At 49.5% G+C, this 71683-nt stretch overlaps 1 protein-coding gene across 1 annotated transcript; it reads right to left on the reverse strand.

Moving 5' to 3' along the window:
• Positions 1-718: 718 nt before the first annotated feature.
• On the reverse strand, positions 719-52400 carry CYRIA (CYFIP related Rac1 interactor A). The gene is made up of 11 exons (XM_036027672.1): positions 52245-52400; positions 26882-26959; positions 17004-17125; positions 15613-15718; positions 13621-13757; positions 13072-13149; positions 12776-12892; positions 12606-12685; positions 11117-11243; positions 6859-6929; positions 719-4771 (listed from the first exon to the last, which is right to left on the reverse strand). Exons 2-11 carry the CDS (start codon positions 26949-26951, stop codon positions 4708-4710), a joined length of 972 nt encoding a protein of 323 aa, XP_035883565.1. The 5' UTR covers positions 26952-26959; positions 52245-52400; the 3' UTR covers positions 719-4707.
• Positions 52401-71683: the final 19283 nt, after the last annotated feature.

Raw genomic sequence — 71683 nt, forward strand, 5'->3', positions numbered from 1 at the left:
AAAGACTCTTCCTAAACTAAGTTCTAGGACGTCTAAAATCTTACCACCATTCCAAAGGGTATTTTGATGGAGGCATTTTGCAGAAGGCACATAGTTTCAGCACATCCAGCTCCAACATTCCCCGGATGTCTGCACTTTGTGTAAGAGAACATAGGCAAGAGAAGAGCTACAGAACTAGCAATACAGTCCCAGAAACTTGATTTAACCAGGGCCCAAAATCTCCCTTCTTTGGAGTTTGTCTTGTGAACTGAAATGGGCAGAACAGCCAAGACCTCTCATTATTTAGACACCACGTACATGCTGTCGGGGGAGGGGTACATTCTACTAACAGACATCAGGATTTTGGCATTGGATAGATTAATGTACTTGGTTAATGTAAGTAGTTTAAATAAATTAATCAACTACTTAGTATTATTTAATCAATCACTTAGCTTATGATGAGAAACTGCAATACAGACCTCGCAAACAGTGAACATTTAGAAATTCTATCTACTTACTGATAACCTAAAGCACAAAATCATGTGTAAATACAAACTGAAATATTCACCAGGTTTCATGCGTGCAGCCAGCTGAACTCCTCATCCCATCCTTCCAAGAGAACCCTGATTAACAATCAATTTTCTGGTTGCTATGAAGGGTGTTCAATTCCTCACTACCGGTATTCTTTTTGATAATTACACATTTACTCTATTCATTTTTTCCTACTCATTTTTTCTTGACACTCATTTAACTAGGATCTCTCTCTCTCTCTCTCTCTCTCTCTGTCTCTTCCAGCTTTTGCCCACTTATAACTTGTCCATATGTCAGTTTATAGAAAATGTCCCATTTCTATTCATTTCTTTGTCTTTTGTACAGAACATCATAGGCTTTTCTTGGAAACCCTGACCTATGATGATGACACATAATTAGGTCTCAGGTGATCAGCTTAAAAGGTACAGGCATTAAAAGTAATGCCCTAGGACAGTTTCAATGTTCAATATTCAAGAGGATCACTTTAGAGATAAAGTTGCCTGAAAAAAACTGTACTTACAAGCACTAGGTTACTAGCCAACTTTGCCAAATTCATCAAGTGCTACAGTGCTTCACAGAATGACTGAAAGAGCATTTATTAGGGTTTCTTAGCCTCCTTGGACAAGTATGTCTCATGCATTTCTAGACATCAATCAAGTCTCCATCTTATGTTTTTTTTTTTCCTAGTGAGGAGTCTTTGCTGAAATGAGTAAGATAGGGCTGATACCAAGAGCAGTAACCTTTTGGGTGTTTCGTGTTGTATATGAAGAAACCGAGGTACAGAGAAGTCAAGGGCAGATGGTGTGGTTTCCTGGTGCCCGGAACAGACATTCAGCAAACATCTGTTTGGCACGCACCTCTGGTCACGTGCTTTCGCCCCCTCAATCTTGAACATCATGTAAAATAAAGATATGTTTTTAAATATATGTACCAAACTTTAATTTTCATTTCACACCCAAAACTTCTGTACAAAAAGTGGCAAAGCAGGCCAAAAAAAAATTACAGTGACTTTAGCAAACAATACATGACAACTTTAAAAGAGCTTTGTGTATGCGGTGGCCTTTATAGATGAAGTGGGGAAACTGAGCTTCAACGTGTTTGTTTCTTGAAGATAAAGTTTCAACATTGATTATTAACATCGATAAAAACTAACAGCTCTCTAGAATACAAGATTGAATGAGAGTTCTCTAAATTCTACTAGACAACTGGATTCCAGAATTGAGTAGGTTTTATTTTCCTTTCGAGGAAGCACGAAATTATCTTTTACTTAAATGTGATGATGTATCAAAAACTTCAGTTTACCATTAATACCTCAACATAACAATGATGTCTAGGAACAAACCTTGTTTAAGCATGATATTAAGTAGTAGTTAAAGATAGTATCCAAGACTTTCTTTCTGGTCGATAATGAATCTGTCAGCCTGAATGGGTCACCACAATTCAAACATTTATTGCCACTTCTTTTTTTTTTTCCTCTTTTACTACCAATTCCTTGTGGCACATGAAAGATTTCCGAGAACAAAGGTATAGTGCGAAAACAGCAGTGGTTCTAAGAGATGTAATTTCATTCTGTTGCTTGCCCCCCCAAATAAATAGCTGAGTAATGGAAAATGCTGCTTATTTGAAAACGGCGAGACGTCAAATGTGAAATATCACTGACATTGACACGGATACTGTCACCAGCGCTTTTCCCCTAAACCACCCATGGGTCTCGGACACATGTGCACGCAGCACAGAAGCATGACTGGTCAAGGGTCCCTGACGCCTGCAGGACAATCTGTTAAAAGAGTTTGTCTCCCACAATAGCCTGGAGCGGACCCAAGGCCCGCCACCTGTCAGTGATCACAGACACTCAGTTAACCTGTCCTGGTATTCAGAGGCACCAGTTCAGACCCTGGGCTTTTGAGAATCTGTACACTGGTGACTGTGTCTTGGCTCCGAGATCAGATGACCTGGCTCAGTTGGGGCAGGCCAGCAGCCCCTCCCATGTATTTGGTCCCATCAGATAGAAAGTCTAATTAAAAATTATAAACGTGCTCAGTGATTTACTCCACAAGTCCATTCCTCTTTCCAAGACTCAATCTTCTTTCCTGATAAAGGAGGAACACGGACCCACTGATGATAAACATTCAGGGCCTCTGTATTTCGAGTCTGGACAGTTGTCACCCAAGGATAACATGTGGCTGCCAGAAGCAAGAACTTTTCTTAAGCTGAATGTTTATTTCAACAATAAAGTGGTTCGCCCACGGTTGCCTAGGGATTTTAGAGTCCCTAGGCTGGAAAAGGTCCTGAGGGCCACCCAGCACATTTCTGTTCTGGAGAACATTGCATCCCAGCAGCTGCTCCGGTTCAGTTTGAAAAGTTTGAGGGACCAGGGTCTCCCCCTTCCTCTGTTGACTGACATTTTGATGCAGACCGCAGAATCTGTTCTTCCACTTGGCTGGATTTCTTTGTTGTAAATAAAACAAAACAAATGCATGTCTCCCCCTTTCTTGGAGGACTCAGGGGAATGCCAGCTGGCCACTAAATTTAGAAAGCAATGGTGTGACAGCTCACTCATTTCTTGGGACATTTGTGAATGACGCCACGCTCGAATGTACCCAAACCCGACTTCTGGAATGATCGTTCACTGGGTAAGCCTTCCTGTCTATCAGAAATAGGTAAGTCATCATATCAGTCAGACTGAGGGCTTATTTTTAAAGCATCCGGTCTGTTCCCATGGTAGGTAAGCGTGGGCCATGTTGTGAAACAGAAAGCATGAAGTCCGGAGCGAGGCATCCTGGGTTCCGGCCCTACATTGGAGCAGGGGTCTCTAATTGACTTTGCCCACCATCTCACTTGTTCCACTGGAGAGCCGATTTCCACGACGTCATTCTAAGCTCTGATCTTCAGACAGAGTGACTCTAGGCCTGGTCATATTGTAAATCATCAGGACAAGGTGGGATTCTACTTGCTAAGGAAGGGCGTAGGAGCCGGTCCTTTGAATGACTCATACATAGCCTTAGAGGGCTCTCGGAAATCGTCCGTTTCCAATGTCCATTTTACAGAAGAGAAAGGTGAGACAGAGCTTAGGTGAATTTCCCAAGATCACACTGGGAATCAGTAGGGCTAGAATGAAACCCAGAGTCTCTGACCAGGCTTTACACATTGCAACAAGCTAGCAGTGGGCTCAGGGAGGAGTTGCGTTTTAAAGGCCAGGTAACCAGAAAATGATATTTCCCTCCCCCCCAAATTGGTTTTCTGATGATTAGTGAAGTACCCCAGACCTCTGTTGTCACCTGAATGGTCCCCAGAGAACAAGCTCCTGTTAGGAGGGGCTGGGTGACCCACGCCACGCGAACTGCTGGGATGTCTGCAAACTCACCCACAGTTTCAAAAACCAGAGCCCCATCTCCTTGTCCCTGTGGACAGAGGGTGGAAGCGGAGAGATGACTGTCCTGCTGCTTGGGTACCCTTCCTCCCTCCCAACTTGCCCCCCACTTCCAAGACAACCACCTTCCTCAGCCCACCTACAACAGCACGCTTACCCTCGCATCTCTCCCACTAACCGATTTAAGCAGAGGCGACGTTCCTCTTGCAACACTGCAAGGGAACTTCAGGGGGACCTAAACCCAGACGGAAAGGGGACACGCTGACGGACAAAACACCTGCAAGCAGAAAGGCTGCACGTGTGCTTTGCAGTCTCGGGGAAGAGAAGGGGCGCGCCAAGTTCCACGTGCTCGGGCTGGAATCACTGCACACCTTTTTCTTTTTCGGAATTCCTCTCTCCCTCCGGAAGGACACCCGTCATGTTTCTCGCAGCTGAGCCGACACAGGAAATCAAACACTTTGCGTTTCTACAGCTATGCTTCCCAGAGAGCGTACGCATCTAGAATTTAAACACTACCACAAACTATTAGCAATTGCTGATTGTTACAGGTCTAGTTACAGGACTCCAGTGGCAAAGTTCAAAGTCTCCACGTTTTTGCCTTTGGAGGGGGGGGGGTTCTGTTTTAGACATCAAAGGTAAGGCTCTCAAGTCAATTTATGCTCTGCTGGGTCGAGTCAGTCAGGATACAAATTAAGGTCCATATATTTCGGTGACAAGAAGGAAACGGTTATGTAAATACACAAGTATTAACATCAATCTGTATTAAATTATGTAAACATATACATCTTCTGAGGTCAGTACATAGATCCTCTTCTTGGAGCAGAGCTTTACTGGAGCATCGCTCGAATCTGTTTGGAAGTCGATTCATCATTCAAGTGCTTTGTAGTGAACCTGGATGGAGAGAAAATGATGGAGTTCACTGTGCAAATAGTGCTCTGCGGAAGCCTCAGTAATGACTCACTGGCCCATCTTTACCTTGGGAGGCACAGATAATATTATAAATCAAACTTAGGCTTGGTTCTCTTGACAGAGAACCACATTCCAAAGCCCAAAGTAGTCTCATATGGGTGGTGTATTTGATTCTTCCTTCCCAAGAACGTTTGTCTTATGGTTATTAAACAAGTCGATCAAATAATCAAATAATTTCAGAGGAGATATTAAGCAATCTCATTTTTCCAGAGAGCTAGACTTCACATGCCCGAATGCAGAACCTTGGCCATTTAGGCTAGCTCTTCTAAGTCATGAATTTCAAAATATGGATTTGTATAGAGACACAGAGGCATTAACAACACATACAGTTTTTTCCTTTCCAGCACACCCCATTCCCATTGCCACCACCAGGGGGCACACATGCAGGAGAACAAATTTTAATAAACGTGACGCAATCTGCAAGCTCACGTGACTCTGGTGTAGAAAGAACAGTTTAGGGAGAGGAAGGAGAGGAGAAGGGATGTGTAATGAAATATTGACCACCTGCTAGGCTCCCCATGCAAGCCTCTATTTCACTGACACCCTTCGCGGTAGAGCTGATTTGCCTCCATTTCCCAGATGTTAAAACAGAGGTTTAGAGAGGTTAAGTGACCCCATCCACCAGATTACAGAGGTGGCGATGAAGGATTTGTGAACGATTGGGACCCAGGCCTTGGCTGCCGCAGAAGCCTGCGCTGTGCCACTGTACACAGTGTCTACAGGACACACATATGCCAGCCCTCCAAGGGGACCACAGCCCACCACCACGCCCTGTCTAGAAGTCTTGCTTGACTGGATGAAGCTGAAGGAGTTCAAAAACTTCAGTAGCTGCAGCCTCCTTTCTGAGACAGAACGCTTTCTGCGACATGGGCACCTGTGGCGAAAACCCTGGTTGACCCGCAGAATCTGGAAGGCTCGTGTATTCCTTCTCCAACTGCTCGAACAAGGGTGACTCAGGAGCCCCACAAAACAGGATCAATCCCAGTGTCCCGTTCACTCATGTCATGTGCGTCTCAGTTCTTCACTCACTGACTCAGTTTCTTCATTTTACTCAGTGAAGACAGTGTGACGGGGAGCGGAGGCCTAAAGCTTAAGTCTTCTGCGTGGGTGGAACATGACTGATCCATCCCACCTACACCCATCGAACGCTTGCTGCACACACAGTGTTGGGTGGAACCGAGGGGGATCGAAGATGGAGAAGCCAGCAGAGACTGCAGACCTCCCAGGCTATGATCCAGTTTGGGAATGACTTAGCACAAAGTATGACTTGACACATTCCTATAGCTGTGTCACAGCTTAAAAAAAGAAAGAATCTGTTTCCTGAAGGTACTCGGGCAGGCATTCCTCATTCACAGTGAGGATTGTCATGAACCACAGCTGCCAGTATACCCGAGCAGACAGAGACTGTGGAATGGGGTCTCCAATTCTGGCAGCTGCAAATGGGACACCAGGGAGCCTCGGAATAAACTCTCTCTCTCTCTCTCTCACACACACACACACCACACACACACAGATGGATGCCTGAGCCCCACCCCTGAGATCCCCATTCACTTGGCCTGGGCTGGGTGCTGAGCATCGATGTTTTCTAAAGCTGCCCACATAGACCCTACATGCAGCCAGTCTGGGGAGCCACTGGGGACGGCGGAAGTGAGGCCTGGGAAGCCGCTCCATCTGATGCGTCCCTGCTAACCGCAACCACAAAGCAGGGTGGCCCGGAGTTAGGCCAAGGCCCGTGGGGTCACCCAGACCCAGGCGGAGGTCCTAGCTTGGCCAGCTGCTGTGTGGCTTTTGGCAATTATTTGATTTCTTAAATCTCATTTTTCCCCATCTGTTAAAGGAGATGATGAAATGGTACTGATAAAATGATTTCGTACGCTAAACAGGTTGCTGAGAAGAACAAGGGGTTAAGCCTGGTGCCCAGCCCTCAGTGCCTAAGAGCATCTAAACTGGCCAAGGGCCGGAAGGGTTGGCTGCCCCTGGCAAGTCTTCCCTGGGGGGTGGAGGCTCACCTGAGGGCATTCAGCAGCCCCTCCACACTGTCCGGGGCCTGCTCCTTCAAAACCTTTATGCAGCCTTTCATCTGGAAGGAGAAAGCACAGCATTTCATTAACACCCCAGTAATTCTGCCCATGATAAGATCTGTCGTGATAATGTTTGTCCACAATAACATCACATCATTCCTGCTTACAGACATGAAACACAGTAATAAGCAACAGACCTTTTCCCTCCTCCTCTACACCCCTCCCCAGGGCCAGTGAGTTGTTCCTCTGGGGTTCTAGAAGGTTCCACATCAGTTGTTATACTCGACTGCAACTGCACATTTCACATACCTGGCATTTGGGGGCAAAGACCTGCACTTTTGACTTTCTTGCCTTACACCCAAAGCCAAGTGCAAGGTTTTTCCACCAGTCGGTGCTCAGTGGAGACTGCATGGATTACAAACCCAGTCCCCCATCCCATCCCTCTTCCTAGAATGCTTTTCCTTATTCAGCCATTTGGTAAACTCCAAACAAGTTTTCTCCCCAACAGCTGAACAGCTGAACTTCCAAACAGCTGAAGATCGCTCACTCCAGAAGCCTCTTCTGATGGCGTTATGCTCACCAGGTAGAAATCGCACCACCTTCCTGCATTCACAATAGGATGCTGGTATTTAGGGAACTTGGAGATTCTAGTGCCCAGATGAACGCATGCCCCTCCCTAGACCAGGACAGGGCTGGAAAAACAGTGGTTGGGCATGGGAGCCACAGAGGCAGAACAACTGGGTTTAATCGGTGTGTGCTTATACATATTATGCATATCCTGGATTTTTTTTGACAAGGGAAACATCTTTCTGCAAAGAATAAAATCACTCATTTTAAACGCAAGTGTTCATGCACTATATTACATTTCCGTACACCACAGGCTTCTTGTAAACACTTTCTGTGGGTTATCTCTACCATGCTGAAAGTTTTCCCTAAAAGCCTGATAAACCCTGATAGATTGATGGAGGCAGCCAAAGCACAGCGTTGAGAATCCTTTGGGGGCCATGCAGAGGCTCATCGAGAAAGAATGTCATGGTCAATCAGAGATATCAATCGTGAGTGCAGGATGGGATCAAGCTGAGGGATGCAGAGCAGAGATTCAGTCCCTCCCTCAACAGAGCTCATACTCTGGTGGGAGGAAGGAGACAAATAGCTCATTATCCTGGTGAGCTATGTGTTGTTGTAAAAAATGCCAGAGGAGCATGGGAAACATAGATTAGCACAGGGCGGGAAGAGCAGGGTACCCTCTGGGAATGTCTAGTTCTGTTTCAGCTGACTGAAGTCGGGGGCACGATAACAAGAGGCAGGCAGGCATGCAGTCTGGGCCAGTTTCCGTGTGGGTTTCACGGCACGTTTGGAAGTCCGGGGCGTTTACCTATAGAAAACACCCTGGATAGGTATTAAACCATCTAGCACCGTGACTCTGCGGAAATGGATCAGAAGAAGCAAGACTGGAGACAGGAGGACCCTGAGAACTCCTAAGGAGTGGAGAGTGAGAGGAGCCGGGGGCATGGAGAACCAGGGACAGGGGAGGAGTCATCTGAGGTCCAGCCACGGCTGGTGACTGGCTGAGATATGGGGGTGTGAACGAGGGAAGAAGACAATTCTTCTCCTAGGTTCTGAGAGACAGCTTCTGGTGTAGAGACTGGGTTGGAAGGTGACATACCTGAGACAATAACCCAGGAGGAGGAACAGCACTGTGGGTAAAGGATTACCTTTGATTTGAAGATGGCCATATTCCAGGTATCCCGAGGAGGTGAAGTGTGGAATTCTGGGTGTCATTTGAGCTAGGGGGGGGCTATGGATCATTCCATACAAGTCTAGGGACATCAGTTGAAAATGCTGTCTCATTTAGCCTGGCTTTCCTTGCAGCCAAGAGCATCACCTATTCTGTAAATGATACATATCCCTCACCTTCACTATGGGTCCCAGTGACTTTGCTCTGATGATTCCTTTTGCCTGGGAACTTTCCTTCTCTGTGTCCATCTGATAAAATCTACCCCTTCTTCAAGCTCTACCTCAAAAGCTGATGGTCCATCATGGCCCTCTGTCTCTGCCTTTAAGCAGAATAACTATCTCCCTCACCTGGGTTTCTAGCACTCCCTGAACATACATTTTGCATTCCAGGACATGCTGTCTGGAAGTGCATAAGAGTTCCTATGTCCTGGCCCTACAGGTAAATATTTGTTCTTTCACAGCTGAAGCTCACTCAGGAGGATTCATAAACCCAGGGCATGTGACTGCTGTTTAGAAGCAGATTGGAAGACATCTTCTATGTCATCAAGCAAAATGGCCCACCAAATCCATGTTGTATTGGGGTAGGCCGAAACTTTCTTAAGAGAGACATGCAAACTCCAATACGAAAACACTTCTTAGTGAGACCTATGTGAACAAATAGACTTCATCAGATGATGTGTGGTTAGAGTTAACATTATATAATGCTTTCGACCTCAACAGAAAGACTCAGTAAATGACAAGCAAGGACAAGACTTTTTGAAAGGTTAGGGTCCAAGACATAATTGTACCTTGTGTATTTTTAATTATTGACTCTGTGACAAGTTAGCAAATGGCTATGGCAAATGAGAATGTCCTGTGGGTACCAGGTAATAAACTCAATCCATACTCAAATAATACTCATGGACTTGTGAATAGAATGATTTATACTCAGTCTATAGTATACAAATGTTAAGCTTCACGAAGAACACAGTAAATATTCATCACTATGAACATTTGAATATACGTCATGTATGTTAAATGTTTTAAAAATAGCAATTATCCTGGGGCGTCAATTTGTGAAGTATGGACACAGATACACACAAACCTACATAGGCAGAAAGGACCATGTATGGTGACAGTGGTCATTTCTTTGTTAGGAGGTTACTACAGATAAATTGAATTTTCTGTATTTTTATTTCCTCTATTTCCCAAAAGTCTTCATACTAAATATTTATTTTGGGGGGTAGACAAAAATAATTACACTGAAAACAATGAAGACTCTGTGAAGAGCCATGTCTAGATATGTTAGAAGGTGGAACCTCAAAAGGAGTAATTCAGGTCTCATTTTTATTGATAAACTTTCTTATGGACTCATGGCCACTCTGGACCTGTAGACTTTCTATGTGTCCAGGACATCAAAGATTCTGCTCTGTGAAAGGAAGACGTATAGAAGGTGCTGCCCAAACTCGGCACGTCAGAAGGTTAGCACCAAGAGGTCCTATTCGATGCATGGGACACGCCACTGGGTGACGCTTGAAGCAAATGTTGGGCTTTATCTCACTATCAATAGGAAATCCCCTGCAGACCAAAATCATTTGTCTTTAGTTATATTCATGCATCAAGCAAAAACCCTATGGGGCACCTGTTGAGTCCCTTGCCAAGGATGCTGCTAGGCCGTAAAGGAGACATTAGGTGTACAGATCAACAGAAGTCCCTGCTCTTGTCAATGGGCTGCATCTGCAAGGGAGTCAGAAAGTCTGGAATGGTGAGCGCTCTGGGAGTCAGTGGAGAAGGCAGGCCCTGAGCCATGCAGGGACAGGGTGAGGGCATGTTTGAGACGGGCCTTAAAGGAACCTGCTCATCAGAGAAAGGGAAGGGCACTCTGGGCAGGGAAAAGGGCTCAGCACGGGAACCTGGTGCAGTCGCTGGAAAGCATGGTAGGAGAGGAAGGCGGAAAGTTGTTTGGCATCTGAGCATGGTGTCTTATAATCCAGTATCTCCAGTGCTTTTCCCATAGAGACTCATAAAACATATTAAATATATACAGGGCCTAGCACAAATCACGCCCCACTGTTATTACAAAATCATAAGGCGTGTACTTCTGTAACATCACAATGTCACACTCAAGCACACCATAGGACATTTCAGGGGAAATGTTCACATTAAAACTATAAGTAAGTGCACCCATACTATTACCCCATTGACCACACTGAGGCAGGCATTCCTTCGGCCAGACCCTGCGTTTATACAGCACCGCAGGTAACCTGAAGGGGTAGCTTGCAGCTGAGTGACTGTTTGCCTGCTCAGCCCCCCTCCAGGCTGAGGGGATCAGCACCTGAACATTCCCGCTACGCCTCTGAGGGGGGTGTTCTGTTGTGAGCACATAGAAAAGGTGACGAGAGCTGCCAGAATGGGGCCCGTATCTTGGAAAGGCCATTCTCAGCGGGGGATAGAGGGGAGTGAGAAGCAAGGTCTCTTTGGCAACATGCACGCTCTCTCATGGGAAAGCACGTTTTATGACCATGCTTACATCGATCTTGGACGTCTTGCAGAAGGCGCCCACAGGGTGGACGTGGTCATAGAGGATGATGACCCCCACCATCACCCGCATGCAGAACATCAGCGTTTCCTCGCTGGTAAACCTGCTCCTGTACTCCCTGCAAGAGAGGAGAAACAGCAGCAGGGTCACTTCCGGGCCCGAGCATGCTCATTTCCGGCCCCACACAGGCTCCTTTAGGCCCTCCCAGGCCTCTCCTGAGAACAATCCCAGACCTGCACCCACCAGGTTAATATGCTCTTCTAGAAACCCATGATGACGATTCTCTTTGAATCCAGCCAACCAGCGACTCAGTGTGAAAATAAGGCAAATTAGAGGGCAGTCAATCCTCTTCTCCTCTGCCCTTCAGCGAGCCAGCTCATCACGTACATCACTCCCCACCCATCAATCTTGAATATTTTATGGCAGTTCCCTCTGGCTGTCCCAGATTATGGAGAATAATGGCTTCATTATAGAGAAAAAGAATCAAGCTCATTTCCACGGGGCAGCTTTTGTGTCTCCAGTCAGGGAAACTTCCTTTGTTAAGATGCGGGCTGCAGATTGACTTAAACTGTGGGAGATACCTGAAGGAAACGACCTACCATTCAGCGGGCTGAGAGCCCTCGTGGGGTTCGAATTTTGTTCACCTCCCCCATCGGGGCCCCTGATCATTCAAATAATGCAGGCCAATGCCAGAGGCTTCCTTAATAGCTATTCTAGTATGTATGAATTGGCCCCATGATGAAGATGATTACTGTTTTTGTCCTAGAATAAAGCTTAACTTTGCTATAAGCAAAATATTTGAACTGAATGCCATCTTACACTTGAACAGAACATCAAGTTTTATAAGGCGTCCTTGAGGCCTCCCCAGCACTTTGCAGTTTGGATGGCTGTATGGGAAGGTCATCATGCGAGGAAACCAGGGCCCAGGCAGTTCAGACCACTTGTCTACCAGCCCAGCAGGGGCCACGGATGTCAGGGGAATCCTGACGTGTGGGTGTGGATTTCCTCATTACTGTGCTGCCTCATCCTCAACAACCTCAACCTCTTTTTAAATCCAGTAACCAGTTCAAATACAAAGAAACTGCTGAGAGAGAGAAAAGAGATCTTCATTATCACCCTTGTAACTTCTCTTAGTGCTAAATCTTCCCTCAAATCTTTTCTCCAATATGTGTATAATAATACCCAATTATTTCACCCAATCCTCCGCTTGATTCTTACACAACCTCTGTAGCATCTCTGATGTGCATCTTGGTCCTGCCATCTAACAAGCTATGCAGTCTTTGGGAAGCCAGCCTCACCTTCTTCAGCTCTAAAATGGGACAACAACCCCCACCGCCCAGAGTTCTTTATGAAATCAATTCAGATAATAGCTGCGTACAGGATAACGTGCTGACCCGGCGGTTAGGTGTCATCATCATTGTGTCAACAGGCTCTGCCTGGGTGAGGTCCCCACCACACAGACCCCTCCGGTGGAACTTACGGTGTCTCCAGCATGACCTTGCAGACGCTCGTCATCGTGCTGAGGCAGTCCGTGGTGTTCTCTATCGGCAGGGTTTTGTTCTAAATGGGGGACACAAACGGAGGTCAGCCCTCCCAGCAGCTTTCACGTGCAATTAAGAGAAAGGCGCCTCGTGGCTCAACTCCACTTACTTCGGAGACAAAGTGCATGGTGGCGTTGCTAAGGGTTTTCAGCATGGGCGTGGCTTCCGCGTAGAAGAGGGACATTCGATTGGCCATCTCATTATTGACTTCATTCTCAATGTCTAGCTGATGAAAAGAAGGAGAGAAGACGCACTTGATAAAGAGGTGGTCAAAATTCCCCAGCGATGTCCTCCGGAAACTGAATTCCAGACAAGACTCTGTCTTCTCCCTGTGCCCTGCCTGATACCGACATCAAGAGGGACGTGGAGACCGGGTACCTAGACGCAGGAGACCCGCGGACTCACGTGCATGTTGTTAATGCGATTGCGACTTATCGTCCTCCTGTAGTAGCTGAAGTCATTCTGAATAGCCGGGTTCCTCATCTGAAATTCAGAAGAGAGGGAAGAAGGCCATCTCGCGGCATCAGATGGGGAATGCGCACGGGGAGCCCAACACTAGCTCAGTAAACACACCGGGACTTGTCTTGGGCACACAAGGGTCAAAGCAACTGGCGGTTAAAAAGAAGTGCTCAGAGCTTCGTGATTTAAAAATATGCCCTGTTTTCCCTGCAGACCAGACGTCAGGATATTTGTTCTCAATGAGGAGCAGACACTCGGAAAGGTTTTCCCTTATTGCATTAAGCAGATACTGAATTTTCACATAAAAAACCACCATCTTAAGTCACTTTTATGACAATGAGTGCAAATTTTCACCACAAGCTGTGTCTCTCGAAGGAAGGAGCTACACCTCCCTCATCTCTCTCCACCCTCCCCACCCCACAGCTCGGCAGAGAGCCTGCACACAGTAGGCCCTCAGTGCCTGCTTGTCCAGTCGTCAGAGACATGTGGCCTGACCTTCAGCTCATCGAACCGCAGGGTGAAATGCAGAATTTCCGCAAACTCCTTGGCCAGGGCCTGCTCCCGCTCCAGGTGTTGGGTTGGCGTGTAGGGTGGACAGGTCAGAGATTCTAGTAAACTCTGGAGAGCTTTTTCTGGAAGTCAGAGGGGTAAACACATATTTGAGGTGGCCTACAGAGACCCTTCCAAAAGCACCCTTTGCAGCCTCAAGGGACACTCGCAGGAGAACCTGCTGGGATCCTTCCTCTCCCCGTCCCTCCCTGTAACTGTGTGCAATGTCAGGTGTGTAGATGAGGAAGAGGAGGAGCTCGGGCTGAGCAGGCGCTGTCCACTGCAGACCGCCCCCAACCATAGTTATGCAAATGCCCCTCAAAGCCCAGCTGCACCTTCACCTGTTGAAGTGCTAACAGTGTCAGAAAACCATGAACACATGTTTTGGATCAAGGGCATGAGACAGCCGTTTGTGATCCAGGATGAGACGAGGTGCCCTGAGCACGTGGGTTAGGTAAGCTGCTCTGCAGGGAGAGACCTCGGGTCCCTTCCAGCTCTTCTCCGCATCTAGTCTCCCCTCATCCCAGCAATATTTTTCCTATAAACCCATGGCTGTATCTACGCAATAACGTCCATTATTGCCCCTGACACAGTCTCACGGCTCCCACTTGTCTGTTTCTAAACATTCCTTCCACTCTTCACTTAGATATCTTTCTAACAACACTCAGTCATTTCATCAATCCTCTACATAAGGGGTCAGTCAACTACAGTCCCCAGGCCAAATCTGGCCTGCTCTTATTGAAAAGTTGTAAATAAAATTAATAAAGTTTTATTTAAAAGTAGCCATTGGCTATGGCTACTGTATGCATTGGCTATGGTGAGTTTTGTGTGGCAATGGCAGAGCTGGCTAGCTGCAGCAAAGACAGAATGCCCCACAGGCCTCAGATGTACATTATCTTGCTCTTATGGAAATGTTTGCCAGCACCTGCTCTATAGTCCTTAAGTGTCCTTCACAGCATCTGTACAAGGGCATTTCCAGCCTTTTCCATCTCTGGGAATGCCCTGTCTCCTGAGGCAGCTAGTTCTCCCTTGTCCCGCTCTGGCAGGCGGATCTGTTGTCTGCTGTTGAGCTGAAATGTGGCTCCTTAGGGTTTCAGTTCATTAGGTCTGGAGATAGACTTTGAGGAAACAGAGAAATGGATCCTCCATCAACCTGAGAGTCTTCAAAAACTGGCTCAGTTCATTCAACTACTCCCTCTGGGTCTTAGCGTCCAGTGCCCTCAATACCACAGCTGGTATTCTCGATTTCTCTGTTTTCCTCCTAAAATCTCCCATTCATCAATGGCAAAAGTAGGGAAGAATAAGACTACCCCTTCCTCACTCTAGGTAGCTAATGGAACCTCAGATACATTAGCTAATAAAACCTCAGATGGCTTCACTGGTGAGGGGAGCGATTACATCATACTGGTGGCCAAGCTGAGCATCACAGCATCTACCTATTTTCAAGCAGACCTTGACTACACTCTTACTTTTGCAAAGCCATCCTGTACCTGTACAGGGTCGTTTTATTGTTTGGTTTGGTTTGGTTTTGGTCTAAAGCTTAAGCGCAGAACATTTTGTTTGTATTAAATTTATCACATGACTCCAGACAACCGATTCTTCCCTGGGTGAGCGGTAACCTGTATCTCCCAACTTCTCTGTTATCCAACATTAGGATCAGACCACAGGGCAACCGTTAAGAGTCAGGCGTAGCTACGAACAAGATCATAGGGACCACCAATAGAGACACTCCATATGTGCCAAGAAATTCAGAACAAGAGACGTTGAGGTGAATTGAAGGAAATGAAAACAGCATGGACAGTTGTCCACCAATGGCCTCTGGTGACACAGAGGATGGATGCAGGACATTTCCTAAGGCAGCAAGGGCTTCCCATGATTGTCACCAACACCCAGTAGAACTTCACACGTGGGACTTGAGAACTACACACACGAACTTACCTAGCCTTATGGAGAACTCATAGAACCTCTTTAGCCTCACGACCAGAGGACACACTGCATTCCAAGCTTTTTCTTGAAGCTGGATATCATTGGGGTTTTGAATCGCCTAGGAAAAGAAATCACGGCACACGGCACTGTTTAGAAAGAAGCGGTAAGCTCCACATCAAAATGACTTAAGATGGAGAGAGGATTTAAATTTTAAGAAGCACAACTTCTGACGTAACTTGCTAATATGTCCTCCTTAAATGTGGCATCAGTGCAGCGGACTGTCCTCCCAGATGTCAGCTAGCATGGAGATTTCAGAACTTGAATATATTGCAAATGACTCTACCATTAGATCCTGTGTCCACTTCCTTGTTTCTCTTATCTTAAATGTAACGAAATGCACATCTAATTGGAAGCAATGCAATGCTCCTCCATCACCATTTATTCTTTTAAAGCAGAGCTGGTGCTCATTATGAATGGAAAACTCTGTACATCTCTCCTTTCTCTGTAATACGTATTACATCTCGGCAAGTCTGTGATGTTGCCTAAATTACCAAAGTGGATGGTGACTCCCTAAGTAGAAAAACGACCTTTTAACAGGCCGTTCCTTTCTTAGAAATGCTGTTTTGTCTGGGTTTCGGCAGCTGGGGAATTGTGATCTTAGCCGTGTTTTTTTTTTCCAGAATGACTTTGGCAGGGCCACAGATGCGTGTGAGTGTGTACACACATGCATGCGTGTACGTGTGTGTTGATACTTTCACAAAACTAATTATTTCAAATAAGAAGAGTGGTTAAGTTTCTTGCCTTTAAGGTATTTGGACGTTTCAAAAGCCACACTGACAATTTCCTTTTTTGTTTTGGTTGTTGTTTTGTTTTTCATGTATTTATATATTTTTAATCACGTAAGTCGGTTCAAAATGACAGGCTTGCAGGCTACTAACACTGAGATCGTTTATGACTGTTGTCTGTGGCGCTGGTGGAACCCTCCCAAGTTATTACAAAACGTTGGAACATTCATGTAAACCCAACCCCGTGACTCGTATTTCAACTGCTGCCCATAGACTTTGTATGCACGCTTCCCGTGAAGGAAGTAATATGCTGGCAACTTATTGTTTAATTGGGAGTCCTGCAATATCATATGTATGTCTGAGAAGAGAATGGCCGATGTTTGACATGGTCCACGGTGGTGTGTGCTCAGATTAATGTACTGGAATCAAGGGGGCCATTCATACATTTTTTAAGGACACATTATCATCCTTGTTCTTCCTCCCGCACTAGGAAACACTAGGTCTGTTAGTTAATGTTGTTGCTGGTGTGTGTGTGTGTGTGTGTGTGTGTGTGTGGGTGGGTGTGGGTGTCCCTCCCCCTCCAGGGGTGCCGTCAGTTTGGTAGCGTCACTGGCGTACGTCTCGGATCTCCGGCCCCGCGCCCTTGTAGGCCTGCAGGTCCGCGAGGATGCTCTCGGAGTCCTGGAGGACGGCGCTGATCTGGTTCCACACTTCCCTCTCTCCTTCGGTGGGCTGGGCATCTATGCAGCAGGAAAACCAAAAGACACAGAGTGCTGGAGGTTACAAACATCGGGGGGGAGGGTGGGCGTGCAGCTCTACCTGTGAGACCATCTTGTTTTACCCCTGCAGGGTGGCATCTCCTCTGTAGTATGACAAGCACCGGGAAGGGAATGTGGACCCAATTTCTGCCCACTGTGTAGAGCGGTCATCCGTGGTTCTGCATGCGTGAAACCAAGCATGCTGGAATCCGCGCGGGTACTCCTTTACTCGTGGAACACACCTATGTTGTGTCGAGTGGTGCACTGGGTGTTAGAAGGTATAATCGTTGTATTTTTGAGTCCACTTTTTTAAAAAAAATACAAGGAGATGTTTACTGATTTTGTTTCTGAACAGAGAGAAACATTGATATGAGAGAGGAACATCAATCGGTGGCCTCCTGCATGTTTCCCAAACAGGGATTGAACCCACAACCTAGGTATGTGCCGTAATTGGGAGTTGAACCACAATGTTATGGTGTATGGGTTCACCAGCTGAGCCACCTGGCCAGGGCTGAGTCCACTTTTAATAGGAGAAGCTGCTAAATGTTCCATTATGATTAAAAATCTGTGAATCTGAGTACAGGTGAGAAAAACCATCCCCTTCATATTTCCATATAAAAATGAGCTTAAAAGATTAGATAATCACCCTTCAGAACCATACCAGAGCTGTACCTTTGCAGAGCACAGTACAACAAAGCACTGAGATTTCTCATTGAACATGAACTCAAGAAGTGTGGGAGTTCACTTTAGAGACACCTGCCTGTACCGTTTTGACCGTGAACGTTACCCACAAAAAACAACTGGCACATGCAAGTTCATCTAAATGAAGACCGTACTGTAACAGGCACGGAAGCATCCCCTTAGCTCCTCAGTGAGTTTTCACTTGGTCACACCCCAGCAGCCAATGCACGCTCGTGTCCCAGGAGTGGTTTACGCAGGCCGGTGGCTGAAGGCCGAGTGGAGATCAAGACTGGCTTTTCTTATCGCACAATACCTACACAATGGTTACTTGCCCAGGCTAGTAAGAACATTAATCTCCATCTAAAGCAAAGGCACTGCTAATGAGGAACAGAGATGTAATTTCCCAAGACTCTCTTTCCAAAAAGCGAAGTCTCAAGGCACTAAATTCTTTCAGAAGACCTCATCGACGAAAGTGCTAGACAGAGTCCTGCCTGGTCCGGCGCTCCCCGTATCAAATCCCAGTTTGGACTCATCTTGCTGGAAGCACAAAGGGTGGATCCCGTGAAATGTAATAATTCATGGTGTTGCTCCGGGTGTATAAAAGAGAATTCACAAGGCAGGTGATATCTAAGCCAGGTGTGGCCAGGCTGACTGGGCCTTTGGAAAGGCTGAGCGGCAGAATAGGGCTCAGGCCAGCCGTGGCCGCTCCGGCTCAGCGACCATTTGCTGGTCCTGCACTCACCCAAGGCCAGACCCTGAGCAGCAGTGTCCATGGGGAAATATTTTAGACCACTTACTGACCAGGTCCTGCTGAGACCCAAGGGTTTGGTAGGGACACCTGGGAAATGAAGGGTGTGTAATCTCTTAGAAAAACAATAACAACAAAAAGACCCTGTAGATTCTTCAGAAACTTGGCAAACTGTACCTTCCAGGAATAAGAAGGATTTCAAGCAGGGAATGAGGGAGGGTTCAAGAACCTGCACACCAGGGTTCCGAGAACAAGAAGCAGGTGTGGGCTGGGAGGAGGGGACCTCACTCGTGGACGGGGCGGGACCTGGGCAGGGCAGAAGGAAGGTGAGGGGCGTGTGTTCACGGACAGCACGGGCAGGCTGGCCGCTGGAGGGCGAGGCTGGGCCTGGAGCGAGGAGAAGCCCCGCCAGGCAGGAGCCCTGGCTGCAGCCCGGAAACAGGCGGGAGAAGGGACACGTTGCCCCTTTATCTTTTGTGACCGTCCATGCTTCCCCACAGGCACTTGCTACATTTTCTGGGTACACTGTTATCTACCATATTAACCACTTTATATTTGAGCTTTCCCTGCCTTTCCAAACTTTCCTCTACGAGCTTGGGGTGTCTTACAATAGAAATCGAAAACCCACCAACGAGAGAAAGCCCCCCCGCAACTGAAGAAAGCGTTTCTGTGGAACAGAATTCCAGGGTGATGCTGGCAATTTTCAAGTAAGAAGCAAGTCAGGGAACAGAACGGAGACAAAAATGCAAAGCAAAGATTCTGGTAAACAAATAAAAATCAAATCCTTTCTCTCTGATGAGTGCATTGAAAAAAATCACAAGCTAAACAAAGGCAACGTTCTTAAAGAGATATATCTTTGAAGAAGCGACAAGAAACATTGAGTCAGTGACCAAGATCCTGAGGGAAAGTCTACTTGACTGTAATTATAAAGTAGGTATAAAAGGAGAAGACTCCGGGAAACCAGAAGACGGAGCCTTCTCATCTTGGCTGTCACACGGCTCTAGCTGAGCAAGCCACCACCTGGTACGTTTTAAACAAAACAGAACTAAAGCTGAGTGGACTGGGAGAGGGGTGCTGGGAAACGGAACCCCAAAACCCATCCTGTTGATGATTACTGGAACCCAAAAGGAGAAAGATTTCAAAGTTAGTTTTTTTTAAGATTTTATTTATTTTTAGAGAGGGAAGGGTGGGAGAGGGAGAGAGAGGAGAGAGAGAGAGAGACGAGACGGATTGGAGAGAGAGAGAGAGAGAGGAGAGAGAGAGAGAGAGAGAGAGAGAGAGAGAGAGAGAGAGAGGAGAGAGAGAGAGAGAGGAGAGAGAAGGAGAGAGAGAGAGAGAGAGAGAAACATCAATGTGACGTTGCTGGGGGCCCTGGCCTGCAACCCAGGCATGTGCCCTGACTGGGAATTGAACCTGTAATGCTTTGGTTCGCAGCCCGTGTCAAAGTTAGTTTTTAAAAATAGCGTTCTTAAGTGCTTCCCAAATAAGACAGCTTCTGATAGAGAGGCGTAGAAGGAACAGCGGCTGTAGATAAGTGGGCTTTTCTCTCCGTCTCAGGTGAAGGGACACTTTCTGGTGTGCTGTTTAGGAGACCACAAGGTGTGGTGGTGGTAGTGACCCTTCTCTCCCAGAGGGGGCAGCGCCGAGGGCTGCAGGGGGTACTTCCCACCACACAGCACTCTCCCCTGGCAAAGGGAATGACCTGAGAAACAGGCCCTCCGTCCCCAGCCAGCATCTCAGGGAAAACATTTCTCTTGGCAGATGTCCTTGCGTCCTGTTTGAAATGTGTCTCATACAGCCCGTGTCGCAGGGGGGGGTGGGAGAAACCCATCCACCTTTCTTTCCTCCTTCCTGAGTCAGAAATGAGCTGGCTCGTTTTCTTCCATACTTCGTGGGGGCCACTGCACACCCTGGTTTCCCTCCTCCCCCTGTTACAGACCTGAGGTCACCTCTTCTTCCAGTTAATAATTAGGCCCCTGATGCCATAAACAGGGTCCCTGCCTTCTGGGCCAGGGGCAGGGTTTGCAAGAGTTTTAGGGGACCCGAGTCCCGAGTGGCATCAGTTTTCAAGGTAAAAAAAATGCTGGCTGGGAGAAGCTGTAATCTGTTTCTCTGTTTCTCCTTCCAAATGGGAGAAGGACTGGGTAACCTTAAGTGACATTTGGTGTCGGCCCGTGTCCCTGTGGAAGTCCATAATCCTACTTTTATCCTCCAGCGAGATGACCAGTCGGGACTAATTAATGAGAATGTGACCCGTTAGAACGTGGGACGCTGGCCTCGCTTCATTGCACACCGTGTCTCCCAGGTCTAGCAAGTGCCGGGCGCACAGTAGCTGCTCAAGGAAGATTTGCTGCATGAACAGTTGAATGAGGGATGGAAATATATTTCTCACATTATGTGTTCATGATGCTTTTCCTGCTTGTCTTTGAATTCTGCAATCTTTGGAGACGAAGTTGGCCTTCTTGTCTTCAGAGCCCCGACACGTGCTACTGATCAGAGACTCTCAATAAACATGTTATGAATCAAGGAACAGGGAGGCAGAGAATGTGGGTGTTGGGAAACAGTGAAAAAAAATCCCATTACTTCCTAGGGGCTGCCTTCTCTCTCTTCTCCTCCAATGGCTGTCGTGCAGCTCACTGTTGCCATGAAGATAGATGTATGTGCTGACGGTCAAACCACCTACTCACATTTTCCTCATGACGTGTGTTTTTAAGTCACCCACCATTTACCTACAGCCTCGATGTCTCCTTGGTTTAGTTAACCCACTAACAGGATATTTGTTGGGTGAAACACTGCAATTATGTTTACTCTCCCAATCTTAAGGTTCTTATCCTTAATGCTTTCTCTGGAATATTCCTTTGAGACACTTTGGGGTTTATACTTTTTGAATTCTCCATATTGGTAACCATATTTTAAAAAAATGTATTGTTTCTGCAGTTGACAAGGAGAGACATCTTGAAAAAGACCTTGATGAATTAGTGATTAAAAAGGCTATTATACTTAACCTATCAGCAACCTCACAAAGCATTTGCGGAGTGAACAGGAACTCTGAATTACAGGTATTTTTTTTTATTTTAACACAAAGACTGACATTGAGTCAAAAGTGCTCACACACACACAATGTCCACCAGTAACATTACTGATGGAAATGGGTCTTTATTTCCCGTTGCAGCCAGTGAACTCTCTTTGTGATGCTTCATCGAAGAACCATATTCTACACGTGTGATCATCCCCCCTGATTTCACTGAAATTGAGGGGAAATGGTTACAGAAAGCCAGGCTGCTGCCGTCTAACAATGAAGCTGTTACAAATCGCCGTGATTTACACGGGCAATTTCAGAAACCAATACTTCCAGGAGCCTTGGAACCAGCCCATCCAGGCCATTCCCCGAGCAATGATTTAAACCCCTGTCCTGGACTTGCCATTGTGGAAGGTGTGAACATGTATCATGTGCTCTGTGACCTTGAATGCACGCACTCCTTCTCAAGAACTCGCTGGATGCCGAGCACCTTGAATGTTTAACGGGAAAGAATTCCCCCATCAATTAAGAGAGTGAAACCGGCATTCATTTGGTTTGCAGGGGAGCTGTGTAGCCCTCTTTGGCTCCGTTTGCTGGTGACGGTGGATAGTAACCGTCAGCATTTCGGTGTCACGGGGTCAGGTGGGAGACGGGGATATTTACTGGAAGCAGAATGCTTGGCATTCCACCGGGGAGGGAGAGGAGAGTGGCTATGTGTTTTGTTTGTCAGGAATGAACGTCTTAGGTGAACATCCCCCAGGGCGGGACAGCAGGGCTCAGCCCAGAGCAGGCCTGTCACATCAAAAGGTCCTTATCTTTGAGAATCAGCCAAGGATGCCATCTGTCTTCACGAGCAGCAGGAACGCACATACCTTCGCCTAACAGCCTCCGTGGGGCTGTAGAGAAGATCTGACAGAGAATCAAACACATTCACCCAAGATAACACGAGGGGACAACACGATTTATTTGGAGATGTCTTTGGCTTGGAAGGAATCCCTGGCATTTCATCAACAGGATACAGCACTATCTCTTTGCACCACCAGCTGTTGTATAAACACCAGGGAAGGGAGAGCAAAAAGGATTTGCCAGAGCCATAAATTAAACCTATAGCACTTCTTCCCAACCCACTTCCTCACTCCTCCACCCCCTCTCTTTCAGGGGAAATGAAGAGGCATAAATAACTATCTATCATTAACATTTGGGGATGTTAAAATGGCATGATTTACAGCACAATGCTGTAAGCGCTTACAGAAACAACATACAATCGCACGGGTCCATGGGAAAATGTCAGTGTGGCTGGGAGTGACACATGTATTTGTACAGGAATGTCGGTTGCCCCGCACCAGAGCCCAGAGCCCTTTCCTGTGGAACGACCCACGAGGCACTGCAAAGGGCAGTGACGTGAGAGGTGCCTGAAGGCTCGTCTGCTTTGCTCACGTGCCACGGGATCCCTGTGATGTCAGGGGGCAGGAGGAACTCCAAAAGAGTGTTTTGAGACCCAGGTCCTATTACCAGCTTTGCCATTCACTATAGACCCCAGGGCAAACCAGTGAATCTCTCTGGGCCTCAGATTAATCCTTGGTGTACAGAGAAGCGAACAAGAGCTCCCTAGTAAAGAGGCCCTGTGTCCTCCCTGGATGGTCCTGTGGGGTCGTCACGAAGATGTGGATGTCCATGAAAAGCACTGAAAAAGTGAAAAGTACTAGAAATTCAAGGCATCTGCAGAAGCAGACTCTGAGGACTAGACCCCTGCGTCAGAACTCGGAGGTGAGGCTCAACTACATGACAATGTTTTGCCACGTGTTTCTAATGATCGTTTCAGTCTGGGAATCACTGGCAGGATCTCCCTGGAGGGCTGGCGGCTGCTGCCCACTCAGCACACCCCAGCGGGCGCACGCAGCTGACCGGCTCTCAGCAGGTCTGCCGCCACACGCCTTTCCATCCACTGTCCCCCAAAACCATCCCTCATGAAAGACTGGGCTGCATTTTACTCCCCCTCTGTCTCTCAGCCTTCAAAGAGGAAATGCAGGCATGACAAGTAGGGAGAGAAAAAAGAAAAAAAAAACAGGGAATGAAAAAACAACAATGAAAAAGACGTTAAGTGGTTGTACAGAAAACGTGAGCATAAAGTATAGGCCTCACCGCACAGGTCAAACAAGAATTTAAATCAGATCTACACAACGGGAAACCTAGGGACAGATGTGTCTAATTTTGTATTACATTGTGACCCAGCTTAATTATATCTATTTGACCTGGTTCAATTATATTCCATCACCGACTTCAAAAAGAACACTCAGCACCCAAAGCTGAGGTGCCAAATTCATTTAAGCTATTGCTGCATGCTGTTCAGCCTCGCTTCCTCCCTCCGCCGCTTACTCCTTAACTCTTTGCCAGCCAGCCTCTGTACTCGAAGCAATCCATCTTACGTCTGTTCTGCCAGCGGCTACCAGAAGTGGGCAGCTCACCTCCCAACTCATGATCCCCTTTTCAAATCCGTCCTTCTTGACCAGGCTGCGTTTGAATCCATGTGTACATCCCTGCTCTCGAATGCCTGTGCTCTCTTGGATCTAGCCTGCTCCGTCCCGGTCCTTCACGTGGCCAGCATCTGTTGCCAAGTCACCCCAGTGATCAGTGCTCCATGCTCAGCTTTAGCGAAGTTCTGGGTCCCAAAAATGAGTAGGGCCCAGATTTGGCCACCGAGAGTTTCAATGTAGTAAGATATCTTTCTTCCACTACATGTAGCCTCTTTCCTGGATCTTTTAACTAATCGGCACCTCTTTAGGCAGGCTGGAGTTGACTGGGTTTGGCTGGGTTTCATGGGATTTGGTTAGGCGTGGTTGGGTTTGGCTGAGTTGAGTTGGATCTGGTGGGATTTGGTTGGGTTTGGTTGGATTTGGCTGGGTTTAGTTGGGTTTGACCTGGTTTAACTGGTTAGTCTTTTTCAAGTCTAATTTTAAGAGCCGTTGAAGTGGTAAAAATAAAGTCTCCAGGGATTTAAAGGGGCGGCGGTTTCCAACTAGTGTTCTCTGGAGCACCAGAGTTTCGAAGTTACGTCTACAGCCATCATTCCGTCCCTGATCAGAGTGGGACTACTTAGTCACCTACAAAGTAACATATTTTGTGAAAAAAAAAAGTCATTTTGTTTTTTTGATTCTGCAAATCCTGTTTCCTAGAGTCGGTTTTCAAGAAAGAACCATGATGGACTAGAAGGAAGGTTGTGGTTATAATTCTCCCTGAGTCTACAGATTTCAGCCCAATAATAACAGTACGTAGAGTATGTGGAGCATCCAGGCAAGCCGGGCAACATTACGGAGACGGGAGACGGGGTAACTAAGAACCGCCATTGCCTAAGGAGGTCCTAGGCTAACGTGGGAGACAATCCGCGCAAGCAGGTCAACACAAGAGATGAAATAAAGGGCTTGAGGGAAGCACGGTGCGGCCTGAGAATAAGAAGGAGAAAGAGCATGCCTCCGGCTTCAGGAAATTGAAGACCGCAGAAGGAACTGGAGAGGTCTTCTCGTAAGAGGTGGCATTTGGAATGGGCTTGAAGAACGAAGTGTTTTTTCTCATAAACCAGGGGAGGCGGTTTCCAACAAGTGGAAGTGAGGACAGAAGGAGGAAGGACATGTTTGAAGACTAGCAGGAGGCCCGGTTGAGAGCACCGCTGTGTCTTGAAAGGAAACAGGCAATGAAGGAAAGGTGAGCCGGGTGAGCCCGTGAAAAGCACAGCAGCCGAGGGCCGGAGGTGCACAACCGCAGGTCCTTCCCAAAGAAAACAGCTGGCATCACTGTGGGGGTGGGGACTAGAGAGCAGACAAGATCCGGGCAGGAGGGACCTTAAGGTGCATTTATGCTTGAACGGGGTTGATCAGTTCGTGGACCCAGGAGGGAGGTGCCCCGTAGAGGGAGAAGGACATCCAACCGAACAAGAACAGAAACAACAGCAGCAGCCAAAGGAGTTACATGAGAAGTGGCACGTCTGTCATTGAATGCAATCTAGATGAAATACTTTCTCTTTTCCGAATACTTGAGCTTTGGGATAACTTCTCCTGATTTTCAAGTAGTTACTTTAGGCCCAGCAGAGATTCTGAAAGGGTATATCCAGAGAGCTCTCACCTCTTGGGTTATTGCGGCCTGACAGAGTCTTCCAGGTTTACCTAGAAAATGTCTGTTAGGAAGTTTAAACTACAGGTGAGGAAGTTTTAACTTACTTTTAATGTAGGTAAAACTCTTGAACAATTAAAGTTTAAAACAGATTGAAGGCTGCAATAGACAGTGAATACCGGCAAAAACGCTTGCTATTGTAGAATTGTAACTCAGAAAATGGGCAACCCAGGAGGAAAGGTAGAAACGTGAGCTTAGTTAATTAAACACGAATGTGTCACTGACTTGTAAATATATTCAATCAAGAAAATAAACAAGATGAAGAAAGAACCTCGGTGTTTATTTAGTCACGATTCGCAAGCCACTTTATCTTAGAAAAATATTTAAAGTTTTTGATAAAAGGAACATAACCTTTCAGATAAAAGGACTGTATCTCAAAATCCTGAAATAGTGGTGTGTTATGAAGTAATATATAAAGAAAAGACAGATGATTAAAAATACATCATCTGTGAGCCTTATTCCTGGTTTGATCACTTTTTCTTTCATCCTGGTGATAATTTGCTGTACATTAATTTGTGCGAACGAATTACTGTACATACTATTTTTCTTTGGTACACAACATGAAATTCATGAGTATTGTTAGGAAAAATACATGAAGATGATTTATGTGAAGCCTACAGAAGCTAATCACTTCTAAAATCAAAGAAAACAATGGACATATTTTAAGAAGATGTTTCATTTAATTTTTAAAAAAATATTTTATATTCCCAGTCAGGATACATGCCTGGGTGCAGGCCATGACCCCCAGCAACCACATATTGATGTTTTCTCTCTCTATCTCCCTCCCTTCCCTCTCTAAAAATAAATAAATAAATCTTTAAAAAATAAATAAAAAATATTGTATTTATTTATTTTTAGAGAGAGGGAAGGGGGAAGAGAGGGAGAGAAATATCGGTCAGTTGCCTCTCACCACACCTGACTCGGGACCCGGCCCACAAAAAGATGTTTCATTTAGTTTTGTTTTTTGTTTTAATAGGAAAAAAAGAAGGAAAATGATGTTTAAGACAGAAATTCAGGTAACATCTGAGTGCTTAAGTATCATGTGACACTTCATATTGTCACTTCCTTATCAGCAAGCTGTAAGGTGAACACGTTTCATCATTATCTTTTAATTTTTTAAACTTACTTTCAAAATCCAGGAAGAAATGCGGGTAGTTTTCGATCTCTCTGGTGAGGACTTTGAGCAGGTTTCCCATGCCAGCAACCTGGGGAGGCAGCAGAACCAGGTACCGTTAGCCACGTGAAAATAAACTGCTAAGGCGTCAACCCTGTTTAACGACCTTGCGCGAACACCCCTGGACCCCCATAACCGTACCTTCACACCCTATGAGAAACTCTTCCCACTGGGAGATGAGTAATAACGCAGCCACTGTTTCCATGAAAAGAGTCAGGTATTTTAGTTGCAGGCGCAGAGTTTAGGTATATTCTACAAAGTGTTTCCTTTTCCCCTTCCACTAATCCCTGAATCCTCAAGGTGAATATTTCAGCTTGCTCCGTTTCTGTTCCATTGGCGTGAAGACCCACCATGGCAATGGACAAGCACAACAGACAGAGCTTTATTAAAATATCCGTCCAGCCCTGGCTGGCGTAGCTCAGTGGATTGGGTGCGGGCTGCGAACCAAAGTGTCGCAGGTTCGATTCCCAGTCAGGGCACATGCTGGGTTGCAGCCACGGCCCCCAACAACCGCACGTTGATCTCTCTCTCTCTCTCTCTCTCTCTCTTTCTTTCTCCCTTCCCTCTCTAAAAAATAAAAAAAAATCTTTAAAAATATATCGGTCCAGAAGGTGGAGCTTCTTAAAGTTCCTGAGGGAGGGTTTACAAAATACAGATGTGCCACCTCAGGGACCCTCTCCAGCCTCTGCAGGAGGCCACGTTTCCCAGGGGCACAACTTCCAGGCAACGCAGAGGCTGCCCTAGTTGGACATTCAGTGTTAACAAGATGGGGTATTCATGAAACGTAAAAAGTGAAAAGGCATAATATCCAAAATATATATCTATATATATTCTCAATGAAATCGCAGCCTCAGGCATTTGCAACAATAAATCAAATCTACAGAGAAATACAAATTTGTTACCTAGCTGCAATCTCAACCTAAGGAAAAAAACAGGCCAAATGCAGTTATTAGTTAAGAAAACAGGAAAATCTCTGCAGCTCTAGGCTCTACACGTTAAACCACGTTCTTTGGGAGGCCACAAACATTTCTTCATTCGGAACGTAGTGACAGAGCTGCAGTTCGATGCTGGGCGCTGGGCTCCTTGCAAGGCATTTCTCTAAGCCATGATGCGCCACCCTCAGCTTGTGCGAGATCGACCCGAAAAACCACTGGACTTGAACCAGGCAGTTCCCATGGCTGCGGGAGGTGGTGTGGAATCTGGGGTCTTCCTCCTCCCCCCAGAAACGCCCCTATCCTTGCAGCCACCGTCTGTGGAGTAAGTCACTAGTGTGAAGCCGGAAAAGAGACCATTAGGGAGGCCGCTTTCAATCCCAGCTGTTTCCTGCTGGTTCTGTTTTCCGGGGCAAACTGCATCACACTCTAAACCTCAGTTGTCTCGTCTGCAAAATGAATTGTTAAATGTAGCTATTTTATCCAATCATGAGGATTAATGAGACAAAATATAAAATGCTTAGCACAGCACTTATAGGAAGTGTCAAGAGATGTAATGTGTTATTACTATTGATGATGATGATGATAAATACCACCACCATCATCATCCTCATTATCACAACCACCTTCAAATAATCATTACGGATTGTCCTATGAAAGGTAAGTTAGACAGGTTGTATGTGGCTTCAAGGAAGAGGAAATCATGAGGAAGACCTTATTCAAGGTCATAAAGGTCATAACAATTTCTAACATTGGAGTTGTCTGAATTTTAAATCATTTGCCTTGTGAAACAGTGAGCTTCTTGTCACTGGTGGTGTTTAAGTAGAAATGTGCTATATCAACCCTTTAAAATATTGTAAAAATCAGTTGTGCTGGGCAGAGGGCTGGACTGGATATTTCTCAGAACTCTCTCCTCTTGAAGTACATGAATATCTGGGCATTCGAGTGAGGCAGCATGCGCACACACAGGACAGGCAATCACCATGCTTCTATTTTACAAAACATCTCCCCTATTCTTGCTGTCATTCTTCTTGTCCTCCCTTGCCTTTATGCACATCTTCTTTTAAGATACTTTTGAGTGGGGCCCTGTGTGGGGCAGGTTCCACCAAAATAACATTCGGGGCCGTTCCCGTCCTTCCCTGCCACCGGGCAGCTGTCCCAACCCCTCGGGGTCTCGGGAAGGAATCCGTTTCCCACTTAAGGAACAATTCCAATCCGGACCCAGAGGCACTTCTTGTAGGAAGATGATCCTACTGGTTAGTAGCAGCCGGCATTCAGATAAAACGCCTTAATGGAAGTTAAATGTTCTTAATTTCCCTCGTTTTGTGCTATTAACGTGTCACAGGAGACCTGAGTGGATTTTGCTTTCTCCCACATTCTGTCCCGTGCATGATTTCACTGTCAGAGGGCCTAGGTAGGAAACATGTCAAGGCTTTAAAATTAGTCACAGGCTGGAAGGAACACACATGGACATGCACCGAAATAGTAGCTGGCTGGAGAGTCCCGTCCATTCAAAGGTCATTTAATCTGGTTGGCCGGCAGGGTCAAGTATTTCAGAACGTGTACCTTGTATCTCACGTCAGCTCAGGTCAGCTAAGGAATTCTCACTATTCCTGATGTTTGATATCAGCGACTGTGGGACATTACGTAGTATCAGGGTCAAGTCCTAGTTTTATGCAACACGAGCTCTTTGTATCAGTACAGACACATTTCATCTCCTTCGTGGCAAAGGTCTGATGCATCCCGCCTCCTCTGAGGTCAACAAGAATTCAGGCAAGTATATGTTGGCTTCAGGTGGACAACGTGAGTTAATATCACACGAATGGTCACCTGAGGAGAATACTTGTTTTTATTTTTGTTTTTTAACTGTACCCAGGGCCGCACTGGAAAGACCCCTCGTCCATGGGACTCCCACTGCAGCCCCAGGCACATTCCTGTGACAGGCACTCTCCCAGCTTTCCAAACAGCCCCCAGGGTGGGCACGCTGCATCGCCATGCACCACACTCCTTGTGACGCAGCTTAGCTAATTCAAAGGAAGACTGTTTTTTAAATGTTTTTTCTTGTTCAAGAAATGGGTTTAAGAGAAGTTTTACACCACACAGAGGGCGCATACTTAGATGAGCACAGTGGGGGAAGAGAAAATAAAAGTAGGATAGGGAGAGAGGGAGAGAGGCAAGCAGCGAGGTCCTCACGTTCACTGGCAAGGGCTTCACTTCAGACCTGAGCTCCTGCCAGTCCCAAGCAAAGGAGCAAAATGGGTCTCTTCCAAGATTTGGTGTCCAGAAAATAAAACAAATGGATCACACTACAGAAGCACAGCCGTTATGATTAAAAAGAAAAGGGAAAATATGATAGGCTCAGAGACAGCTGCGACAGGAGAAATCTCCAGGTGAGAGCAGCTGTACACAGAAGAGGTCGGTCAATGACACGCAGCATGTGTATTATTTAAAACCAGTGTGTTGAAGATGTGGTGAAGTGAGATTTACTTTAAACACATGCACACACACACACACACACACGCATGCACACGCATGCACGCACACCTCCCTGGGCATCTCTGGGAGTCACTGTCAAGTGCCGTCTCCCGGGCCTGGATCTAGTACCTGGGCTGCAACTGAGTGTTGCAACGTCTCAGTTTATTCCTGCAGGAGGGTCTGGTCGGGGCCCAGCAAGGGAGAGTTCAAGGTCTTGGCTACCAGATGAAGAGGCAGGAAAGGATTTAATGGTTGGATACGTACTCAGGAAGGGACTGCAAATACTACCCTTCAGGTAGCTATAATTATCTTCACGTTTATTGGAAGAAAAAGAGGTTCCGATGGTTAAGCATAGTTCTGAAGACTAGAAGAGACTAAAAGACAGAGTCACTTTTGATGTTGAGTCTGGGAACCCGAAGTCTACATTCTTTTCCGTACAGAAAACCCTGGGGTCCGGACCCCTAGACGGTGTCTGTCTGGGGGTTTGGAGGGTCCGCAGTCTGTGGGGAGTGCACCCGGGATGTCACATACAGATGCTCACCTTTCCAGGGAGAAAGTCTGCCGTTTCCCCTGGAATCCCAGTGGCCTGCTCCACACTCGTACTCTCCGTGGCTTGTACAGGGAGGGACACACTTTTTTTATTTTAAGATTTCATGTATTTATTTTTAGTGAGAGGGAAGGGAGGGAGGAAGCGAGGGAGAGAAACATTAATGTGTAATTGCCTCCTGCACGGCCCGCAACATGCCTAGTCAGGCATGTGCCCTGACTAGGAATCAGTCCAGCAACCCTTTGGTTCGCAGGCCGGCACTCCGTCCACCAAGCCGCACCAGCCAGGGTGGGACACACTTCTTTAGGAACCCAGAGAGGAGAGGGAACTGTGTGGAATGGGTCTTTCAGAAAAGCTGGCTTATAGGAGAAGTGGGTGCCACCAGGGAAGGGGCTGGGAATCTGGATTGGCTCAGAGAAAGACTCCAGCTGGGGTTGGGGGTGCGGGAGGAGAACAGAAGACACAACTTGGGGACTCGACAAGTCTTGCGAACACAGAATACGTGTTCTTCAGGTTCATGTACTGCAAGATAATTTTGAAATGGGCCCTTCCCTACTCTTTCCCAAGTTGTCTAGAAAGAGGGTGTCTCTCTACTCCCTGCAGGAAGGCTTACGGAGCCAACAAACTGCCCGCATGTCCCCACTAAGAGAGGCACTTGTCCCCCAGGGGTGACAATTTGGGGTGTACACATGGTATTTCCTATGACAACTTTCTTGGCTCTGATTCCAAAACCACTTCTAAGTAGTTGTTTCCCCCAAGACTCCTCCTTGGGGGAAAACAACCATTCTCTCAAAGAAACAGTTTGCTGCGAATATTTCCAGTTCCCAAAAAAAAGGAGAGAATTAAGCACGTGTGTACAATACGTACACACACACAAACACACACTCCTCCCTGCCCCCGCCCCCATTCCGAAGTCTGTTTTCGTTTGGGAGCAAGACATGAAGTAACAGCATTCGTTGTATTCCCAGAGTGTAAAGCCAAACACAATGAACCAGGGCTTGTGTTAAAAGAGGAGGCCATCGTTCACCAGGGATTTTGTTTGTTTTGTATAAACGTGAGGGAGCAAAGCACCTGGGCCCAGACCGTGGGCACCGTGCGTGCTGGCCTTTGCCTGTAGACACCGGAACATCTGTCCTTGACTTTATGCACACAGACCAAGCGCTAAAAAGACCTTTCCTGTAACTGACTATCTGACGGAGAATCCCTAAGCCAATACCACCTCTGCCAAGAGACGCAGAAGATGAGAAAAGAAATGAGTCGATAAATAAAACAGCAGTCCTACAGGGTTTAATTTTCTGATATTTTTCTTAAGGTCTAAGATAATAAATGAGCAGTGCCAGAAGGCGTGGTGGTTGTTAGCAGTTGGAGTGAGCCACGCCTCCCAGAATCCACACTATTTACCATCCCTGGTGAAAACTTGAGCAAATCAAAGTCTTAGATTCTCCACCCGTAACTCAGTAGTTTGGGGATTAAGAAATCCTGGCTGGTACAAACATTTTTTTTTGTCAACTTAGCCACCATATAAACCATAGACCAATCACAACCACAACAACGACATATGTTTACAGAACATCTCATTTTTGACAAAGGTCAGTCTGGCCACATTTGTCCTCAACCTGAGTAAGTGTCAAAGGGGGGGGAGGTATTATTGAGCCCATTTTACAGATCAGAACTGGAGGGTCAGGCATTGCGAGCGTCCTTCCCAAAGTCTTAGGATGGATTCTGAACGTCCTGATTTGTAGTCCCAGTGCATGGCCACACGTCATCAGAATTCATGGTACACAGAACTGGGATTAACTTTTTAAAATTCTTATTTTATAAAAATGCACTTGCCCAAGGTCCACAATATGTGAAAGCCAAAGGAAAAGACTAGAATGGGGATGTCAGGTTCATGGTCTGTCCACTAACATAGAAAATAAACATAACATCAATTTCACTTTTTAAGACATAAAAGCATCACGCACTGTGCGTTGCTGCCATTAGAGTTTCTGCTTCATGCTGGTACAGCCTCACCAGGACGGGCTAAACGCTGCTGCCTAACAAGGACAGCCCACTGGTCATCCACAAAGTCATGTGCCCTCTCTCCATCCCCACCTGGACTGTCCCCATTCAGACCCTCCGCAGACTATGCTTGTGTCCTGGAAACAGCCTCCACACCCACCCTCCTGCCCCTGTCTCCTCTCTCCCACTCGTTTCATACTGGAAACCAAGTCTGAGGATGTGACTTCCTTGTGCAATGTGCTTCTGTGGCTCCCAGGTGCCTGCAGGATAGAATGGGTTCAAGTGCATGTACTGGGCACGGGAAACCTGGCCCCTGACCTTTGCTTGCCTCCTCTGTTCCCTCTCTTCCGCCATTCCCCTGTGCCCCACGCCCGTGCCACACCCCGCACGGCCACGGGAGCCCTGCTCTTCACTGACGCAGGGCCTTTGCACGGCTTGCTCCTTCTCTTCACAATGTATTGACAGCTAGCTTTTTTGTTTTTAATGATCCACGGGACATACCAATGAGAGCTTATCATGTATGTATGATTTTAATTTTCTCAATGACCATATGAACTAGGAATTCTTCATATCCCAATTGGGAGAAAAAGACATAATCTTGGAGATTTAGAAACGTGCTCAAGCTCCCGAGTGACTGAGCAGGTCTGGAATCCAGCTGCACCTGACCTCTACGCTGGGCACTTGGCAACGGCCTCCCCGAATTCCCCTACGAGTGTGAGTGTGAAGATCAGGTCCTTCGGAAGGACCCCTGAGTCCTCCCTCGTCTTTGACCACCTCAGACGGAGCCACACCCACTCCCTGGCGAGAGCTCTGCATCCCTCTGCCAGCTGACACGCCGTGCTGACAGCACCCATCAGTGTGGCCCACAGTTACATGCCTTCATCTCTCTGCGGATGGCGGGGCTTCCTGGGCAGGGATGTTCCCACACCGTTGCATCCCCAGCACTTAGCCCAGGGCCGGCACACGGCACCGGGCAAACAGTCCCCGAGATGTTCTGTCCCGAGGCTCCACGGCAAAGCGAGAAAAACAGGGGCCAGGTCACAGCACGCCTTGCAGAAAGCTGTTCCAGTGGCTTTATGGTACAGTGATTTTATTTCACAAAGTGATGGTGATTGTTACCTCCTGAATCCTGAAAGTTCACTTTGAAATTTTACTGCTTTATGACATGCAAAAGTCCCGGAGCTGCTAACACAGTCAGGGACTTGCCCGGGCCTGGGAGCGGAGCTAAAGAGGGACCTGGTCCCTGTCTCAGGCCAGTGCCTCCGGCTGTGTCCGGCTACATGCTGTCCTTCATCTTACCACAAGTCCGCCCTCCCCACTGCAACAGTGCCCAGCACCATGGGGCAAAGCAGTCCAGTTCCGGTGTAGGAACATTGCTCGGGACTGGCTGTGATTTTGGGAAGGCTATTAGACAATCTACCTTTCAACAGGATCAACGAGGGTCAGAGTGGGAGAAATCGTGCCGATGACCCTGAGGCTTGCAGGGTCCCCACACTGCGCTGCAAAGCAAGCAGCGCCTCCAGCTGGCCTCCCATGGCCACCGGCAGCGTCCACAGCACAGCCCCGATACGCCCGCACTCGTGCAGCTCACAGATTCTCTCCCGACAACCGATGAACCCCCTTACACGACGTTTACACTACTCACTTGTTTTGAGTTATAAGCAAAACCAGTTAGCTGTAAGCTGATAATACGTCAGATACAAAACATGTCCCTTCTTAAAGGCCTATTTCTTACAAGACATTAAGCACCTGCTTTTCTGGGGGGTGGGGAATGCACCCCTGTAATGAAGTAGCTCGGCTTATAAACTGGGAGGTTGCATTTGCCAGACCAGGTCAGGGCTGTGAGGTGGCTGGGCCAGGCCGGGAGTCCCTTCCCATCTGCCACCTCTGCAATGAAGTCATACGGTTTTCTGTCCTGTTGCCGAACGGGTTGCCAAGAATCCAACAGACGATTTCATTCCGAGATGAAGGAGGAAAACTGAAGTAGAGTGAGTCTATTAAGCACTTTCATCTGACAATAAAAATGAGTTAATGGCTAAAATGTGTTTTCAAAACGTTTTAACACTACACGTAATGGCACTCAAATGGGAAAACGCTTTGAATATTCTCATCGATCATTAGTACCGCGGTGTCCCTCAAAAGGACCTGGCGTTCCCCGTGGGATGCAAGTTGTCAGATTCCAGTGGGAAGACGGTCCATGGGAATTCTCAAAAAAGACAACAGGATCACTGAGAGACCATTATGGAGCTAAGCAATTAAGCGCAGGTTGAAAAGAGCCCCATTGATACCTGAGTTCAGTTTCTAAAATAGACTGTTACCTCATCGTAGCTAATTTCCCCCCATAAACGTTCATATTATAGCAGCAAAAAGTGTCCGAGAAAGGAGGGCAATATAGGTTCATTTTTAGGGAATGCAAGTCAGTGGCCCCCCGGTTTCAAACGCTGGTGAACATGAAGACAATCACGCGAGGGCCGAGCCCTGGACCAGCCCGCCGCCAGGCGGTCATTAGTGAATTTGCTCCCTTCCCCTGGTGGAATCGAGCACATAGTTGGGAGGACACTGCTTGACCAGCCTGTCCCTTACTGAGGAGGATGGACAGTGTCAGCACCCGGGCCGGTCCTGCCTCATTTCAAAGGGAAGGGGACCCTGGGCAGAGCCAGCCGCCCCAGGCACCCAAGTGCTGGTCTTGGAAATGCCACATGCCTCCTGAGTGCTGGTGGGCAAGCTATTTATTCACCTTTCTTGCATGGCCTCACTTCGGTCTAGAAAATGGAAGGAAACACTGAAAAGTTATCTACTTTGGGTTGCTCTCTCCATCACTGATTTCGATTAAACAGACGGCCAGGTCTCCGGGATTACAAGCCTCCTTCTTCCAGGACTCCTGCTGAGGTGTTTCAATGAGCAAGAGCCAGGCCCCTCCCCGCAGCGCGTGGAGGTGCAGGGGAGGCTGGCGTGAGCACCGAGACACTGGGCAGCCTCTGTCCTCTCCGTCCTCTCTTATTTCAGACTGCCCTTCTTAAGTTCCCACTTCCCTCATCTGACCTTTAAATGTCTGTCTCCAATGGTCTTTCTTCCCAGGTGAGACCCTCTGGACTCCAATTTTCATCCACATGCTGAGGACTTCTCAGCCTCTGGCCTCAAATCAGAACGCCCCCTCCCAACTCCAGGTCCATACATGAAGTGCATTTCCTGCAAGCTTAGCAATCGTGTGTGTGTGTTGGGGGGGCGGATAATGCCCTTCAGTCCTGCCCCCCGGTCCTCCTCCCCACTCCTTCAGCGCAAAGCATCATCACCTACCTGGTGTGTGAGCCAGCAACCTGAGTGTCCTCGGAGATGTCTGCATCTGCCGCAGCGCTCAGATCCACCCTGTCACCGAACTCCATCCACGTATTTTCCACGTTGCCCTTGGACGCGCCTCTTCTCTAGGCCCTCCCCTTGCCGCAGGCTGCCCTTGGTGTCTCTGGCCACTGTCCTCACTCTCGCTCACCCCCCACCAACCCACTCCACAACTAAGTGCCCCAGAGCGTGTCATGTCGCATGTGACATGAATGCCGGCGAACGAGATGTCTTGCACTGCCGTTATCTTACAACACAACCTCACAAAAGGAGGAAAGGCTCTCCCCTGGTCTCTGCTTGCCCTCCATGACCTGGGCAGGTGTATCACACATTTGTGCCTGAAGTTCCTCTGTGTCCATGGTTCGCCGTCAGGTGGTGAAATGAGACCCGGTAGATCAAGGCCCAGGGAGGCACATGCTATTGGAGGGAGTCCTGCTAGGGAGGGAAAGCCCCCGAGGAACCCCACCTGCCCCGGTGCTGTGGATTGACTTGGTCTGTAAGGCTCCCCCTGCCCACCAGGTACAAAGGAGGGTTGGGAATTGAAGGATCAAAGCATAGGGGTATTACTTCCCAGGTCAATTTATTCTGGGAAGTGTGGCTTGTGAAAAATTATAAGCACTGAAACACCAACATGAGAATGCTGAAGAATTTGAGTTCCAAGGAGACGGCAGCTCCACGACATCCTCAGCATCGGGGGCACCCAGACCGCCCAAACCGCCCTTGAACTCCCCCAGAAGCGGGAGTGTGTCTGGGTTTGCTTCCAGTTTCTGGAAAGGAGCAACTGGCTTGGTGGCAAAGCACTCTTCACTGCAAACCAAACTTCACGTTTTAAAATAAAATCCCTGGCTTGACCTCCACGCACGTTACGAAGACCATGGAAACAGACGTGGGTGGGTGGGTCAGGAACGCCGGGTGGGGTGAGTCTGCTCAGGGCTGAGAGAGCTGCTCCCAGGCAGGCTCCGTGGCTGAGGGACGTGGAGTTAGCCGGGTGGAGGAAACCGTGTTTTAGGGCAAATGCGTTCCAAGCTGGCTATCAGATGAAGAAGGCACATTTTTTACAAGGCGTTCAGGCCATAAAACCTGCCCTGCTCTTTCACCGGAGCTTCGGCTCCTCCGAACGTTCTGTACTTTGGTCACTCCAGAGACGGTGCCAAGGGTTCTAGCCTCCTGTGTTCTGCTTCTGTTTTGTTTTAGTTTTTTTTTTTGCTCATGCTTTTCCCTTTGGATAGAGTGCCCTTCCCTTCTCCTCTGCTTTTGGGTGTCTTGTCTATCTTTCAAGGTCCGTATCCAATAGCATTTCCTCCCAGAAACCTCCTACCCATTCCCCAGCTTGAATTAACAACCTTTCTTGCTGTGAATTCTTTCAAGGGCTAGGTCTTCCTCATTTCAGAATGCCCACCCATTTCCACCACACACCCCCCACCCCAAACACCAAGCACAGGCCCAGCATAATAAACCCTCATCATTTATGTCCCCTGAAATGACTTGGAAGCGTTAGCTCAGTAGCCACTGCAGAGCAACTACAACAAGATGCCAACTGCAACCGAACAGAGCAGGGAAAGCAGCCATTGGTGAGAGGAAGAGGTCAGGGAAAACTACTATTTCCCCACATAGAAATATTTGGGGGTACACGCTTCTGTTGTTTTATAATCATGGGCGACTTTGAGAGCCTGATGAAAAACAGCCTTCTTAGAAAAACGCACACATGCACCGGCTCACATGTTTTTGCATCTGATTCCAGGAGGCACGACAAGCACCCAGAAGCCCAGGAATGAAAATTCCTCATCCATTTTCAGATCACCAACACTGGGCAGAATGAGAAAGGTGTTTCCAAGTGTGCGGACCGCAACGAAAGGGTCAGAGAGTCACTTATTAGAAATAGCAGGAGCTGGGAGACCTTGGGCCAGTCGTTCCACTCCTGTGAATTTCCCTCATGTGTAAAATGTAAATCATAATACTTCCTTGGCAGTATTTTTTATGAGTAAAGAAGGTAATGCAGGCAAAATGCAGTGTCCTACCTGGCATCCATTCGGCTAATTTATTGCACCTCCTGTCCTGCATATAAAAAATTGCAACCACAATGTAAACAAGTCGTTTCCCTTTTACAATAAATCCTGCACTGCTGCTTTGGAGCGGGGGAAGAAAGGCCTCGCTCAGACCACCACCTCGGTGAAGCCGAGGGCTGAATGGCTGCTGCGGGCTCGTTCGCATGGCTATTAATCATACAAGAGCCCATTTATGACAAACGCAGGTCACTCCCTTTGCATGACAAGGCATGGGTCCACAGAGCCCCATTATCCAAGAAAACAGAGCATTGTGGGCGGCGCAGGCGAAGCCGAGTGCATACACACAAGCGGACATTGTAAGGCTGTTTGCACAACCCCGCAGTGCTCCTCGCGGATTTCCTGCCAAGGAGACATTTAGATCTCACGGAGTCTGCTGCAGAACTTTGCTCATTCAATATGGCTTCAGGCCGCGGGCCGGAGAACCCGGGCGCGCGATGCCCTCTGCTGGCGGTCCACAGAACTGCATGCTGGGATACTCCGATGCGAAAAGCACATGAGGTGCTTGCTCTCAGGACCCCAGCCTCATCCTCCCCTTTCTGAGAAGCACAGGTGCAACAGATGTGAGCTTCCGGGGCCTGGAAAACCTAGCTCAAATCTGAACTGCAACATGGGTTAGCTACGGGACCTTGGACTTGTCGTCCCATGCCTCGGATCTTATTTTCCTAGATGGAGTTCACTGCACTCATTTGGCTGAGGCAGGAGTGGTGGAAATCACCCAGCCCAAGGCCTGCCACTTGGCCAGAGTCGAATGAACACCTGCACTGCCCCTCCTCCACCCGCCTCCACAGGGCAGGCACTGTCACCTGACCCGTGGGAATTGGCAAAGGAAATCAATAAGCCACCCATGGTGAAACATTTTTGCTGAAACTGCAGCTGGTGTATAAAGCAGAAATGTGACTTTATCTTCCTAAGCGCTTACCTCTCTAACCTTTTTTCAACCCATCCTCCCTTGCTTTTATAGTGTGTGTTTGTGCTGGCCAGTGGCAGCACATACACGCACGACGTTCCCCGGCACCTGAAATGCCTAGCCTGCAGGACAGTGGGAAGGTGGGGCAGTGAGCGGGCAGAAAGTCTCAGCTCAGCTGTCTCTCTCGAAGATGAAGGAAGAGGCACTCCACTGAACTTCCTGACCTGAGCCGTGGTCTGGTTCTGAGGGTCAGTGTGGCACCAAGAACATGAACTTGGGTTTGAATCCCAGCTCCGCCATTTATTAGCTGGATAGTGTTAATAGTTTTAGCCATATTTACCTCACCTCCCTGGAGTCTGAGCTTCAACAGAGCAACACAGGGATTAATTCAACCTCTTCAACAGTGGTTCTTGGAATAATGAGACAATATATGTCAACAGCCAGACATATAGTGATAGTTGCTACAGTCACGATTGCTATTGTAATTTTTATTGTTTACCCACTTGGCCTTAGTTCTGTTCCCCCTGGCCATGAAGAAGAATCCCTCTTTCTGTGGAATACTAACACCTGTGAGGGCTTTATATACCCTCCTAGAGTACGTGTGCTGATGGCTTCCAAATTTATGACTGTCACCTGACTCATATAATCTACTGACTACTTGACTTCTCATAGACACTTCAAACCACAGCACATTCAGAATTCAAGTTTTGGTTTCTCACCTCAGAATCCACCCCTTCCCAGGTCTCTCCTGTCTGAGTCAATGCAATTACGCGCGGTCCATGTTTTCCAGATGATCAGTTCAAACGTATTGGTGTTACCTATGCCTCATCTCTCCCTTTTCAAACACCATATCCAAGTAACAGATTCCACCAGCTCCACTTTCAGGATGTATCTTACATCGATCATTTTCACACCCTCCCTCATCGGTGCCCCTAGATCAAGCCAGAAGCCATCACCATCTTTTGCCCAGAATACCCTACTTGCCTCCTAGGCAGATCTCCTAGCTCATAACCACTCCCAACACTTGGTCAATTGTGATGTGGCAGCTGCTACGATGCTTTAAAACTGCATCTTGTCACCCCTCTGCTTCACTCCCTTCAAGGACTTCTGTTTACTTAAAGTAACATAGACGACCCTTCTCGCAGCCAGCAAGGCCCACGGCGATGCTGTCCCAGGGCAGCCCGCCCCCAGCATCTCTCCTTCCTTCACTATGCTCGTCACTGCTCCTGGCCTCCCCACTTCTCCTTTCTCCGCCTTATCACACACGTTTCGCCACAGGACCTCTGCCCTCACTAGTCCTTCTGCCTGAATCAGCCCCCCCACCCCCCACTGCCCCCATATATCTGCACGGTTTTCCTTTTAGGCCTCTGTTCAGGGTTTATTATTCACTGGAGCCCAACTAACCACTCTGTCCCAAAACAGCACTTCACGCCACGCCCCAGCCACTGTCGCTATTTTTGTAAACCTCTGTCTCCATTGACTTATGCCATCCCTGACTCTCAGACTGGGGGCCTGGCACGTGGCAGGAACTCCACGGCCTGTACGTGGAACGAATGAAGTTATCCATTCGTGAACACAACTCCCATGATCCCTTGGAGTTTCTCTTCCAACAAGCGTATGCTTCTTCCTCCTTATCCCCTGGGAGGAGGGGCTCTCAGGACACCTGGCATTTTGGTCACACACTCTCACCTGGATGAGAACGGGGGAGAGGCCGTCCTTCCAGGGGGTGGGGAAATGCATGGTTGGTGAGCATGGTCTTCCTGAGGGGCATTATATATGGGACTATAAAAGACCAAGTGCATTTTGGGGGGCAGTAGAGGGAGGGTCGGCCAGGAGAATCAGCTAAGGACTGATAGATCAGAGAGGAATTCGGAAGCTAGAAAGCAGGAGCAGTACCTTCCTGGGCAGGCTGCAGCCTGGCCCCTGAGGCGGGCCAGACAGTTCACGCGTAACCCGGGCCCTGAAGGACAAGGGAGGTGCCAATGGCTGGCTTGTTGGTGATGCCACCGACCACATAGGGAGTCCCGGGCTCTGTGTCCTGATCTCATTTCAGTCACCTATTTGCTACAGAACCTTGGGGAAGGTTCATTTTTCTCCCTCTCTGAGTCTCATCCTTTCACCCGCTAACCTCCCTGTTAAATAATCTGGAAAATGCCTCTTTGTCCTGAGAGACTCAAGTTTTATGCAATGAGAAAGTTCAACATGACCAAATACATATTCAGGTGACGATCTAACGCCAAACCATGAGCTGAGTTAATAGAAATGGGATGCGACTTCCACTTAAGGAAGAGAACTGCTGAGTCCTGTCTGCCGTAGCTCAGTGGATGAGCGCGGGCTAGCGAACCAAAGTATCACAGGTTCGATCCCAGTCAGGGCTGGGTTGCAGGCCATGACCCCCAGCAACCGCACATTGATGTTCTCTCTCTATCTCCCTCCCTTCCCTCTCTAAAAGTAAATAAAAATAAATCTTAAAAAAGAAAAGAAACAGAACTGCCCGTGCCTGCAGAGCATCCCTGGTGTTGCTCCTTGAGCCCTTGGATGTCAAGGTCGCTGGGAAGGACGGTGATGGCAGGGTCCCGGCACTTTCAAATGCGCCACCTCTATAAAAACTGACCACCGCTACAGTCAGGCAGCGCTGTAGAGTCTATCTCTGTGCGTGTGTCAGCAGTGATCCCGAAGTCGGGTAGAGTGTTTGAACTACTGAACAGAAATTGCTCTCAAGCCTCTGTTACGGGAAGCATCAGACGTCCCGAAACGCACAGATATGCTAACTACCGATAATTTTTCACATAGTTAATAAAGGGGCCCTATATTAGGCAATGTTTGGACAGCTTGGTTTAATCTAGCGTGCGTATTCAAAGGTCTAATTTGATGTCTCTAACTCAGGCTCTTTCCTCTGGAATCTGAGAAGCAATAGAGGACCCGCCAGAGTCCCAGCCCTGGAAGCCCGAATCAGGTCTTGTTGCAATTATAATAATAGCAAAATTGTAACATTAAGGTGCCAGGTTCGGGATGCCCCATTGGCTCGTACGAAATTCCGTGAGATGATGGAACAATGTCGCTAACACAGACCCTAAGGGTTCAGACGTCTGTTTACATGGCCCAGGGAATGGCTGCATTCAATGGAGTACGTAATAAGCTTTTTTCAAAATTTTCTAGCAATTGCCCGTCTAACAACAATCCTGTTTAATTGGAAAATTTCTACCGGCTCCATCAGGTTATCCATCTACTCGCCCCTCCTTACCCTTGCATTTGCTCCTGAGTTAGAGCTGACCTCTGCCCTCCTACGGCTCTGATGGACAGGAGTGACGGAAGTGGGCCAAGGCAGGTTCGCAGTTGTGAGTGACAGTCCTCTGAGCTAATAGAGCTGTTGTAGTCATCCTAACCTGCATGTCTTTTTCCACACGTACAGCTACAAACTTACTTTTACTTACTCCCTAGTATGCTGTCGCCAGTCTTCAGCCACCTCTCCTAATACCTTTAAGAGCTGGCCCGGAGGGCCCTGAACCTGAAATCCTGAAAATTCAAAGATTACTTCATGCCCTGGCTTGTGTGGCTCAGTGGGTTGAGTGTCAATGTGTGAACTAAACAATCGCCGGTTCGATTCCCGGTCAGGGCACAGGCCTGGGTTGTGGGCCAGGTCCCCAGGCAGGCGTATATGAAAGGCAACCGATCCATGTTTCTCTTGCACATCGACTTTGCTGTCCTTCTCTTTCTCTCTCCCTTCCCACTCCCTTAAAAAGAAAGACAATCTTTAATAAGAGAGATTACTTCACTCAGTGCCCTGCTTCCAAAAATCCTCATTACCAGATAACCCTGTAATTTTTAAGTCGTTCCCACAATTATCTCAATTAATTCTCATAACTCAAAAGAGATAAGTAGTTTAGTTTTGAGAGTTACTAAAGTAATATATACTCTGTTAAAACAGCTTTCCTTTGCACAAATTCAAGAGCATGCAGTTAAGTACTTTCTCCACTAAGAGGCGATATCATCTCATATTAAAAACTCCAGACCCAGTCTGGGCAGGCACTTAGGACAAAAACAGAAGTTCATTTAAAAAAAAAAAAAAAAAAGACAAAGCAGAGGGATCCATTTCAGCATCCTGAACATTTTCTAAGTGTTATTCCTCTTAGTTGTAAACCTTGTAAAAATCCCACAGCTGCGGCACCCAATGCGGTAACTCAACTCCTGCTCAAGGTCATTTCAAGAGGACTGCTGTTACGGGTTTGCCGGAAGAGGAGCCGTGACATTTGGGAATCAAAAGTTAATAGATCCAGTCACGTGGCTTAGCCAAAGTCCTCCCCGGCCCCTTCCGCTCATTTCTTAAATCACGTTTTCTACCCAGGGACACATCTGTCTTGTGGCTGAATCTATTTGACTTGGCTCGCAAAGAGTAAAGATTTTTTTTTAACGTTAAAATCCTATGCCAACCTTGTCAAGATGAGTTTCTATCACTCACTTGGAAGGAACACGCACTCACAATTATATCGTGGACCAGGAAGCTAATCTGACATGCAAATGAAGAGAGCGGGAGATCCTCTGTTGGTGACCTGCACCACCACCCCCGGGGCTGATGACAGGGGGCAGAGGGGCACTTCGGTCAGGGGGAGCTCCTGCAGGAAACTCGAGATACACAGGGCAGGCAGCAGAGCCGCCGCGGGACTTCCCTGTTTGGACGGGTCGACCCAGACCACAACTGAAGCAAACAAACAAACTCACCAAGTGTATCTCCAAATTTATGCTTGAGCCCAGCCCTGCTCTTGATGACTAAACCATGTGTTGTCCTGATTTCAACTTGACCCTGCAGCCCGGGTTCCCAGGCTGGCGTCTGCGGCCACAAATGACCACATTGGAAAGCTTGGGCCCTGCACTCGCTGCAGGGTCCACAGGCCCCACAGGCAGATCAAATCCTGTTTAGGCTACTTGTTGATGCCACTGGAAGAGAGCGAGTTGTTACACAAACTTGAGGTCCGGGGCCGCTCCTCAGTTCATACCACTGGAGAACCCAGCAAAACAAAATGACCTCAGCTGGTTTGGTGTCCAGTGGAGTGTGGGAAGGACACCGACGAGACCGTGGAGATGCCAGCTCATGTTTCACTTCCTACCCTAAGCCCTTGGCCGTCAGTGTGAGAACCGCTACACCAGACTACACATTTGACGTTTCAATGTCAAGTTCCCTGTTCACCCCGTATCTATAACTAGGTGACTGTTTTAGAACTCGTTGGTTTAGGGTGAAGAAAATCAGAAGTTCCCCTTGTTCTGGCTTTGTAGGCATTTTTGCTTTATGACTGAGCTCACTTATTGGTTAGCGCAAAGTCAAGTTCATCGAGGAACCAGGAACGGCATTTATCGAGCCCCCAGGGCCAGGTCTGTGCTAAGTGCTTCCCATACACGCCCCAGTCCTGGGCTTGAGATTATATGGCCATAAATTTTCACGTCCATTTTCAGCTCTGCCTTCTACTCCCCTAGCTCGGTTTACTCACCTGAAGGAAGGGTCAGACAGAAGGGACTAGACGATCTCACAGATCACTCTAAAAGGAAGCTGTTATGGATTTCCAAAGCAAAACTCTCTCTCTAAGTCTTTGCTAAAACAGAAAATCCAGGTGTTTAAATACAATACTTGCTTACTTAAACAGTCAACCCACTGTCTGCAGCAACTACTTAATCTGACCCTAGAATATACTGTCCATTACTGACCAGAGAGCTAGCACCTCTCAGAACCGGTACCGGCGGCTTCTATTTCACTCCCACCAGAAGCTGAGCAGCGGCGTGGGGCCATCCTGGGTGTGGCCTGGCAGGTGTGCACGCCCATGGCAGGCGCCATCTTCCTACCCTCCACTCTGGTTGGCATGGCGACGCCTGAGCCCGCCTTCACTCAGGCCTCCTTCCCTTTCACTGCATTATCCCTGTGTGAGATCTTTCCCCAGAAGGACAGAGAAATCCGGAGGGCGAGGTCTGATGTCAGGGGAGAACAAGCAAGCCTTTGTGGGGCCTTCAGGGGCCGGGCCGGCCAAGCTCTCAGCAGCACACAGACAGGCCTGTGCTCGCTCCAGGGGGCGCAGCTCTGTCCCATGGTGGGGGACCCCACGCCCGCCCTGAGCCTTTTCTTCCCCACCCTAGAGCTGGGCCAAGTGGCAGGATCTCCACCTGGTGCCCTCGGCATTTCACATCAAAAGGCTTACAGTAGAGCTTACCCTCTGCACCAAAACCAAAAAATCACTACCAAGCAATTCCTCTCTCCTTGGCCATTCTCCCGCTCCCCCTTTCAGAAAGGTCCCCCAATCCCTAAGTCATCCATAGCCCACTCCACCATCACCTATCAATGCACCCCCATATTCCGCCCCCATCCCCTCCCTACTGCACCCCGCTCCGCTGAGAAGTCCCTGGGCTCCCAATGCTCCGGCTGTGCACATGGAGCAGCAGCAGGGCACTGGTCGTGTCTGTGTCAATCAGAGTTGCTGACTTCGGCTTTGAGCCTTCATCTAAGGCTACTTCTGCACAGAGGCGATGCTTAATAAACAACCATGAAATGACTGAACTCACTCCACATCCCAGAAACTTATTCGTGATAGAAAATCCAGCTGAGGCTTTAGGGCAAAGCAAGAATGGCTATGACTTCCTGCATCCGTTCTACGTGCCAGGCACCACTCTGAGTGCTCACACGTATTATTAACTCACTGAATGATCAGGGCAGCCTGTGCAGCGGGCCCAGATGACTGTCCCACTTCACAGACGAGGACACTGGTGAACGGGAGGTGGGGGGACCACTGAGCTCCCCAGAGCACGTGGCAGAGGAGGGTTCCGCCCGGGAGGTGTGTTCGTCTGTGTCCTGACTATGTAACACAGCATGTCGCGATGGCCACAGTTAAACCACCTCACCGAAGGTCCACTCTAGGCTACAGTATCTGGTGTATGACATTCCTTCAAACTGGGGACACGTGCCTCTGCAATTGTCATCACATTCCAGGCCCTTGTAGCCCATGCTATGGCAATGGAAGATGATCAAGATTGCCATTCCAGGTTTCCTTGACCAGCAGCAGAGGCAGGAGAAGAGAAAGAAGGGGGTCCTGTGGGGGCCACTGACGGCCGAGCCGAAGTCCTCAAAGGAAGTACTTCTCTGGGTCTGCTCTCGCATTAAGAACTCTGCAGAATTCCCCCGCTGGTTGGCAGCCTGGCCCTGACCCTGGGGTCCTTCTGCTTTCCAGGTCATGAAGGATCCACCCTGGGACCCTAGGCTGGTCACTTACAACCCAACTGAGAAAGGCAGGCTTGATGTCAGGGCCAAACCCCCTGCACTGATTGACCCATTTCCAACTAGAGAAGAGGCAAAGACACAGCTGCAAGGAAGCCAGAGACCAGAGCTTCAAGAGAATGAACCAAGGCCATCAGCTACACCAGGGCTCACGGCACAGGTTGGATGGGGTGGGTTGTAGGCCACGCGCCCCTTTTACTCTGTGAACCAGATCAGCTGTTCTGTGTTCTGGGACTCATGGAGGCCCCCCTTCCAAGAAGAGATGAAGGGTCTCTTTTCTCACCTTCCAAAGGTGCTTCCTGCAGTGGTGACGCAACACGAGTCCCACACCAGGGTCCTGCTGGACCACCTAGGGGTTCAGTGGGAGTCAAAGACTGTCCTTGGGGACAAGTTGGAAATGGAAGCACCTGGAGATCGAGTCTAAGTCTCTTATAGTGATGATGGCGAGGGAAGAGGGTGTCCCGGGTGGGCCAGCGTCAGAGCGTGGACTAGAACCAACCTAATGCTAAGGCTACAGGCATTTCTCTTTCCTTCATCACTCACTTTCTTGTCTCTTTCTCTTCTCTTTCTCCCTTTCATTGATTTTTCTTCTTCATCTTCTTCTTCTTCTTAAATTTTACTTTATGTCTGCTAAAGGCATTCAAAAGAAATGCTTACTTTAGGGGAACAGCCAGGGTTCTAGACAGAAGGAGGTGAGAGGAAGTTCATGTTGAGGCCTTTCCTTAGATGGAGAAGAGAAGAAATCGGAATCTGTGTCTTATGCTCAATCATACCCGTCAGGAAGAGCTGAAGGTCCTCCAAGAACAAGAGGCCAGAGAGTCCCAGCTCTGGTGAGGGCAGCTGGTCTCTGAAAGGAGAAATGGAGAGCCTCAATCAAAGCAAAGCACCTGCTCTCAAGGCCATGGACGTTGAGATGTCTAAGCCAAGCAGAGATGAGCATGGTCAGGTTTGAAAATGGATCTGTGAAGAGGGGAGGGTGCTGACCAGCGCCGGGAATGGCAACTAGCTGCCCTGGTAGGTAGTGAGCTCCCCGTCTCTAGAAGCATGTTGAGAGTTGGCCAGCACCAGAAGAATCTGGAGAGGTCTTTAGGCACATGTGTCTCTGATTCCACAACAGGATGTCACTGCTCTGCCCAGGTCTGAATTTAGAGCTCTGGGCGAGGGCAATGTCCAAGGGAGACTCTTAGTTGCTTCTCATTGGTTTACCAGAAGCCTCACATATGTATCTGAGGGCAACATGGCACGTACTGTGGAAGGGGAGACAAGAAGCAAGTAGGAAAAGTGTGGCTCCTGACCACCTGTAGCTGTGAGCCTTGGACAAGCTCCCTCCTCTCTCCCGTACCTGGCTCCAAAAGTCCCTCCCGCTGTGCTCGTGAATGACCAGTACCATGAAGGGCACTGACCTGGGCCATCTAGGAATGTGTGTGGGTCAGTGAGGTCAGTTCCAACCCGTCCGTTCATCTCCCAGCCAAAAAGTGTGACGTCTGGAGGTCAGCCCCAGGTTCTCCTCTGGGTTAAAATAAATTCTACATAACACATGCATATGTGCATATATGTACATATACACATGTAGCACACACATATGTACATGCCCATAAATATACATTTTTTTTCTAAGAGGAAGGTAGAAGGACAGACAGTTTTTTAAAATCTCCCGGTTTTCATTGGGAAGAAGCAGACCCGGTTCTCGGAAAGGTTGACTTGTGCCACCAGAGAGCTCTGGCACAATGCATGCTGCTGACTCGGAGTTTGGGGTGATGGGGACGGATCCCTCCTCCTCTCCCCTCCACTTCCTGTCTGTTCCCCCTTATCCTGTTCTGCTCGTTCACACCTCCACAGGGTCAGGGAAGAGATCAACTCAAATTAGTGCATTTAATTCTTTTCAGTCACCATTGGGAACAAGGTGGGAGGGTGAGGGGGTGGCTCCTAATGGGTTTTGAAAAGGCAGAGTCGAGGCCTTGTCTGTGCCCGACAATCGCTCTGCTATCTCCTCCCCACCATCACAGAGAGTCGAGCGTTCGCCCTTTTTTACTGAGTGCAGTTCGGTACCAGGAGCGTCTCTCTCCCAGACCCCAACTCGTACTCACCCTTCAATGCCCAGCTCATATGGCCCCTCTTGGAAGCCTTCCCTGCCTTCCCTGGGCGGAGAGATGCTCCTTCTCGGCGTCCACAGCGCTGTGACCAGGCCCAGACTCTTACTCACTGTCTGCTCCCGGGACTGTTGGCTCCTTCTTTCCCCTCACAAGCTTTTCCACTCCCAATGGGTGTCTCATTCAGTCCATCTGTAGTTACCTCCTTTACGGCCAAGCAAACTGTGGTCTTAGAGCATTATAGGAAATGGGTGTAACACAAGCGTTCTCAAGCACTGGGCGGGTGGGGGAGCAAATAAAACCAGACCCTTTGCTTCATAAAACTCCAATCTTATCAGGCCATCGATCTCTGCTTAAAGACCTGTTCCCAGCTCTGTGCCATCCTCAGAACGGACCCAGCCCTCTTGGGCTGACATTCAAGGCTCCAGCCTCTCACTGTGAAGGAGTCCTTGGCCTCTGAGTCGCCTCACGTTGCATTCCACAGCCATGGTGAATGGCACAGCACGCACCCCTCCCAAGGGGCACGCCCTTCGTTATGCCTTTTCTCTGCCTAAAACTCCGACACCCTCTCCCAAGAGTGTCCCACCCTCCGTGTTGTTCATTACCCTTCATCTCCAGGACCTGGTGGAGACAGCGTGTCTCCAGGCAGCTTACCTTCGTGTGGGTTGGGGGCCCCCGCTCTGGGCTCCCCCACACCCACTCTTACACAGCACGGACGGTGTGTGTTGCCTAGTTCCTAGCAGGTCTTGCCGGTGACACCACAGACAACTTGCGGACAGGGGCCGGATCTAATCACGTTTACCCTGGCGTCCAGCACTGGCACTGACTATAACAGGCACTCAGATGTTTTGCCGAATGAACGGGATCTTTCCTTTCTTCTGAAGCCAAGACTTGGCAACAGCCTAGGCGAACACATTTCAAGAGAACTGGTAGAAATGACCTGTTGGGTGGTTCCTGTGGGAAAATTCCCACTCTAGCAAATTGGTTCCACAATGACCAAATGAGGACAACTGCTCACTTCCATCTAAGTTATTGAGGCAGCGTCCCAGGCAGCCTTGAATGAGCGCCAGTCCACGGGCCCTTGTGTCCACTCGCTTCCAGAGTCTCAGTACCTACCGCCAGGACGGGTCTTTGAGTGAAAACCTAAAACCCTCCCAGATGAGGGCATCCATCCCTACTTCTACTTAGGATGCTTTATGCAGGGGGCTTATGATGCCTCCCTCCCTCATTTCGTTCAGGTCCTGCTCAATAATGCCAGACTGGGAGGCCTTCCTTACACCCTACAGGACAGTAATGTCTCTTTTCCCAACTTCCTAGCTCTCTATGTTGGATATATTTTTATGTAATATTTAATCACACTTAGTGCTGCCTGATACAATGTATGTATGTCCATTTACCTGTGGACAACCTCCATCAGACTAGAACGCAAGCTTCATGAGAACAGCAACACTGGGTTGCGTTGTGCTGACCCCTAACACCAAGAAGGACACCTGCCACGTGGCCCATGCTCCATACACGTTTGTGCAATGAACGGATGCCTGCGTGAATGAATGCCCCACAGAGTAACAGACCAGGAAGACAGAAGACCAAGGCCATGGTCCCAGATGGACATGTACTTGAAGCTAACTCTTGCTGAGGGCCAGGCCAGGACGCCTGCCCCAGATTAATGGATCCCAGCTGTCAGAGTATTCCCCCGGGTCTTGAGACTCTGCTCATCTGGAGGAAACAGAGCTCCTGGGATGGGGTTAGTTTTCATGGAGCACCTGCTGTGACCAAGGATGGACGGAAGGGTGGGCCCTGAAGCCAGCTCTAACGGAGCAAGCAGTCCAGGGGGCTGGGCTGCAAGGGGACCCTGGCCAGGGCTGAGGTGAGGGAAGGGCCGCTGGGGAAGACAAGCCCTGAAATCAGGAGCCTGAAAACAGCCCCTCTCTCCTGTAACTGGCTGGGACTTAGGTTGCGAGTACACAAGGCCCGTCCCTGGATTTTAGGCCAAGGCTCAAACGGACCCCAACAGAGGATAAAAGCTATATTGAATAGCTCTACATAAGGCTGGACAGGGAGAAAAGTTAACATGTGTTGAAGTCTGATATAAGGAAGAAACTACCTAACGCATTGTCTCCTTTGAGTCTCGCCACAAGCCTGCAAATGAGAATGTCCCGTCCCCATCCTCAGATGGGGAGTCCGAAGATCAGGAATCCAAACTAATCGAGGTAAACTCACTCAGCTAATCAGAGCAGAACTGAGATTTGAAGTCAGTCTGTCTAATTCCGAAACTCATCTCTTCCTTCTGAATGAGGTGACAGCTCAGGGACCACCCTGGGAAGAGAAAGAAGAAGGGGGACCCCAAGGTACACCCCATTCTCCGGTGAATGAGGGCCTGGTATGAGGAACAATCTGGGATAAAGAGATCTTGGAACACAGGACTGGAAAATACCTTAGAAACCACCTGATCTCGCCTTCTATACTGGGCTCAGCTTCATAAAAGGCTCTGGCTGTAGTTTTCAAGGAAACTCAAGACGTCTCAATGAGAAAGAAGGAGTTTAGGAAGGAGGACGGCAGAAGGTGACACCAGCAACTGCGGAAAGGGTAAGAGGTGTGTGGCCAGCTCGGTGTATAGGCATGTCCTTCTGACCCCCACTCCCAAGCCAGCTGAGTGGAGTCCTGTGAATACCACATAGTCTAGGAGAGAAACTCTCCGTAGACCTCTAGTCTTCAGGAAGGAATGTCAGCTTACATCAGGTCCAAGTTAATGAAGAATTTCAGGCTCTGGCTGGCGTAGCTCAGTGGATTGAGCTCGGGCTGTGAACCAAAGTATCACAGGTTCAATTCCCAGTCAGGGCACATGCCTGGGTTGCAGGCCACGGCCCCCAGCAACCGCACATTGATATCTCTCTCTCTCTCTCTCTCTCTCTCTCTTTCTCCCTCCCTTCCCCCTCTAAATATAAATAAATACATCTTTAAAAAAAGATCTTTTTTTAAAAAAAGAATTTCAAGTAGATGTGACCCTTGCTTTGTCGATAACAAGAAAAGTGTCCGGAACTGACTGGGGGGAGGTGAGAGAGGAGGGAGGTCACGAGAGAGCCGGCGCACCAGCGGCGAGGGAAGAGGGCAAGGGGAATGCTGACCGGCAGCTCGTGCCCCACAAGCGCTCTTGGATGACAAGTTCAGGAACTCAATTTGTCTCTAAAAATGTTACAGTGGGAGAGATTCCAGCAAGACTTCTCCCCCCTGCTTGGCTAAATCAGGACGGGCAGAAAGAAACCCCAAGTGTTTCATCCCAAACGGATTCTGCAAAAACGACAACAATGACAACAACAAAGAAGCCCAACCCAAAACAGCTCTGACACGCTCTCCTCCGGCACGTAGTTCCCGACTCCTCTGTCTCATGCCCAGACACGCAGCCCTGTCTCCGGGCAGCTCCCACTCAGGATGCACTTATTATGGAGCCCAGGGACCTTTAATCACTTCCAAACGACAGCTACAGCTACCTTGAAGTGTACACCAGTTATCAATTAGGTCCTTTTTTCCCCCCTCCTTTTACACATTTGTGGCATTAGGAGGCATGGTTTCCAGTCGGATGACAAATCTGGTGAAACGGCCATCCCTAACACTCCCATGTACTCTCCGAGTGTGCCTATCATGCGCCCCCCACCCTAACAGGGCGGGTGCGGACTATGCGGTCTGCCACCACCCACGCCCCTTGCTTCTTACCTGGAGATGGCTCTTGTGACTCAGATGCACCAGTCCAGGCCGATGGAATGAACCAGCTGAGCCGCCTTCCGGCCAAGACAAGCCTGGCTCCCCAAATCAGGGCTGTGGCCCCCTTGAGTCCTGTGGTTTTTTTGGTCCTGAACGGGGTGATAATCTGTGAAAAGGGAATTCAAGTCATGTTACTGTGAGGAGCCATTTCCTGTTCTCCTCTAATAACAATACTTTTTTTTTTAAAGGAGAGCAGAGAGTCCCAGAACCATAGATTCCCAGGGCTGAACGAAATCCATGCGATAACCTTATCTCACGCTTGCGTTTTGCCGTTGAGGAAATTGAGGCTCAGAGAAGAAAACAGCCTCTGCTAAGGTCTGGACACTTGGAAGAGCAATCCAGATGAGAACGTGTCTCTGGCCTTTGGAATTTTTTTTAAAAGCAGCCACATGGTCTGGCTGAATTCTCAAACAACTGGTCACTGACCCTGAATGGGAAATCTTTCTCTTTCTTTTCTTTTTTTTTTTTTTTTTAAACAGATTTTCAAAAAAGGGAGGTGGCACTTTTTCCAGATTGCTGTTTTTGTCATTTTTATAGTTTTTACCCCTGGGAGCTGAATTAGTAAAACAGTCCACCCCGGGCATGTGGTTGGGACAATTCTCCCTGTTTCCCCTCAGAAAAACATTGTTATGGAACAGCAGCGTGCCCTGTGAGCACGGTGGGGGGTGGCCCTGCTTTCCGGAGATAGGCATGGCTGTACCCCGCGGATAGGTCTCTCAGCCAGCCTCCCCCGGCTCTGTCTCTCACCGTCTCTGTCTCCATGCCCCCCCCCCCCCCGTGTTTCAGGAAAACACAGAAACAGACATGGACTCTCCTCCCATGGGGATCATTAATTAGGTGATTTTTCTGGCTCCTGTACATTGGAAGAGCCAGTCCTTTGTGCAGAAAACCAAAACCAAAAGAGGGATCTTGCATTTGTTAAGCAAATAAAATCTGCCAAGCACGCCATGTGACTTTCGTAGAGATATTTCCCTAATTTGCCCTCTAAATACCACTAACTTCATTTTCTCCAAAGGGTTAGGGAACCAGACTTCAGAGAGCCAGAGTGACCTGCAGAGTTGTAAAGAGAATATGGTGCAGAATCGTTCGGAAACTTGTATCTCACTGCCGAACCTAGGTCTTGTCCACTTAAACCAGACTATATGTGCACTCAGCCAAAGCACTGGGAGTTTCGCGGTGTCTTATGCGGTGTCTTAGTTCAAATGCAACAGAATGTTCTGTGGAAGCTGTAAATTGTTGCAAGGGCACGAAGGGTTATTCTGCTGAGCTTCTCTCTCCGACAGGGGCTGTAAAGGCCACGGCTTCCTGCCCTGCTCCCGGCCAGGGCTCACAGGCCCCAGAGAAGCCCGAGGCTCTGGCTGCAGCCCCCAGCAGCTCAGAGAGGGCCGGCCAGCCAGGAAGTCCCGATGTTCAACACTCCACACTTGTTCCTGTTCTCAGACGGCAGGGACAGGGCCGCGAGATGGGCTCCGGGTGGAGAAAGAGGAAGAAAAAACAGGAAGCGAAGGGCGGAGGGAAGGAAATGATAGAGAAAACACAGCAACTCTGAGAAGCCCTTGGCCTCATGAGAAAGTGATTTCTGAGCTGATGTTTGTGGGGCTGGCTCTGCATTTTGGGAAAGCTGGTCTCAGCGGTGGCAGGGGGAGACGTGGGGTGCACGTCCATACGCGGCCACCCCTGAGCACAGTCCCAGGAAAGGGGCCCGACACAGGGTCTGTTTCCCACAGGCACTTGGGGCTGGGCAAAGAAGAGAACAAATCTCCAAAGAAGAATCCTGGGCCAGGGCCGTGGCTCTCACCTCTTGGCTGTGGCCAGGGGGCCAGGTGTGCCCCACAAGGACCTGGAGACAAGACAGGGAAGGTGCTGCAGTGGCAGCGTCTGTCTCAGGAGGTGTTATTCCCCCCCACACTGCCCTCCTTCTCAAATGCTCTTTAGATGACAACCTGCTTTCAGGGTCTACGATTGGGACCTGGTCTGTCCACGGGGCCCAGCAAAAATCCCACTTTCTCCTGCCACAAAACTAAGAGGGCCAGGCCTGTAGAAAGGTGAGCCTCCTCCAGACCACGATCCTAAGGTGCTCCCAGCGTCTTTTGTCCACTTTCCTTGCTTCTGGACTCTTATAAAGGTCTCCGAACGCCCAGTGGGCATCATTAAGGCTGACAACCACCTGGCAAGTTGAACAACCACACAAACAGACACCCCTAATAATAATAACCTAATCATCCTGCAGCACTAATACTAATAAGAGTTAGGGCCTCCTGATGGGTGCCAGGAGGGGGCAGTGAATGCACAGGCCCAAGGGGCTACTGTGCAATACTCCAAGCAGTTATATTAGAAAGAATAAGGAAAAAATGGTTGGGTCTTAAGAAAGGTAAATTAGTGGAAAGAAATAAGGAGTACAGTAATGACACTGTGGACAGCTGACACCTTCACTCAAGAGGCAGGGGAAGGCGGCCAGTCTCCAGGTGGGAACACTGAGAGGTGCTGAGCAGGCAGGACCAGGAGTTTGGCCCCCAGCCTCCCTTTGTCGGCAGCCTCCCGCCCTCCAAGGCAGCCAGCAGCAGTAAGTGACATCTGGCCTTGGCGTTTACACGGCATGGCTTGGTGGGAGGGAGGAGGAAGTGGGCTAGGCTGGGGAGGGGACAGAGGGAGGGTCCAAGATGGCAGAGTCCTCAGGGTGTCTTGGGAACCCAGAAGGGAAAGGACCCACTGGCAGGCAAGCAAGATGCTGTCCGAAGTCCCCACTTCAAACACTGTAATACTCACAGGGACCCTGGGTCTGGTTTCAGCCTCACACAGACCTGGGGAGCAGGGCAGGGCAGGGGTCATCTCTCCCCACTTCATGGGGAGACATGGAGAGATTAAAGCCATAGTAGTAGTAGCAGTAGTAGTAGTAATGATAATACTAATGCCATTTTTGGCAACCTATTACATGTCAGGAAATAAGCTAGATGCATTACATAGGTTATTCAGCAATTACACCAACTCTGTGAGGGCTGTGCAGTTAGATTACTCCTAATTTATAGCTGAGCTACACCAAGCAATTTCCCAAAGGTCTAAGAGCCAGTCAGCTAGGAGAAACGACCTGAAGCGTGGTCTCCGTGACATTTTGTCCCATGACATCACCACCTGTAAACCACACGCACTGTGAAACGGTGGCGTGCCTTACCCCGGACTCTGCCAGGGTGCGAACCCACAGCCAGTGTGTGAGCTGTCAAAACACGTGGTGGCGGAAGGAGGCTTGACTTGGGGTGGTGAACACACCATACAACATACAGATCCTGAACGATAGAATTGTAGACCTCAGTGTAATTTATTGATCAATAAATTCAATAAAATGAAAAAAAACCCACACACAGTACAGGTTTTTCCTAAAATGTATTATCTGCATTGCAGCTACACTTAGTGCACGTCCATGGTCATGTGCAATCAGGGTAACCATGTAATTGATCATCCAAACCTGGATACTTGTGGGAGTGCAAAGGGAACGATTAATGCCACTGGGACAACAGGCATGAATTGGGACTGTCCCTGGAACACAGGACATGTGGTCACCCTGATATAGTCCCCTGTCCCATGGCCCCATTATTTTTGTGCCTCTTTGTTGGTCGAGAGCCGTCCTGCACAATCCCCCGATTTCCAGCCCACGCAAATATTCCTTTGCAATGCTTCGCTCTTTGCTCACTGGGCTCACCGGAAAGTCTTGCAAAGCTGCTGGGTGTCTAGGCTGATGAGCTTGGGTATAAAGCAGTCATGCCACGACGTTAGAAGCAGGGGGTGACTCGTTTTAGCAATGCATTTTAAAAAGGACCGTTGGGGTCCCTGTGCCCTGACACCCAGAAGCTGAATGTGTAGCTGTTCCACAACCAGCCAGGCCCCCCGACACGAGGGCGAGGTGGCTCTCTGGTCTCACGCCACCTGAGGCAGCTGGAGGGACAACCCGTGCGGGAAGCAGCTGCTGCTGCCCCGACACCCTGGAGGTTCGGCAGGCCAGCGACAGGACACAGGACTCCATTTCCTCAAGGGACGGCGTGTTGCTAAGGCAGGCCGGGCCTTTTCCCTCTGCCAGCAGGAACTGAGCCTGCCTCAGGGTGTGGAGCTGGGCCCTCTGGCCGGGGATCTCCCCCTTCGCACCACTGGCTTGGGGAGGACAGAGGCAGCAGTTCAAGCCAGCTTCGGTTTTTCCCTAAAAATCTGCCTTCTTAAGAATCTCTGCCCAAGAGGAGAAAAAACCGGCTGTTCTTTTGAAACCAGGACATAGTCCTGACTCATACTCCTCCAGCAATGCAGGCAAAGTGAATGCAAATGAGAAAGCGACAGCCTTAGCCCGTTCTCTGGAGAGGGCACCCCCACGTTCACCGAATCTCGGGGCACCCCCATGTCGTGGTGCAGAGATTGTCTAACGGCTCCACGGAAGCTCCCAGGACTGAGGGGACCCAAGACGCCCGGAGGGCTTGGTGGCAGGCTCTGGGCCCTCCTCCTGCGGGAGCACAAACAGCCAGGCTTGTTCTGTTTTGTGAGGACTTCCCGCAAGCAATCGCATTTGGTAAATAGATTAGACCCTTTTCCCAAACTGGGCCACAGGTGGTTGTGCTTTAGGGCATGGACGCATCTTGTGTGGGGCTAGGGGGGCACCGTTCAACCCACAGCTACTATTGCCATTAATTACAACTACAGTGACTATTTCCATTGCTGTTACTATTACTCACGTTATTCTCAGGAGATACCGCTGTCCTAGAGAAAGGAAGAAACTTGTCTAATGCCACTTGGCAAGCAGGTGGAGAAGCCAGGACTGGAACCCAGTTCTCCCCACCAATGCACTTCCCTCTGGCCCGCTGAGACCCCACGGTGGAGAGCCTGTCACGGGAGCAGCCCAGAGACCTGACGGTGACCGACCAGAGAGGCCTGACTCTGGCAGTCCTGGACCAAGGAGTGGCCAAGGAGCGCATGGCGGCGGCGGGATGGAAGACGACCCCTCTGCCTCACTGCACGCTGACTGTCCCCCAGGGCTCTGTGCTGCAAGCTCGGCTCACACCCCTCCCTCTCTCTCTCCCTCTCTCTCTCTCACTCTCTCTCTCTCTCTCTCTCTCTCTCTCTCTCTCGGCTCTCCTTTTGATCATGGGTGCCCCGTGGCCACACCTTGCAGACGAGGCGCTGGCGAGTGACTCGGAGAGGCTGAGCGACCAGCCCACCGTTAACAGCACACACATCCATAACAGAGCTGGTAGTGAAGTGCACACCTGAACCAAGTTCAATCTCACGGCCTTCATGCCAGCCACTGTGCAGCACAGCCAAGGAGGGGCCTGTCTGTCACTCCAGATGGGGTATCTGGCACAGGGTGGGAGGGAGGTCTCTACTCCAAAGCTCCGTTTGCTCCCTTTCCCAGGGTTGCGGTTCACCCTCTCGTCTGACCTCTGTCCCACCTGCACAGCCATTGGGGTCAGAGCCCCAATGTGAATGGTGGGAGGACACTGGTCAAACTGGCCGACAAATTCAGAAAACCCCACCTGGTTTTTCAGCGGAACAAAACTGCCCAGGCCGAGGCCTTCTCTTGGACACGATTTCCCATCAGGCCCTCCTCGGGGGTGGGGAGTGGGAGGCTGGTTAGAAGTCACACGAGATCAGGGTCCTCCCCTCTCCTGACAATGGACAACTGCAAACGTCAGAACGATCAAATCCCAGATGGCCTGGGGCACTTCACGGTCCCGCCTCTCTTCCCAGGGCTGCAACCGAAGGAGTGTGGCTCCCTGCCTTAACAGGTGGGGGCGTCAGCGGCTGACTCCGCCTCATCTCCACCAGGCCGGCAGCAACAAGACAGAGATGAAGACGCACAAAGTGCCAGCGACAACAATAGCCACGGGGATGTAAAGGGCAGCTCAGGGAACCCTCAGTAACATTGTAATAACCATGGGAGGCGTCGGATGGGTAAGTAGGCTCATCGGGGGATCACTCTGGGCTGTACATAAATGTCTAATCACCATGGCGTACACCTGAAACTCCTACAATATTACATGTTAACTGTAATTGAAAAATAAACTTGAAAACTTTTTCACAGGCAGAAACAAGCAGCTCAGGCTGCAGAGGCTGTGCCTGACCACAAGACAGGATGACGTCTCGATGTAGCACGAACGCTTCGTGGGGAGGCCAGGCGACCGGGCTCTCCCCCACCTTGGCCTTGGGTGAGCCACGTGACCTCTAGTCCCTCATTGCTTCTCTCTGATCTTCAGACGCAAAGTCTGTCAAATGCAGATCTTAACAGCGCATGCTCTGCACTGGCTCCTTTGAACACGCAATGAGTTTTCTCTTCTAAAGCACCATGGCTATTCATGTGTATGTCTGATCTCTGCCGCCCATGGAACGTTTCTTGACAGGAGGGGAATGTCTTACTTATCCAGGGCCCTGCACAAGTGACAAATGTGGAGGACTGAATCTGTAAACTTCGGCTTCCCGGAGGACAGCGAGAAGCTCCGTGTGGCCGGGGAGGGAGGAGACAGGCGGCAGGGGTACAGCTGAAAAAGAGGCTGGTGTCAGGCTGGGCAGGACTTCGCGTGCCCCAGCGCTGCCCGAGACGCCCAACAGGGAGCTGGCATGTGAAGTGCTTTTGTAAGTGCCAGTGGGAGGACCGGGCTGTGGAAAGAACCTGGGGTCTCTCGCCCAACGCCGGTGGGCTGGAACTTCTCTGAGCCTTGGCCACCCCGTCTCTATGATGGAAACAATAGCTCCTTTTCAGGGTTGTTAGGGTTACCCAATGTTAAAAGCGGTCAGTGCAGTACGTGGAACCTTTCTGAACTTCGGCAAACACAGACTGCCCCTAAACAAGTGGGGCAAGCTGACCTACACGATCAGGGTACATGGCTGTATGGAAGGTCAAGGCCAGTGCCGCCCAGGAGGCAGAAACTGAGAACCGGTGGCACGGCCAGAGTGTACCAAGTGCGACCCGAGAGCCAGTCCAGCTGGAGCCGTTTGCTTCCCACGTTCCTGAGGACTCCAGGCTGCTGCAGAGACCTGCAAACACTAGCAGCACACATGCACCCAAAACCATACGGGTCCTGAAGGGCAAGCATCACCAAGTGCCACAAACCACCTGTGAGCTCCTCGGGCACGCCCCCCCTCACCCCCGGCCTCGAGTGCCACCAACAAAAGCCACCTCCTGGGTGGCTGACGCTAGTAGGTGGCAAAACACGGTGGGCTGAGAAGCGGGCAATCTGGGCTCCCGTTTCTGCTCTGACCCCAAAGTTCTCCACAACACTGGGCAAGCCGCTCCCTGCCATCCAATGAAGTAGGCTTTGGAACCTGGGGCCCTCGCAGCCTAGAACGGCCCTGCAAGTGGGTGTTTCTGTAGGAGCTTAACCGATGGCACGCACTGCCCTCTGAGAGGGTATCTTTCTACAAGGCGCCTTCTGCTAGAAACCCCACGGAAAGGAGCCCATCCTGCAGCGGGCCCCCTCCAGATCCCACAGGAACGCACTGAGGTCCACGGGTAGCTGGTTTCTAGTTTTCACCCCACCCGTCCCTGGCTGTGCAACCTCGGGTGAGTCGCTTGACTTCTCTGAGCCCCAGCTTCCGCATGGGGAACTCAGAGGTAATGATGTCTGGCTTGTCCCACTCTCCTGCAAACTGCTTTACTTCACAGACAGAACCAATCTCATTTTCCTCAAACCCGACAAGGCCAGCCACCCCTCACCTCCGCGGACAGATCCACACACAGGCTCACAGAGCAGGCATGGGAGCCCATGGGCCATTTCCATTATTCTCCGGGCGGGGAGAGGGTTGGAGCTGCCACGAGGGAGAATGATTGAGAAGGTACCTGCGACAGCTGGGAGCCGGCTTATCTACAGGGCCTGCAGACGACAGCCACCCGGCCCAGGCAGGCAAACACTGGAGATTGACTGAGATAATAGCACAGCTGCTCCCGGCCCTGGGCCCTGCGGCCAGGCAAATCAAGAGTCATATGATCAGCATTCAGGCCTCATTCATCCTCAAGGCTCAAGGCAATTCTGCCTTCCCCAACAGCACAGGGCTGTGGGGGGTGGGGGGTGCGTCCCACACCCTCCCTGGGGTCCCAAGAACCCTGCCCTTGACCATTGGACAAACAGAGGTGGGAGCTGAGGGCAGGAAAATGCTGGGGAGGAACTCCCCACAGAAATCAACTACAGAAAATGCCCTTCCCCCATGAGCGCCCCACCGTCTAACAAAGCCCATATCCCTAAGCCTGGTGTTCAAGGCCGTACAAAGTAAGACCCACCCTTTCTATGACCTCTCACTGAAGCCCCAAATGATGTACTGCAGCTTCCGCCTCCTTGCCCTGATGTGCAAACACACTCACACCTCCGTTTGCCTCCATGCTCTCTGTCACCCATCGGGGCCAGCGGCAGCCTCGCTTCCTCCCCGTGTCCTCTGGCACTGCTGGCCCCCACATCACCACGTCCTCTCCTTCTCTGAACTCCCAGCACCTTCTGTCCGCACCGCTCAGCCTTGAGCGCCCACAGGTCGCCTCATCACTCTCTGACTGGACAGTTGCCCCAACCTCCTCATTGTCTCCCTCCTGCCCGGACGCTGGCCCTGGGCCCTACAGAAAGAACTTCCTAAAGCGCACCTCCGATGATGTGTCTCCTCTGCTTGAAACCCTTCAAGTGCTTCCCACTACTTCCAGGATCACACCCACACGCCATAGCACGCTCCCAGTCCTCCTCTGGGGCTACCCACATCCAGGCACAGCAAACTGCTCCCTGAGGTTATGTGACGAGGTGGCACCAATGCTGGGATGAGAAACCAGGCCTCCTGCTAACTAGAGCAGGGTCCTTCCCGCAGTCCCAGGCTCCCCCAGGTCTAGTGCTGGACCGTGGAGAAGACGCCTAGGAGCATACAGTACAGAACCATGGCCACGGCCAAAAACACAGGACCAGCTAAGTCCTTAGGCTTGATGAGTTTTCAGTATTATGACAACCAACCAATCCACCAAACAGGGCCCACTGGAAGAGTAGGCCCCTGAAGCTCAGACATAAGATAGTGCATTTGCTCTTTACATCAACAGTGAGGAGAAGGTTGTCATCTCTCTTTTCACTTGTGTGGACACTGAGGCTTAGGGAATTCACAGCTCCTATCTGGACTGAAACTCCAGCCAAACACCCTTCTCCCATACTCCATCTAGCTTGGTGCATCCAACAGCTCGCTAGCCCACACTACCTGGCACCTCCAGGGGCTGCACACTCAACATATCCGGTGCTGAGCAACCACCCTCGGCTCCTGCCCAGGGGCTCATTGGGTCCAGGAGATCCTACAGATGAGCTCCCTAGGGAGACCGCTCTGAGACCAGCAGTAGGACTCTCCTGCTTCTGCAACCCTTAGATAGAAAGATTATGAAAAGAAATGTTCATTCGACAAAAAAGGGAGGAAGAATATTCCATTCTAACAGCTCTGTGTTTATCCAACCAGACAACCAAAAAACCCTTATGGGGCTCATGCTTCCCCCTCACACCTCACAGAAATAAGTGTGTGTGATTAGGAGAGAAGGGGGACAGGTGGAGGGACAAGGTCCAGAGGAAGCAAGATGAACATCTGAGCAAAGTCGCCCATGGGTTCAGTGTGTCCTGGAGCCCAGTGACACTGGCTTAGCAGAGCCAATCACGCGTACCTCCTCCCAACTCCACGTTCAGTGAGGTCCGATAGGCAGAAACCAGCAATGGTGGGAGCACTTACACCACAGCTGGCCAACACTCCTAATCAAGTGTGCCTCAGTTTTGCTTTTCCCAGGGCATCATTACGAGACGTTTACAGGCCCGCCACTAAATGGGTCCATGAGAAGGACACCAGGTTGGCGAGACAGGACATTTACACTGTAGCTACAGCTCTGCCTCCAACTCACTGTCTGATGGTCAACTTTCTTCTCCTTCTGGTCCTCAACTACTTTATTAAAGGGGAACAAAAATCCTTGCTTTCCATACACATGCCTTTATAAACTAAGACAGGGGACAGAAGGGCATTACGGTCCATGTGCAGTCACGAGGACGTATTTGGCAAAGTCTGCAGACATTTTTGGTTGTCCCAGCTGAACCGTGTGGTGCTGCTGGCACCCAGAGATACTGCAACCACCCTACAATGCAGGCGGCAGTCCCCACAGCAAAGCCTTATTCTGCCCAAGATGTCAGGGGTGATGAGGTGGAGAGACCTTGACCTAAAGAGATTCAAACCCAGTGGCCGATCCAAGTTCCTTGAACACATCAGCATCCAGGAGAAAACTAAAGGAAACTGGTCAGTTCTCAGGAACCCTGGAGGTCAAAGGCAGAACACTGTGAGGTTTGCCACAGGTGACAGAACAAGGATAAGCCAGAGCACTTCCCTAATGTGGTGCCGGACACACAACGGGTGCTCAATGCTGGTTTGTAGGAAAGCCACATGCGTTCGGTTGACACCATAACATGCTCTGTCCAGCAGGCCCACACTCCAGGGGGTACACGTGCCCCCACCCCCACCCCCAAATGACAGCAGGCAGAAGAAACTGACAAATGCAATGTCACCTCCTCTGTGAGGAACAGGGACAAAATCGGTGTGACATTCCAGCCCTGGGTCCTCCACTTAGACAAACAGTCACCAGCCTGGCAGTCACGGCGGCAGTGGCCAGAGAGCGATTTCATTTGAGTCACTTTCTAATACGAGCAGAAACATCTCGAAAGGTGGGGGTTTCAAACCCTTCTCTGGGGAGGCAGCTGCTAAAAACACACAGCAGGCAGCTCTGCTCCTGACACAGCCTCCTCTTCTGTAGACAGTCCTTTCATCCCTCCTACTGCTCGGGACTGCAAATACATTGAGCACAAACCGCCCGGAACGGAAACAGCGCGGGGTAGAAAACACTCCAGGCACTGAGGCAACCACGGGGAGCCGTATCCGAGTCGGACTGGGCTGACGGCTCAGACGCTCACGAGGAAACATGTGGTGACATGGAATGCACCGCCTGGCCCTGGGGGTCGGAGTCGGGGGGCTAGGGAGAAGCTAGACCACAAGCCTCCCCCAGAAGTCTCCTGCAAGGCTCCCCCTCCCCCAGCCTCCCGAGGAGAGCCGCAGCCCATTTCTCAAGGAGTAGACAACGATGACGGGACCGAGGACCTCCCTCGGTGTCTCCCTGAAGATCTGAATCGCCCCATAAACCATCTGACTCACAAAGCCCTTTAATTAAAAGCCCAAGGGCTCAGAGCTAATTCTAGACGTGGCAGGCCCCAGTGGCTTCCCAGGCACCAGAACTAGGAGCAGAATAATGAGATGATTTGCCCTTTCTGGTCTATGAATGACAGCTCACTCAGCTCTAATAAATGAGATGCACAGGATGCCGGAGCTGGAAGCCACCTGAGCACCTGTCTGCCAGCCCCTGCGCCTTCTGAGCCAGGGGCCGTGGCCCAGGGAAGGAGGCAGCTGCCGCAGGGCTGCTCTGAGCTCCTCGAGGACTCCCAGGCCACTGCAGATGTAGCACCCAGAGAAGGTTTTTGCTCAGGTGTCTTAACAGCTCAACTCCGAGACTCACTTGGAGCTCAGGAACAAGCTGGTCACAACCCTGGTAGGGTACAGGGACACAGGGTAGAAGCAAGAGACGTTCAGAGAGATGTAATTCAGAATAACCACTTTGTCAGAACCAGCGCCATCGTTGGCTGGGCTTGGCTTCTCGTGCACTCCAGCCCCCACGACCCTGCCACAGGGGCCTTAATCCTGCCCACAGTGCAGGGGGGAGAGCCTGTGATCAGAAAAGGGAAAGAAACACCTCAAAGGCCAAACGGCTAACGAATCTCTTTGTTGCTGATGCTTGTGCCTTAAACAAATCCTTCCCTTTTTTGTGTAAAGTTATACGATCCACAGGAACCACATGATAACTCCTGCAGTCATGGCAACATAACTGTGTTATTTATTAATGATTTCCTGATTTATTAGATTGCAAGCTTTACTTTTTTCATGTCTACAGTGGCCAATATTTCTGAATATCCTTCATGAGCCAGATATTTTACAAAAGAATGTCTCATTATTTAAAAAAGTTTTACGCAAAGCATCGCAGGTTCGATTCCCAGTCAGGGCACATGCCTGGGTTGCAGGCCATGGCCCCCAGCAACCTCACATTGATGTTTCTCTCCCTCTCTCTCTCTCTCTCTCTCTCTCCCTTCCCTCGCTAAAAATAAATAAATAAAATCTTTAAAACAAAGAAAGCTTTTCATTAAAAAAATAAATAAATAAAAAATAAAAAAGCTTTACGCAACCTGCATCCCACCAACCCCCTCCCCCTCCCCCACTCATGTGACTGATTCAGACACAAAGACTCAGAGTGTTTAGGTGGATTTCCTGAGACCACACAGCCCACCAATGGCCGAGTCTCTTGAATTTTGTGCTCCTTCAACCCTAACCACTCGCCTGGCCCCCCATGGTGTGCTGACACAGTGCTAGATCTAACACCACAGACTCGGGAGACCAACCCCCTTCTTAACTGTGTCCGCTGGGCACGGTGCCCCAGGCTGGGTCTGTGGACGGGATGAACGGGACAGTGACTGCGACTTCGTCTCGGAGTCTGAATGCACCACACACCTGAACAGCAGGCAGGGCTATCACCAAAATCTACCTGGTGGGTTGAGTCCTTGTTTGGGGTACACCCGGAGGGACAAAAATAAGGAGGAAGAGTCCCACAAAGGACCACCCTGCAGTGTATCACTAGCTTCCTGTTTCTTCTACTTTGCAGATGAAGATACTGAGTGGCCCCTCACTGGTGTCCGCTCATGGCTCATGCGCTACCAGAAAAAATACATGTGTAAAACAGCAATTAAAATACAGACGCTCCGTGACTTACGATGGGGTTACATCCTGATAAACTCATTGTAATGTGAAAATACAGTAAGGCGAAAATGCATTTAGTATACCTCACCTACCAAGTATTGTAGCTTAGCCTAGCCCGTCTTAAATGTGGTCGGGACGCTTACATTAGCCTACAGTTGGGCAAAACCATCTAACACAAAGCTTGTTTTATAATCAAGCATTGACCATCTCATGGACTTTATTAAGTGGGTTGCCTTATTCGCACCACAGTGAACTTGAACTCTGGTCTGGAGCCATCCCTAGTCAGGGACCACATGCCACAGGGCAACAGATGAGAGACCTCCGTGGTGCATTATTCCTGATTTCTCCAGACCGCCTGGAGGAGAGGTCCGCACTGTGAAACAGCCACCCCAGGAGAATAAACTGGGAGGGAGATTAGGGTGCACGGAGCTCAGACCACTTCCTGCCCCTGCAGGTGTCCTGCCCAGAGGGCCGCAGCCAGGGCTGTGCCTGCGGCCTGCCTTGCCCTGGGAGCCTGTGCTCTGGGCTCACTTTCTGACCCATGCAACAGCTATAAGGCAGCAAAACACCAAACCCCAAAAGCCCACCTTTCTGATTTACTGAGGTAATGTTTCCATTTTCAGTTACAAGAATTCCTTCCACACAGCCCTCCCTGCATCCCAGCAAATGCATCGGCAGGGAAAGCACACCTGGTATAGAGGCAGTGACGAGATCTGGGCCACGGCGGTGAGCACGGAAGTGCCGGGTTGGCCCCGACTCCTCCCTCCATCAGTCTGGCTCTGTGGCTGTCTGGCTCCTGCCGAACGGGAACGAGCTTCCCCGGCAGTCGGCCTGCCCAAGTACCTGGAGTGCGGGCCAGCGTGGGGGATGAACGCTCCTTTCTGAGGGACCTTGTCCAACCATTGCACAATTGCCTTTATTAGCACAATGCCTCCTCCTGCGTTTTGTAAAATGCCCCTTTTCCATCTCAGGAAGAATGCAGAGACAGAAGTTGTTGCTACTGGGGCGAGGGTGGGGGTGGGCGCGGAAATGTCTAGAAAATTTAAACCATGGGGCATTTGTTCAAGACTCCTGGGTAAGGATGTCTCTTGATATATAATTCATGATAGCCTTAAAGCTTGGCCTACTTTGACACGGAGATCATATATTTTTGGAGACGTCGGGGAGGGGGAGGGCGAAAATCACTTTTAAATGGATCTTCTGTATTTGCCTTTTGAGCAAAGCCAGACAACATTTTGGACCATGCTTTTCTACCATAAGGTCTTCCCTTCAAGAGCCTTTTCATTTTATTTTTTTTCTCTCTCTTAAATGGAAGAGGCAGCAGATCCTGCAGTTTCAGTTTTATCTGCTGTAACACTCGATAAAAGATGAGGTTGAATCCATCTGTTCGCACATACAGGCTGCAAACTGTGTGAAAACGGGGACGCACGCGCACATGCTCCTTGCAGAAAGGGGAAAAGAATATCCACACTTTAAAAAAAAATTTGTCATCAGCAACCCTACCCAATGCCGACCAGATAGCAGCACTTTCATCCTTTTATGGGCAAATTCGGGAGGAAGCCAGCCTTGCCACAAAGGCTGTTCCCCCAGCGCTGCCACATGAATCTGGATGCTGGGACTGGCCGCAGGCCAGGCCCTTCCCCCACAGCCTGGGGTTCCAACCTCACCAAAATCGTTGACGATCCCCCCTCTGTGCCATTACCTGCCACGTCTCAGCTTACCTACCGGAGCTGATGCCGAGAGAATCTGAGGGTAGCTAGAGGGTTTCCATCCCCTGGTACAGAGGCCATGCTCCTGGGGGTGCATTTCGGGGGAGCGGGGCAGATGAGCAGCCAGGCCGCCTGGGCACCACCTGAGTTCCTTGGCCTTTCCCACAGCACTGCCGGTCGGGGTGGCACCATGAAGTGCCCCCTCTGGGCTTTGAGAACTGCTTTTGCTCAGCAATGCCTGAAAACGCGTGTATGCCATTGATCAGCTCCGTTGCCAACTGACCGGCTCAGATGCAGCCGATGAGCAGAGACTGGAGGTCGGAGGTGACCTATACGGGCCCTGGCCAGCATTCACCTTGCCCGCCTCCCCACCACTACCTCTTTAAGGTGGGCGCGGTGCAGGTGGGCAGTCCCGAAACGCTCAGGGTTCCTGGGTTTCTTACACGCAGCAGCCACGTGAATCACAGAGTTCTAAAAATAAGCAGCCTCAGTTCATTACTGAGGTGAAGCTTAAACATTCCCGGTGTGGGAGAGGATGGGGGTGGAGGAGACCAGCGACCGCCCGCCTAAGCCACTGCACTTCGAAAGGCTTATGTGGTTTTCAGGGAGGGCTCAGGGCCAGCGCTAGGGCCAAAGCTTCAGCCCCCGCAGCCTGTACGCTGGACTGCTCTGTCCTGCAGATTCGGCTTCTGCGGTGTCTCAGGGCCCCTCCCCTTCCCTCCCACGGCTGCTGGCCTAGCTCAGGCCTTATTATCTTTGTCCAGGACGGCTCTGCACACGCAGCCAGACGTCTCCTCCTGAAGGGGCACAGCTACCACTCTGCGCCACTCCACGGCTCGAAAGGCATGATTTTTCCACTGGCTGAGAAAGAAAGCCCAGCCCCAGAGGCCTGCGTCGTCAGGCCCCGGCCAGAACACTAGCCTCATCCTCTGGCTCTGTCCCACAGCCCGCACCAGCTCAAGGCCGCCTCTCCCGCTGGCCCACCTGCCTGGCCTTGCTCTTCTGTCCCCCTCCATCTAGAAAAAGTCTTCGCCCCATTCCAGCTCCCTGATTTCAAATCCTCTTCATCCTTCCAGACCAAATTCAAAGGCCACTTCAGCCGTGGACTCAAACTTGACCCCCTGGGAAAGTGTCCCTGTCCTTTGAACTCTTAGCATTTTATTATATCTCAGTCGATTTCTTTTGTTATAATGGATTCTATAGACCTTGTTTTTCTCCTTCCACTGCAAGGTAACCAAAGGCAGAGGAGTTCCTAATGGACCCTGGCACATTCATTCGAAACAGGTCCTGATACAAATAGGGTCTCTTATGCAAAGTTCGTGAGGATGGCTCCAGGGTCACAGACACACGGCTGTTTTGCGGGAGGCGGAGCGACCCACCCAGATCACATCACTGCGGGTAGGGAACAGGATGCTAAATCCAACAGTTGGTTCTCAGTCTGCACCTCCACAAGGCCATGAGCCCTTCTGACACCACTGAGTCATCATCCTTCTAGAAAGTCTTACTGACGTACTTGACTTCTAGGAAAACACAGTGTCTGATTTTTCACCCTGGTTAATGTGTGTTCCTGCTTAGTCTCCTTGATTGGTTCCTTCTTTCCCCCCAAACACTTTTTTTAAAGATTTTATTTATTTATTTTTAGAAAGGGAAGGGAGGGAGAAAGAGAGAGAGAAACATCAATGTGTGGTTGCTGGGGGTCATGGCCTACAACCCAGGCATGTACCCTGACTGGGAATCGAACCTGCGACACTGGTTCACAGCCCACACTCAATCCACTGAGCTATGCCAGCCAGGGAACCCCTCAAACACTTAACATTGGCCTTCCCTAGGACCCAGGCCTTCAGTCTCTCCCCTCTCTGTCAGGGCGTGTTCCTGGGGTGATCTCCCCCAGTTCCGAGGCTCTAAGTACCACCCACATGTTGATAAATCTCATGCACATTTCCAGCTTTGACCTCGCCTGCGCTCACAATAACCAGCAGCCGCACTCGAGATCCACGCTGGGACGCCTAACGCAAGCTCGACGTGGCCCCAGATTGAACTTGTCTCCCCTCCCAACCTTGCTTCATCCACGGTGTTTCTCGTCTCAGCTAATGGCAATTCCATCTTTCCAGTTTCTTAAGACAAAACTCTGAGTCATCTTAGCCTCCTCTTTATTTCACGTCCCACATCCAACCCTTCAGGGAATTCTTCTGGCTGTATCTTTAAAATATATCCAGCACAGATCAAAAGATATCCCCCTTTTCTTTGCTTCATTTTTTTCCCTATTTCTCTTTTGACCTTTTCATATAGTAAAAGGCAACGAATACCACTTTGTTACACTTACCTGAATTATGCTCAGTCATTATTATTATTAATTTACTCATTATCTAATTTTTTTCCACTGATATGTCCCTTGTGCCTAGAACTGTGCATGGCACAAAGTTGGCATTTAACAAATATGTGTTGAATGCTTGATGAATGACTTTATCTGATGATCTCTGAATTGTAGTTTAAAAGCTAAACAGCATTTAGCCACAAGGAAAGGCAGCTGAGAGGTACGTGTAGGCAGGAGGAATGCAAGAAGCAAGGGCCTGGAGATACAGCTCTTTCCAACATCTTAAGGTGCAGCAGCATCCCCGAAGTCTACCTGAGTTTTACCAAACCACTAAAGAAGGAGAGTTGCAGCAGCTTCAACTTGTCCAGACCAACCTAGGAGAGTTTCGGGGGACTTTACAATAGACAATCTTTTTGTAAGAAAGGCATACAATCAACATGGAAATGAAGCACACCCAAGTTGGTAAATAATTGTGTATAAACATTCTTCTACAATGGTATTTGTATTTCACATTCTCACATGTTTTTCCTAAAATATGACAAAGATAATGGCCCCAGTTCTATCTAGATTCCCCCACAGGACCAGGCCAGGTCAGTCCTGCTCCCTGGCTACCCTCAGTGCCTGCCCAGACAGAGTGTTTTAAAATTATTTGTTCAGTGAGTGAAGAAGTGAATAAACACCTCCTGACTGTCTCCTGCCAGGACCCATTCCAGGATGTAAGAAAAGAATCTGAGAAACAACACCGCACTAAACTTGTTTTTGAGGCAGAAAATGCACTCCCTCCCTTCGCTCCCAGTGCCCAGCTAGCGCGGTGCCTGGATTGCAGCAGACATTCAATAAGGCTTTAGTGCTGACAAGTCAGGCTCCCCCCTGCAGGCCTGGGTTGATAAAGGACGCTAATGCACACCCCTCTCTCGACTCCCTGTGTCAGGGTCTCAGCATTCTCTACTCTGTTGCTGGGATCTGATCTGAGCCCAAGCGGGCATGGGGCCCCGGGGAACACCCCACTTAGTTGCACGGTCCACCTAGGCACACAGAGAGGCTATGCCTGGAATCAGAAAGGCTCTCCTTTGAGTGTGGGCTGCGAAGCAAAGCATCGCAGGTTCAATTCCCAGCCAGGGCACATGCCTGGGTTGCAGGCCACGGCCCCCAGCAACCGCACATTGATGTTTCTCTCTCTCTCTCTTTCTCCCTCCCTTCCCTCCCTAAAAATAAATAAATAAAATCTTTAAAAAAAATAGAAGGGCTGTTCTCTAAGACAAGCCCCGTTAGTGGACGGACTGAGTCATGAAAGCCTCGGTGTTTGCATCCACGAAAAGGGATCCACAGGCCCCTTTGAAGACTGACCTCATTGAGGGCTGGCCCTGGATAACTTTCCTCTGCAGGCGCTCTCTGCCATGTCCCCCAGTGAGCTGCAGCTCGCCAAGCTATTCGAGAGGCATGTGTCAGGCGGGTGCTGTGTCTTAACTACTGCTGTCTATCTCAAGCTTCCTCTAGGCGTGTTTTCTTGGCAGATGCGTGTGGAGAGACTGGCCATTACCCAAGTCAGAAGCATGATTAGGGGCTTGTGAGCTCTGATTAGAGTCAGGAATGAGCCGGGCTTGAGAACTCGCTTCCTCAGAGGCTGTGGTAGATAACCACACAGCAGATGTGTTCGGCATCGCTGTGCATGCTGCTTCCACCTTTGGGGGCTCTTTCACGTGGAAGGGGGTCAATTATTGCGATGGGAAATAAGAAGAAAGTAGAGCAGAAAGATAAAGCAGGGTGTTCACAGCACTGCCACACACGCACACACGCACACAGAGCCACAACCACTAAGCCTCCCATCGGAGAGCAGCTGGTTGGCTTTACCTGATGCATGCAAGACTTAGCAAGGACACGGATGGATTTCAATATGAAAAAGTGTAAATTCCAGTTCTTATTGTGGTCAAAATCAGGGGAGCAGGACTTGGGACAGTGAAAGCGTACTTCCACCCTCAAGTCGTATTCCAGACGAACTCGCAGACACGCCAGGGGACAGCTGCCAGGGGACAGGACACATCCATGAGAACCAACATGCTTCTCAGTTTTTCCAACACGAGGGCTCTTCCACAACCACTGACAAAAATCACACTTGAGTTATGTCCAGCATGTGTTAGCCTCTAAATGAATCAACTGCTCTCTTCGTGGCTTGCATGTTTCTTCAACAAGCATCAGCTCAGGGGAGCAAGGGTGTATCCTGGGCTGGTAACAAAGGGTATGGGATTTGCAATCAGAGGTCTTGGCTTTGACAAAGAGAGTCCGGAATAGGTACCACCCCTTTTTGAGCCTCAGTGTCCTCACAGAAGAAAATGAAGCTCGTATGTGTATGCCACACCCACCTCCCGTGGCTGCTGAAGGTGCAGTGAGCTTTTTAACAGCAGGCCTAGTGCAGCATCTGATGCGCACTGGGACCTCCTGGATGCTGGTCTGAATGGAATGCCTGTTGAGTCAATGCCACTCTGGGAGGCAAACGACACCCAGTCCTGCTTTCCAAGCGGTCATATTACTGGAAGGGAGGTGGGCTACATTCGCCTATGGCTC

The sequence above is a fragment of the Phyllostomus discolor genome, chromosome 6, assembly GCF_004126475.2.
Source record: "Phyllostomus discolor isolate MPI-MPIP mPhyDis1 chromosome 6, mPhyDis1.pri.v3, whole genome shotgun sequence".
Lineage (NCBI taxonomy): Eukaryota > Metazoa > Chordata > Mammalia > Chiroptera > Phyllostomidae > Phyllostomus > Phyllostomus discolor.

Excerpts from the sequence above, each read along its gene's own strand:
- CYRIA (XM_036027672.1), bottom strand. The coding sequence starts at position 26,951 with ATGGGAAACCTGCTCAAAGTCCTCACCAGAGAGATCGAAAACTACCCG. Across the intron at positions 17,126-26,881 it reads TTTCTTCCTGGATTTTGAAA|ATGCCCAGCCCACCGAAGGA; the intron begins GTAAGTTTAAAA and ends CCTGCTGCATAG. Across the intron at positions 12,686-12,775 it reads CCATGCACTTTGTCTCCGAA|AACAAAACCCTGCCGATAGA; the intron begins GTAAGTGGAGTT and ends TCCCCCATTTAG.